The sequence below is a fragment of the Argentina silus genome, assembly GCF_951799395.1.
Source record: "Argentina silus genome assembly, chromosome: 8".
Lineage (NCBI taxonomy): Eukaryota > Metazoa > Chordata > Actinopteri > Argentiniformes > Argentinidae > Argentina > Argentina silus.
The window spans coordinates 9,442,022-9,513,591 of NC_139662.1; the positions used below are offsets into that span (position 1 = coordinate 9,442,022).

General features: G+C 42.3%; 5 protein-coding genes across 6 annotated transcripts in view; 1 reads left to right on the forward strand and 4 right to left on the reverse strand.

Moving 5' to 3' along the window:
- Positions 1–5,596: 5,596 nt before the first annotated feature.
- On the reverse strand, positions 5,597–18,574 carry mbd1a (methyl-CpG binding domain protein 1a; the record flags this gene model as incomplete). The annotated part of the gene is made up of 16 exons (XM_083676014.1): positions 5,597–8,492; positions 8,889–9,287; positions 9,521–9,652; positions 9,781–9,855; positions 10,158–10,466; positions 10,794–10,943; positions 11,075–11,134; positions 11,270–11,584; positions 11,740–11,787; positions 11,871–11,933; positions 16,204–16,241; positions 16,440–16,513; positions 16,827–17,182; positions 17,358–17,478; positions 17,779–17,928; positions 18,183–18,574. 16 exons carry the CDS (start codon positions 18,572–18,574, stop codon positions 7,971–7,973), a joined length of 3,204 nt encoding a protein of 1,067 aa, XP_083532140.1. The 3' UTR covers positions 5,597–7,970.
- A 6,476-nt stretch (positions 18,575–25,050) lies between these two features.
- Positions 25,051–32,764, reverse strand: cxxc1a (CXXC finger protein 1a). Its single transcript, XM_083675810.1, has 14 exons — positions 32,620–32,764; positions 32,043–32,158; positions 31,734–31,834; positions 31,384–31,517; positions 30,821–30,976; positions 30,258–30,404; positions 29,760–29,864; positions 29,339–29,535; positions 28,861–29,068; positions 28,430–28,540; positions 28,175–28,224; positions 27,956–28,052; positions 27,103–27,255; positions 25,051–25,726 (listed from the first exon to the last, which is right to left on the reverse strand). Exons 1-14 carry the CDS (start codon positions 32,620–32,622, stop codon positions 25,580–25,582), a joined length of 1,725 nt encoding a protein of 574 aa, XP_083531936.1. The 5' UTR covers positions 32,623–32,764; the 3' UTR covers positions 25,051–25,579.
- Positions 32,765–35,500: 2,736 nt separating this feature from the next.
- On the forward strand, positions 35,501–57,743 carry LOC310808313 (uncharacterized protein). Of its 2 annotated transcripts, XR_014554355.1 has the most exons (6): positions 35,501–35,635; positions 36,562–36,877; positions 37,094–37,237; positions 37,470–37,718; positions 38,317–39,466; positions 57,734–57,743. XR_014554355.1 is itself a non-coding variant. In XM_083675146.1 (5 exons), exons 2-5 carry the CDS (start codon positions 36,601–36,603, stop codon positions 38,571–38,573), a joined length of 927 nt encoding a protein of 308 aa, XP_083531272.1. In that variant the 5' UTR covers positions 35,501–35,635; positions 36,562–36,600; the 3' UTR covers positions 38,574–39,540. The 2 variants fall into 2 exon arrangements, 1 of the variants encoding a protein (XP_083531272.1); XM_083675146.1 differs by lacking the exon at positions 57,734–57,743 and having other exon boundaries at positions 38,317–39,540.
- Positions 44,067–59,294, reverse strand: tfe3a (transcription factor binding to IGHM enhancer 3a). Its single transcript, XM_083675147.1, has 10 exons — positions 58,911–59,294; positions 54,635–54,748; positions 52,775–53,006; positions 52,288–52,512; positions 50,696–50,794; positions 48,925–49,036; positions 48,284–48,340; positions 48,099–48,174; positions 47,583–47,730; positions 44,067–47,407 (listed from the first exon to the last, which is right to left on the reverse strand). Exons 1-10 carry the CDS (start codon positions 59,057–59,059, stop codon positions 46,967–46,969), a joined length of 1,653 nt encoding a protein of 550 aa, XP_083531273.1. The 5' UTR covers positions 59,060–59,294; the 3' UTR covers positions 44,067–46,966.
- A 4,915-nt stretch (positions 59,295–64,209) lies between these two features.
- The window catches only part of fgd1 (FYVE, RhoGEF and PH domain containing 1), a gene marked incomplete at its 5' end in the record, with an annotated part of 27,427 nt that continues 20,066 nt past the window's right edge, over positions 64,210–71,570 (reverse strand). The window contains 11 exons of the mRNA XM_083674425.1: positions 64,210–64,603; positions 65,109–65,255; positions 66,028–66,186; positions 66,461–66,589; positions 66,944–67,045; positions 67,221–67,251; positions 67,568–67,647; positions 67,874–67,966; positions 68,166–68,312; positions 68,849–68,907; positions 69,418–69,556. Of these exons, the coding sequence (XP_083530551.1) occupies positions 64,334–64,603; positions 65,109–65,255; positions 66,028–66,186; positions 66,461–66,589; positions 66,944–67,045; positions 67,221–67,251; positions 67,568–67,647; positions 67,874–67,966; positions 68,166–68,312; positions 68,849–68,907; positions 69,418–69,556 (1,356 nt within the window). The 3' untranslated portion in view covers positions 64,210–64,333. The remainder of the gene's footprint in view (positions 64,604–65,108; positions 65,256–66,027; positions 66,187–66,460; positions 66,590–66,943; positions 67,046–67,220; positions 67,252–67,567; positions 67,648–67,873; positions 67,967–68,165; positions 68,313–68,848; positions 68,908–69,417; positions 69,557–71,570) is intronic.

Here is a 71,570-nt window from a genome sequence, read left to right on the forward strand (position 1 = left end):
GGTACTATAACTTGTCGAGGCTTCAGGTGCATAGCTACAATGTCAGCTGCAGCTTTGGAAATGACAGCATATTCTATGGTTCTAACTAGACTGTGTAAAACTCTGTACCGAAGAAGGCTTGATGCTGGCTGTATTGCTGTATTATGTACTTATTACCAAAAAATAGGGGTGTGTGTGTGTGTGTGGGGGGGGGGGGGGGGTAAGACACACTGTATCTCCATAAATAGCTACATTACTGAAAAGGGCAGTTTTTTCCGATTCAAGCTATTGAGTTTTTAAATCTCATGTCAACTGGTCAGAATTGCTCTTTGTGCAAGTCACGACTTATAATCTCTCCTCTATTGCTAAGCCAACAAACGAAACAATACCTTTAAGTTTGCTCACCAAAGTTCATTGGTTCCTTTGATGCTCAATACACACACACACACACACACACACACACACACACACGCACACATGCGTACGCACACACACACACACACACGCGTACGCACACACACACACACACACACACACACACACACACACACACACACACACACACACACACACACACACACACACACACACACACACTCTCTCTCTTTCTCTCTCTATCAGCAAGCAAACAACAGCCGGCTGTGTATCCTCTATGATCTCACCTGTTATCTTCCCTCAGTAAAGATCCTGATGCCCAGCCTGTAGAATCCAGAGACAGAGGAGGGGTAGATGGAGATATGGCCTCACTGCTGCTCCTTCTCATAACACACACACACACAGCAGGCTGAGGGAAGAGACAAAGAGACACAGCTGATCCAAATATGCCATTATAATTACATTACTTTCAAACCAACATCTCAGAACGTTTTACAGATCCCTGAGTTCTTTTGTTCTCCTGACCCGTTCATGATCACAACTAAAAAGATGCATGATACACATCAGAGGGAACGAGAAAAAAGAGATGCGCAGACAGAGAAAGAAATTGAGAGCTGAGACATCGAGAGAGGGAGAGACAGACAGACAGACAGACAGACAGACAGACAGACAGACAGACAGACAGACAAGGAGAGACAGAGAGTAAAGTTAAGCAGTGGTACAGTATATGGTAGGAGGGGGGATAAAACAGACTTCGATTTTTTTATTTTAAATATTCACTTGGCCTCCAGTGGCAGAGAATGCTGTGTGGCGCTGCTCTGAATGTCTAATTAGAAACAAGAGGCAAAGGCTGCCCTCATTATCCATAGTACAGCAGAGCTATCTATCTATCTATCTATCCATCTATCTATCTATCTATCTATCTATCTATCTATCTGTCTAGTAACTACCAACCTACCGATCTACTCTCTCTTTATACCCCCCCACCTCTCTCTCTCTTTCTTCATCTCTATCCATCTACCCTCCTCACCCTTTTTTACTTTCCCTCTATTTCGGGCTCCTCACCTTTTCATCTCTGCCTCTGTCTAATATCCCGACGATGACACATTTGTCAGTTCACTAATGAGATCTCTCATCTTTCCATTAATAGTAACTGCTCATTAGCAGCTGAATGAATGCCTTTAATTTAATAAACAGGTTGGTCGCAACTGAAACCCTGAACCCAAAATAGACACGTGCTAACAGCTTCCTCCACATCCATCTCACCACTGCGCTCTGAAGTAAAGTAATATTTTACCATAGTAGTTACAGTGATAATCATACAGGACATCGACAGAAATATATGTGGGGAACTAAAAAGAGAAAAATCAAAGTGTTTGTCTGTGTTTTGGATCTGAATCATATTATCCCACGCCACGTGAACACACGAGGGCTTACTGCCATGTGTGTTTTCTGTCAGGAGCGGTGGAGCGAAGCGGGGAGTAACTGGGTGGGGTGGGTTAGCGGCGAGGCCTCATCTTCAATATAGGTTAAGAGAATTACTACCGCAAAAGCCTTTTTCACCTCGTAAAAAGATGACCCAGTTTGGTCATGAGTTGAAGGAGAAACTCTAATGCCCTCCGATTACACTGGTTTTTATAATCTTTAAAGAGGATAATGACTTCTCTAATGCCTAACTAACTGTGTTTGAGATAGTTCGATTCTTGATGGTCTTTAATGCCAAATAAACCCTTTAGAGCCCTTTGAGAACAGCCCTAAATAGTACAGTGTGTGTGTGTGTGTGTGTGTGTGTGTGTGTGAGAGAGAGAGAGGGGGTGGAGAACTAGCCTATTGTGTTATTGTGAATCTCTGCTGCTACTGCTGCTGCAGCAGCAAGACTCAACTATAATGAGCAGTGAGAGACAATCATATCGCAATAGAATATGTTGTTACTAACAACATGTTCATCAAACAAAACTTCAGAACAATACATTCAACACCAATAATAGCAAAAGAGCACAGGTAAAGGCCAAATGCAATTTAGTTTCCCCTCAAAAGTAAGAATTAGGCTACAAAAAAACACAACGAAAGACACTGAATACAGCATGTTTCATTACTGTACTGACAATTTTACGAAATGAGAAAGAATTTGCTCATTGGAAAAGTGACCAAGTAGTTACCAAACATAACTGTCAACTAACAAATTGATTATTATAGTATCAGAGTTTACGCTATGATGTGAACAATCGCAATTGAGGTCACAGTGTAGCAGCAACAAAACAACACGCGCGCAGTCTGTACCCCACTGCGCAATCTTCTGAAGGGCATCCTTTCTTAGATACAGCCCTGACCCGACCACACCCCCGCCGAGGCGCACACTGCACACATACACACATACACACACACACACACACACACACACACACACACACACACACACACACACACACACACACACACACACCTGTGTCTACAGACATTAGGTATCATCATAACAACAACAGCCACCCCATCAACAACAACAATGCTTACAGTCAATACAGTAACCAATGAAGGACACGTGGTGATAGGGTGTGGGCAGAGCATGAATAACATGAGACATAGCTACCTGTTTGAAGGTGATTAGAGCGCCTTGAATGAAAGATTCCCCAAAGGTGCCAACCTCCTTGAAGTCTCGTCAGGAGTCTTCATGCGAGGCTGAGTAACTGAGTAAAGATGTACAGGTTGGGAGATTTTTCAATATTTCTCCAATACTGCCTTCCTCTTCTCACCGGCTACCTGCCCATGTCCCCTGCAGCTACATGGCGAGGGTGTCATATCGCCCGCATACCTTGATCTTGATAAGCAAAAGTAGCAAGCGAGCAGCAATGAAAGATGTTTCCATTCATATCATATTCGGTTGAGTAAACAGCCACGACCATAACATCCCTAGCTATGGCAACGTGGATGTCCGCTTCTCACTGGCCAAGCGCACGGATTACGAACCATGCGACCACGCGTAGGGAAAAAAACACCTTTCCTATTCTGTCTGTATTGAGGTGTGGCGTCAATTTCGCATAGAAGTCAAATGTTTTCTTTTCATCTTCTCAAATGTGCTTCAGAGGATAGGGGATTTCCCTGGCGAATCCAGATGATGCGATGATGCGACCGTACACACTGACTCGCTCCGATATCAACATCCTTGTGCATGTAGCTCCAAAGTACGGAAGGAATATGAACATATAGCCTATGCTCGTTTCACCAAGGTTGTCAGGCGATTATATAATGTTATTTCCTTAATAGAGGCTACATAATAACATGGGATAAACGCACATGCTCTCAATCATCGTCCCCCTCCTCAGCACCTCTAGTATCCACGGACACGCGTCCTATAGGACCTATAGGACCATACGCAGAGTGTCTTTGCATAGCACCAATCCCATCCTTTCACCAGTCCCTTTAACTATTTCACCGCTGAAATGCATAGCATGCGCGTCCTTGGTTGCTGATCGACATTGCTTGCTATGCGTAAAAAATCTATTTCCCCAAAAAATCTGCAAAAATAATTAACATTGGCTATTTATTCCAATGTGGAAGGTAGACGTTATTGCAATATTGATGATAATAATAATAATAATAATAATAATAATAATAATAATGATGATGATAATAAAGCCTTGCAAAAGTAGGTGTGTACTAATGAGTTCCCTACTGTAATCGATTCTCCCTTGAGTTTTTCAGTTGTGACCTAGTATAGATGTTTCTTTTGCGCATCTTTCCAAAAGGTCCAAATCTGACAAATTATTTAGTAGCCAAGGAAAATGTACTCAATAGTAGACCACTGGAATTAATGTGCACAAGGAATACACATTGGGAGGGATATTGGCCTCTAACAGGATTTATTCTCCAGATATAGGCTAGTGGGCTACAGCCTTCTGACTGCTCCCGCAGGCATCATGTTGAATAGGCCAACACCGTTTCTGGAGCTGGCAGATAAAGAGTTAAAACATCGGGACTATAATCCGTCGAAGCCTTCGTAGAGATTATAAACCGGGGCGAGTAAATCACGAGGCGTTTGCCACATCAACACAGTTTAAGTTAAAGATAAGAGAAGAATAGATAGATTATGAAAACACACTGATAGAGGACATATTCTAAAAGACAAAAAATATAGGCTACACCCCGAGGGCTACAGCTGAAGTGAATTTATCCAGCACCACTGTCACTCCAGGCCTACTGCCACTTAGTGTGTAGTATCTCCCCATTCCAGTAAAGGACAAATACTGAAATCCAATGAATCTACAGGATTAAGTAATTTTGCAGAATAATCTGATTAACCAGTTTATAGTACAGCTGTCCTATATGTCATGCAGTGTGTGGAGTGAGACAATCACCCCTCTCTGCATTTTTCCTTAAATGAAGCAGTATCCTTGTTTTCTGTAACAGGATTAAAAAAAAATAGGGCTCCTTGCAAGATTCCTTTTCAAAGCAGTTCCTCTTCCTATCAGAGAAACAAAGCCTCTCTTTCAGGATCTCAGGCCACATTTGCTCACCCTTGCACGCCCACACACTCAATGACCTCTCTCTCTCGCAGTCACTCAGTAAGACAGGCCGGGGTGCTCTGCAGGTGTCTGTAACTGGGACCAAAGATGTCTAGACCTCCAATATGTAGCTTACATCATTAGCATTATAGGACAATTCATATTTGACATGAGTGGGGCTATTTTAGAAATTGTTATCCTTGTGGTAGAGAAGATCATCTGAGTGATGTACAGTCCTAATGATGCAGATTTAGTTGTTCTAGTGTCATTTCTGGCATAAACAACACAAATATCTGCACTATAAATCAGGTGATTGAGGACATGCAGTATGGCAAAGTATCATGACTTGTAGGCCTAATTCTACATATGTTGGTTCCGACCGTGAACAAAAGGCCTTTTATGGAGAAGAAGAGCGACCTCTGGTGGAAGAGATGACAACTACAAGGGATGAGCAATCTGAACTGATCTAATACTCCTTGTACAGTAGGAGTGTAAAGTTAAGTAGGAGTGTAACCCTTTTTGGTGCCATCACAGAATAAGGCATACAGGACCCTCTCTATTGAAAGATCAAATAACATGTACACAGTCTCAAAACACTCATGAACAGTGTGACTAGAAGGCCTCAGCTCACACCAAATAGACTGGTGAAGTCTACATGTAGTTGGTGTGAGCTGAGAGATCATGAGAGACAAATAAAACAGATTTACTTGTAATTAAGGCTTGTTTTAATACCATTACACAGATTCTCATACAAAATATCCACATACCATATTATTGTAAAAAACATACTTTGGCAGAGGACTGAGTGACAGCAGGATTCTGGAGGACTTCGAATTAAAATGCTAAACATTTCTAGCTGCAGTATTTTCACAAACAATTACAAATACACTGACATACATACAATACAATATTCGGTATGATACTTTGTACAGGGAACACAGTAATAAGAAGTAACCACACCCCCCCTGTGAAACGACATGGGGAAACAAATGTCAAGAGAATGAGAACAGTGCACTAAAAACAGTAACTCGGCCTAATTTACTCTTGTATTCAATTCGGTGTGGTCATCAAGTCCTCTCCCACTGACTTAATCCAGTGTGTCAACATAATCTCACAATTCTTACATACATACAGCTTCTTTCATATTTACAAGAACATATTTGTGGAGGGTATATACTTTTTTGACTAGTTTTGAGGCATTTGGGGAGATGAAAAGTACCATTCAAGTGGAAGGATCTGTTTGGAGTCTAATCTCAACAGGAGTACATAGCCTACACTATGGGCCAGTTTCCCGGACACAGATTAAGCCTAATCCTAGACTGAAATGCATCTTCAATGGAGATGTTCTATTGGACATGTTATTTAGTCCAGGACTAGGCTTAATCTGTGTCTAGGAAACCAGCCTTTTGTGTCTCCTTATATAACAGAATGTGATGTCAAAAACGCATCAGGCATTTAGATTGGCATAGAAGTACAGGACCGAATTTGTATTATTCCTAATTTCTGTTAAAAGGAGTGATTCTCCACAGGCGTAGAGAGTAATGTTTAGTCTCAAGTGCAGATGCTTATGCGTAAAGCAGCTATACTGAAAGTGTTATGATCGTACAATATTAAAATAGTTAAATCCCATAACCGTTCCGATTAACAATGAATGTAGACACGACTAACAATGAATGCAGACGTACATTCTAAAATGTGCAAAATAATACCTTAATTTAAAAGTCGACTCTGCGATATGATCACCATGGGAAGTAGGATGACTTACAGATGTTTCAGATTCACCCAAGCTAGAGGCTTCACTCGCTGATGATTCCGTTAGCAGACGAGCACGGCTGTGCAAAGTGATAAAGTAGCTGTGTGACAAAAAGGCTGCCAAGTGAATTGTTTTTACATTACTCTGTCGGTAATCTTCCCGTTATTTTGTGGCCATGTCATATCGCAGAGTCTACCTTTAACAACAGGGCTACAAGTGTTGTGAAGGATCATGGACTCATCTATCAACTCAACCACTTTCCCAATTACTTACATTACATCACACCCCCTTTACCTGCTCCAACTCCGCAATCAACCCACCTTTTCTTCCCTCACTATATTTTTAATGTAGTTTTCAGTGTGTGTTTGTATGTGCATGGGGTGTTCATCCAGTTAATTTTCCTGTGTGTTGTGCATGATGTCTCAATCCTTCTGTCCATGATCCTTCTATGAGGATTACAGTATAACTACTGCCATGGACCCACAACCAGACCAGCCTAATCCTGGCTCAACACCAAAGCGCTCTGACCGACAGCCTACCCAACTCAAAGACTTTGATGTCCAATATACTGGAGGTTCAGAATAGGCCTACCCTTCCCTGTGAAAAAAAAAAAAAAGGAAAATAATTGGATAATCGCCTCTGCCTGTGATTAATGCATTCTCGTCAATGCTCCATGGCGGCATAATTTCACCTTTGAACAACTAGCTAAAGTTCAATACAGTCCACCCTTCACTTAAACAAGGGCTAATGTCAGACTTATCTTAAAGCTGGTGGGAGGTTTACAATGGACAAGGTGATACAACACCTTCCATTGAAATGGACAACAGAGACTGCGCCGTTCTTTTAGACCCGGATATGGAGGCTAAACAGTCATTTATTACACAAGATACTGTACATAAGACACAAGGAGACGGAAAAAACACGATTTTTGAATTTTTTAAACTGAACTGTTCCAGAAACCAAATAGAGGTAGTCAAGTTGCTTTCCCCATTGCAAACATTAGATACCAACAGTAGCATAAATGGCTGAGAAAGACCTGTCTACTTTCTTCAGTGGGAGCAACTGATGTTGTGTTAGAAGCCATTGAGGTCCATAATATTGAACATAGACGGGAGGTTCCAGTATTGAAAAAAAGCACCATAAAAAAATGGTCACAGATTCTGAGATACAATAAAAAGGATTCTCTGTTTTGTCAGAGATGCTACAATCTTCAGTCAGTCAGTCGGTCAGTCCATGTTTTCTTAGGTCATTACGCAGTAAAAAAAAGAAAAACATCCTGGTTTCCCCTAACCACAAGACATTTTGGTCAGCGTTAGTAGCACCAGCCAGCCAAGTTACATCCCTCCGATCCACCCCTCCTTCCCTCAGTCCAACTCTTCTTCATCCTCTTCATCCTCTTCATCCTCCTCCTCCTCCTCCTCAGGTAAGGTGTCCTGGCACTGCTCACAACGCTCCTCTGTCTGAGGCACCAGCAGCTGGCAGGCAGCCGCCCTCACATACAGGACCGGCTCTCTGTCTCTCTGGGGAGCCCTGAGGGGGAACCCCTGACACACAGCCAGGGCCTCCATGTCCAGCAGCAGAGACACCACCTGGCTGACCTCAGCGAAGCAGGGAGGGTGGGCCTCGTACAGGGGGTGGGTGAGTAGCAGGGGCTGGCCCTGGACACTGATCTGGTAGAAGAATCCCGGCTCGATTTGGAGGACGGTGTCGGCCATGGTGGAGAGCTTGGAGCATTGCAGGAGCTGGAGGTGGGGGCCTTTGGCCATGACGCCCACCCAGTGCGCTGGTAAGACTGTCTTACGAAGGGCCTTGAGGAGACGGAGGAGTGCCATCTCTTTCTCGTCCTCCGTCTCGATGGTTTTGGCCAGGCTGAAGATCTGAGTTATCTAGAGAGAAAGACAGAGGAGAAGTGAGCAGAGAAGTGTGGGGACCCTATATCTGTGACTGCTGTTGGCACTTATTCTTATAGAAAGTCTTACTTGCGATGACTGTGATGTATAGTTGTTTCACTAACATATTGTAAGTCACTCCGGATAAGCATCTGCTTAATGATTAAAATGGAAAATGTATACCCCCCCCGTGAAAAATAGTCCTAACAAGAGTGTTGTGATTCAACAGAGATACACTGAAGATGGAGAGAGGCATGATGAGAGTCATGGACACAGCCACCCAGAGAGAAAGAGAAAGAGACAGACAGACAGACAGACAGACAGACACACACAGCGTGATTAAGGAGGAGGGGGTGAGGAGATATACAGGATATCGAGAGATTGGCGACTCACCACTGGAAAGTCATAGGGGGTGTCATCAGGCGTGACCTCACAAATGGCTTCAGGAGTGACATCCAAAATAACCTGCCGAGTGACCTCTCGAGACGTGACCTTACCAATGTCATGATAAATGACGTGCGGAGTGATGTGTCGAACAGGGGAGAGCTTAGGCATGGCCTTAGGTATAACTATGGGACTGTCAAATATTCTAGTCTTGACCGGTGACTCCTCCAACTCCACCTCCATCTCCACTATATCCATCTCCTCCACTCCTTCATCCTCGTACTCAGTGAAGTCCAGCGGTGCAAACTCCTCCGCAGGTTCAGGTTGGAGTGATGGAGGAGGAGGTGGTGGAACACTCAAGTAGCGTACTGTCGGCAGACCGAATGCTGGGTACAGGACTGGTGGGGCCTGGGAGAGAGGGGGGCAACCAAGAGAGAGCACTCAAAACAATAGTCAGTTACAGTCTCAGCTAGTTGATGGTTGATCATAAAATCAAATATGGTAGACACCATACCAACTGATCAAACTTTGTACCAACTGCTTTATGACAAGGGCACAGAGATGAAGTCATGAATATCATGACAATGTGGAAGTGTTAATCATAGCAATAGAATTAAGTTCTAAGGGGTAAGATTACTCACCAGGTGTTGAGGGGGGAGACGGTTGTTATTAACTACTAAGACTTGAGGGGTGGGGCCGAGGACACTGGGAGGAAACTGGTTGGTGTTCAGCTTTACCATCTGGATGTTGCCTCTGTTGCCCTGGTAACAGTTCTAAGGAGAGGGCAGGAGAGTTCAGGGGTCAAAGGGGAACAGGTCATTGGAATGTAAACAATGGAGATATCACAGACATAATATGTTGTTATTATTGTGTGGACAAGATCAGAGATGTTGGTCCTTACCTGGATATAGGTGTTGTTCGAGAAGAGCGGTTGTTGATAATCAAGCTCTTGGTTGACAAACAGATAGGGAGTCACCTGGAATATCAAATAGATGCTGGGGGTCAATTCAAATTTGTTTCCATCAACTCATAACATTCTGGATATCTAATTTTATTAAATTACAGATTATCTATTGTGCGTTATAGTATTTGACTTTCAAACATCAGTTACTGTATCGACTGAAACTTAATATACAACCCCACCTTCAAACCACACCGCTGTTTGAAAAGTGTTACTGCTTGTTCGAAATGTTCGAAAAGTGTTACTGCTTCATTGACATTCACATTTCACGTGTAAAGCAGTCTAGTCTAGATCATTCAATTACCTATTTGGCTTACCTGTTGCATTTGTTGCGTTAACACATCTTCATCACCAACATTATCCTCATCATAATCCCTCTCCTGTAATGGAGTCCAATCCGCGTGACCTGTCTCCGGGCTTTCAACCCCTGACCTGCGTTTAATTGGCGTGATTTCTTCATCTTCATCATCCTCATCATCCTCCGTGGTCTCGTCCGAGGACACGTGCCTCTTCCGTCGCCTGCGTTTGAAGTGGGTTTGTTTGGGCCGACCTGGCCCTCTATGGCCTCCTTCCATTGATGAAGGCGGAGACTTGGAAAAGCATTTCGGAATATTTTTTCTCCCTTGCTATGGATGTAAATAGACACGCAAATATGTGAAATCAATACATGACTATTCCATTTTGTTCATTGGTAACAATAACGCACTACTACTACATAAGTCTGAGGGAAATATGACACTAAACATGGAAGAGAGTTGTTTTTGGGGATGTGAACAAGAATCGTTGTGTTGCGCTTTCATTATCCCTATTACTTTTTTTTTGTCACTGACTATGCTGTAACATTTATTTGATTTTGAGATTTTCAAGCTTATAAAGTATCTATCTATCTATCTATCTTCTATCTAACCAACCACCCATCGATTCATGCTTAAACAGGCAGCGGAAGTACTTACTATGACTAGGCACGTGCGCAGAAGGCACTTCTGTTTCTTCGTATTATTTCCACCAAACTTGGGCTTGTCTTTGCAGTAGATACATTTACCACACTCCTTGTGCAGACAACCTTCACATTTCTTACAGCACAGGTTGCGCCTCTTTTTACACTGAAATCAAAAGCGGAGAAGGAATGAGGGTGGGTCAAACTAGGGAGAATTAGTTGTCGTAAGGGGCGGTTTCACAGAAGATCTCAATAAACCAAAGAATTAATAGATGGCCTCCGCTGCTTTTGACTCACCCTGTAGGCCTGTTTATCTTCAGTTTCTTCAGACTCACTGTCATCAGTCAGGTTAGATTGCTGTAAAATAACAACAATATGAAAAATATCATATACACGTGTAATTTCATTACCTTTCTAAGTAGTAGAATGAAAAATAAATCTTCAGTAACAATGAAAGTCAAAATCAATCAACACTTGGTAAGGTGGACTTACCTTCCCATGTGTTGTGACTGACTCTTCTTTTGACTCTTTCTTGGGTTTTTCCGGCTCTTTCTTGGGTTTTTCTGGCTCTTTCTTGGGTTTTTCCGGCTCTTTCTTGGGTTTTTCCGGCTCTTTCTTGGGTTTTTCTGGCTCTTTCTTGGGTTTTTCCGGCTCTTTCTTGGGTTTTTCCGGCTCTTTCTTGTTTTTTTCTGGCTTAGGCTCTTTCTTGAATACTTCCTTAGACACTTTCATAGGCATCTTCTTCAGCTCTTCCTTAGACTCTTCCTCAGACTCTTCCTTATCTTGCTGTGCCATCTTGGCTCTTCTCTGAGGGGCCAACAGAACAATACATATTTCATCTTAGAGCGCATTTACAGACCAGGATAAATCAGTGCTCCTGTTTCTGTATGAAAGTAACAAAATACAAATTTTCCATAGGGATTTGTGAATTTGATGGCCGGATATAGTAACTTCCCACTTACCGATATACTTTCTCTCAGTGGCAACACTTTTTTCTTCTTCCCCAGAATCTGAAAGACAGAACCAAGAGCATCAGTAAGAGCACCTTGTGATGAATATCTTCATGAGGTTGTTTGATAGAGGGGGTTGTTACCTGTTCAGTGCTTTCCTCTTGTTTAACCTTTGACCTCCCAACCACCCATTTGTCTTCACCCACCTTAAAGAAAATATACCACAAACAGTCAAACTGCAGCATGCTGTATACAATGTGTATCTATTACAATTAGCTTAACACAAATGATGCACTTAGGTCATGAAGTTAATAGTCAAGGTGCAAAAAGAAGAAGAAATAAGCATGCATCGGACATTTTAGTCTACTATGTGAAGATAATCTGTTGTTACACATCTATTAAAATAGAGAAAGTAAAGAAAGTAAAAACTGGTGAATAATGAGTAAAAATAAAGTAAACAACAGAAAGAAATCCTGTGCTGCACTTGTCTTGACACAATCAACACATCTAACATTTAAATAGTAACTGAAAATGGCTGTACTCATGAGATTAGATGAATTCTCAATTCCACTTTCCCCACAATCAGTCATGCATGGAATAATGGTCTTTCACACATATTCCCCTGGTTATCTTCCAGACCTAAATACATCTGTGAAATACTTGAAAGTGTTTGTGTGTGCTTAAATTAGCTTGATATTTGCGCTTTTGAGACTTATCCCATTGGTTCCATTGTACCAGGCAAACTAAATCAAGCGCAAGTATTTGACAGTATAGTGCCCTCCATACATATTGTAAAGAGGAGGCTTGTCTTCTTTTAGCTCTATACTCCAACAGTTTGGATTTGAAATCAAGCAACTACAAAAACACAGTAAAAAAAAAACACATTAAAAAGAATAAGCAGTTAAAGGCTAGTCTATAAAAAATAGTTTTAAGAAGAGATTTAAAAGAAAATACAGATTTTGCTAGACTAATATCTTCAGGCAGGTCGTTCCAGAGTCTAGGGGCCCTAAAGGCACAGTCACCCTTTGTCTTCAGTCTAGACTCTGGAACGACCAGAAGGGCCCTGTCTGAGTATCTTACAGTAGGCTGCGCTGAGGCTCGCAGGGGATTAAAAAGGTCAGAAATATAGTCTGGTGCCAGACACAGCCGAAATTTAAAAGTTATCAGTAAAATCTTAAAATCAATTCTAAAACAGGTAACCAGTGTAGGGAGGCTAAAATTGGGGTGATGTGGTCTCTTTTCCTAGCTTTGGTTAAAAGCCTAGCTTCTGCATTTTGGACAAACTGTAACCATGAGAGGGACATTTTACTGAGGGAAGAATAGAGGGCGTTGCAATAATCTAAACGAGATGAGATGAATGCATGAATGGATGACTTTTTCTAGATCGGCAAATGACAAGAAAGGCTGTATTTTGGAAATGTTTCTCAACTGATAAAAACATGACTGTACAACTGTTTTGATTTGTTTCTCAAAATTGAGGTCAGCATCAAAAATCACCCCTAGGTTTCAAGCTGAAGATTTCACGTTGTCAGACAGACAGCCAAGACTATCCTGTATTGCTACCGTGGAGCGAGGAGAGCAAAATATCACTTCAATATATATCAGCCTCCAATTGGTAGGTAACAGTCAGGGTAGGGATGATCTGGTCTCTGATATTTACAATTTTCTTAATAAAGAATTGCAAGAAGTTTTCACATTCTTCAGGAGTTGTTGGTAACCTTGTTTGATGGGGGCATTTACAATTCTGTTGATAGTACTAAACAGTATTCTTGGATTAAGTGAGTTCTCAGATCAGATTACAGAAATACTTTTCTCTCACTTTCTTTACAGAAGCATTCAATTCGTTCATCAGATCCTTCAAATGAATGTGGAAAACAGAGTCTTGCATTTTCTTTTGGCCTTTCTACACTCTCTTTTTAAGGCACGGGTGCTTTCATTTAGCCAGGGATTGCCTCTGTCCAACCCTTTGGACATAGATGCCACAGGCCTCTGAAAACGTACTGGCTGTAGCAGAGTTAAGGAAGCGAGAGCGAACAGGAATATCCTGGATAGTGGGCGTCATGGGCAAAACTACATTAAACAGAAAAGCTTTATGGTCAGACACATGAATATCTTTTGTCTCTACATCATTAATAGTAAGATGAGAGGATGTCACTAGGTCAAGGGAGTGACCTTTCAGATGTGTGGGACTTACAGACTGAACAAGATCAAATGATTCAATGAGGTTAGTGAAATCTGAGGCCAGTGCATTTGAGGGCATGGACATTAAAATCCCCTAATATATAAACTCTGTCATACTTGGGCATGATGAGGGACAAACTACGGAGGTTAAAGTTGAGATTGTCAGCTTTAATTCAATGTTTTATCTTGATTTCACCATTTAGAAATTACAACCCTTTTTATACATATTCCCCCCATTTCAGGGCATCAAAAGTATTGGAAAATTGGCTTGACAGGTGTTTTTGGTTAGTCAGGTGTGTTCCATCACATAATTTGTGCAGACATAAGAGAGCCGTCAATGTCTAGTATTGATTCTAGGCTTTGCATTTACCTTTGGAGTCTGCTATTGGTATCTGTCAAGATAAGGACCAAAGAGAGATCGATGAAAGTCAAGGAAGCCATTATGAGGCTAAAATATCAGAAACATAGCCAAAACCTTAGACTTACCAAAAGAAACAGTTCGTAACATCATTAAAAAAGAAAGAAAGCATTGGTGAGCTCAGCCATCGCAAACGGGCTGGTAGGCCAAGGAAGACTTCTGCAATGGATGACCGAAGAATGCTTACCATAATTAAGAAAAAAACCCAAACAACTGTCCCACAGATCAGGAACACTCTCCACGAGGTAGGCGTGAATGTGTCAGAGACTACCATCCGCAGAATGTGTCACCAGCCAAACTACAGATGCTTCACTGCAGGTGCAAACCACTAGTTTTTTTTTTTTTTTTTTACAGCATACCATTTGGTGATGTTATTGCTGACAGCACCAGCAGAATGTATTCTAAAGTGTACAAAAACATCTTGTCTGCTTTTGTATAAGCAAATACCTCAGAATTCATTGGATGGCTCTTCATCATACAGTAGGACAATGTCCCCAAACATGTTGCCATAGAAACTAGGGAGTATTTTCAGGGCCAAGCATGAAGTTCATGACTGGCCAAGTCGATCTTCAGATTTAAATCCAATTGAACATGCATACACAGACTTCAGGCAGTTATTGCATGCAAAGGATTGTCTAAAAAATAATTACTTCTAAATGGTGAACCCAATCTAAAAAAACAACATTTGAATTAAATCTGAAAATCTCTACTTTGACCCCATAGTAATTTGAACTGTTGGGAATATAGATCTAAAAGAAGAAAGACAAAATGCTTCCTCTTTCCAATACTTGTGGAAGGCACTGTATATGACCCAGGTCTTTTGTCCTCCCAGGTCTGCTGTCTACCTTATAGATGGGGTGGAGGCACGTTCTCTTCAGGCATCGGAAGTCTTTCTTAGGGACCTTTTGCCTGTGGCAGCAGCTAGCACACACACCACAATCCTTCACCTGTCTGCAGTCCCTACAGCGACCGCACGGCAACCACTGGGAGAGGTGGGTGGGGATAATGCTTTACTCTATGGTCCACAAGTGGTGTAAACACTTAGTTACAAATTATACTAACACTATACAACATCATGCACCACACCAACACACACATCCACCATAACCTTCCACAACCCACACGGCCTACAACAACAACAACACACACATCCACCATGGCCTACCACAACAGCAACAACAACAACAACACGCACACATTCACCTTGGCCTACCACAACAACAACAACAACAACAACAACACACACATACATACATACATACATACACCATGGCCTACTATGGGGCTGAGCAAAGTATTGAAATAAACGAATGTTTCTTTCATTGATTCTACTGTACCTCTCGGTCTTTCAATGGGATAACTCTCTCTTTATATCCAGAGGGTGCAAGGCAAGTGTAAATTGTAGTAGGCTGTTCTGGGTGCTTGATTGATGCTGCCCAACCCTGCTGCAACTTAAAGAAATGGGCATAACAACTAAATGTACGAAGAATTACGAAAAAATAAAACCCAGCAAAGTTAACTCAGAATTTACACTGTGCCGACTTTAACTCTGTTCATCATGCTACATCAATGGGAGGTTAGGGAACAAGATCACAACGAGGACAGCTTGACAAGGAACACATCCTAACACGAATAGAGGGCTAGCATAAGAAGTGGTCTGTAGAACACAGAGTTCACCACTATCTCGAAGCACTATGTCTCAAAGCAGGGGCAGCGCAGGTGTTTCTCACAGAAAACAAGACATGACACACCAACATGCACACATCTATCAAGTAAAAGATCTATTCCCTCTAAAGTTATAGGGACGTACAGTTCATGCAAAAGGTGACAGAGACAGGGAAAAAGTGGGCTTGATAATAATACTTAGTCAGCCTTACCTTCCTGAACACAATACTAGGAGGCTGCTTTTTCTCAGCTGAGGAAGACAAAAATCAAACGTCATTTCACTTATCCAAATGGGAGAGAACGCCAGTTGTATTATAGAAACGTAAGCTCTTGTAATACTGATATCCGTACAATGTCACTCTCCCTTTTCCAACCATGATAAGCAATAACACATCATGACAATTTGTCAATATCCTCATCTCCAAGGCAACACATTGGGTTGACGTACGTCTGCATGTGGGACACAAAGCCTCAGTTCCAGCCTCCATGCCTGGGAATGAACATCCACAGTCGGCACACCCACTGGAAGAAACAACAACACCAACTAAATAACACCCTGACATACAATGTCTGTTTGATTAAAGAGTACTTAGGGTGAGGCCATGGACATCCCATTTTCAGATACTTTCTTTCTACCTTCCTTTCTCTAATTATTTACTCATCGAATATGACTGGATTTGAACATGACTGGATTGATCAAGGTAAGTGCTCTACGGCATTGCTTTTACCAATCAAGTCATGTCAGATCAGTGATTTGTTCAAGAAAGGGAGGAAAGAAGGAAGGAAGAATGGATCTTAAGTGAGTCTTGGAACAAGACCCATGTCCCTCACTCACTTGTGTGATTTGGCCTCCTGTGAATGGCTGTGTCCGTTGAGCGCCTTGCTGGAGGACTTGAGGATGCCTACATCTTGACGTAGTGCAACAATAATATCATTCTGTTTCTCTGGGCTTCTGGTGGGGCTCAGTGGCAGAAGGAGGGGGATAACTGGGTCTCTGGTTGGGGAGGCAACAGTACTGTGTCTCTGTGGAGAAAACGTCCCCGGCAGGAGGGAGGGGGAGCGGGGGGGATTACTGCGGGGGGTCCCAGGCAGGCCGTTGGGGGTGTGGGTGCTGTCTGGGTCAGCGATCTCGGTTGTCTCAGAGTTGAAACTCTGCTCTGAGTGGACGCCATCCTCCAAGTGGGGCAAATCCTAAATTGACACAGGTGGGAAAATACAGTCAGGAAAACATATAATAGGGTAACAACATACTGTTCAGTTTTTCATCAAATAAATTCAAATATCCAGATATACAAATATTCAAATTCAAATATACTTATAACAAACTAGGGAAAGAAGATGACACACAAAGTCATTAGCTTTTTACCTTTAGCTTGTTCCTGTGGATCTCATCTAAGAAGACTCCTGATTTGTAGTTAAAATTAGTGAGGTCGACAGTCAGATGTTTTGCTAGCTCAACCTTACTTCTCATTTTCTCCCCTTCCGGACTGCAGTGGGACACACAGAGTTTGGGGAGTGTGAATACATCTTCAGGTTTCATATCGTATACATGGCCTTTTGACCAGTGCACACACAACTACATTAACATACATATGTGCCATTGTAAAGCACATTGAAAAAGCTGACCATTCTCATAATTACCTGAATCTTGTGACGGCTACCTTCACAATTACATTTTAAAAATCTTCATTGGTTCAGTCAGCAGAACTATCTAAATGGTTATAGTAGTAGGTATCTGACTTTAATATAATATCTTATATAGTCGGCATCTGACTTTAATAAAATACCTGATATAGTAGGTATCTGACTTTCTCTTAGTTTGTAGAACCCCAGAGCGTCGTTCGACTTCTCTGCGTTTCCAGCCTGGTCCGAGTGGCATGCAGTCAACCCAGCCTTCACCCAACTCCAACTGTCGCTTTCTTTTCTTCAGAGGGAATCTGGCAACATATATCAATCATACATTTGTATCCATGTGTTGAGTTGTCAAATAGTGTACAGGCCTATAAAACAAGCCATTTACGACGAAATGTGTGATTTGTTTACTGCTATCAAGAACACGTGAGAGTGAAAATACTCAGATAACAGCTCAACTTGACAACACATACAGCAAAGACAGTCACTGATAAATCCTTCTTGATAGAAATATTATGGACGCAAAGTCAGTAAACCAGTCAATTAGACCAATTCATACCTCTTCTCGCCATCACTCTCCATTTCACTGTCTGTGTCACCATTGTCCCCATCCCCAAGGGGCGCCAGCCAGTCTGCAAGAGGTCTAGCCAATGGCACCACAGGGTCCTCCTTCTGGTCAGCTGACCCCTGCGTCTCTTTCTGGTCGTCACTGCCAACCGTGTCCGCCTGGATCTCAGCCCCCAGAGGGAGCATCTCACTCTCCAGCTGGATCATTGGTTCCTGAATACTACCCACCCTCTCAGTCTTTGCTTGGTCCCCTTTGACTTGCAGAGCCTGATTGGTTGATTCAATCTTAGAAGGCGTTTCCGTTGGACTGTTTCCTCCAATCAATTCACCCTCTCCAAGTCCCATCATCTTTGGAGTGGGTTGGTCTGAACGTTTTGTCTCCATCTTTAATAGCATACCTGTAAGTCCTCCCAGGCTAGGCTACCACAGGGCTTCTCTTCTCTACTGAGCCCTATGATGTACCACTGTCTAGCAACAATGTCTCTTCTTCCATATTGTCTTTTTGTCACTTATGGATTATGACCTACTTTAGCTCCAAATGAGGAAATTCTTTCATATCATAAACTGACTGGACCTCCATAATTTTCTTAGTCTTAAACCTGGAGAGAGAAATGTACATGTAAGGCTTTGTTGACAAAGGTCAAGAGAATAATATTATATGACTTCTGTGTTACGTGTGTGTGTGTGTGTGTACTGATGTATTGTTATGCATGTAAATTGACAACAGTGAACATTTAAACATACTCACCCTCAAGAGAGGGCCCTCTCCCAGTGTGGTGGGATACGCTGATGTTAGGCACATTCTAGAAATGATGGAATAAAAAAACTGCTGTTATCATTAACTGCCTCTACAATATAGAAACATTAGGATGCTATATAGGCAACATCTGAGTTTATTCATGTTACACATCTAAGATGTTTACATTTATTTTCTATTCTGCCTCAAACCAAAGACCTTAAATAATGTGCAACCTGTAAGCGCGTCCAAACACATAAATGAAACTGAGACAATATCTAATCAAAACTAGCTCCAGATAACAGTTCTAAAAATTTAATTCCGCAAAATATGCTGCACACATAAAAAATTTTTTTAACCATTGATAACATGAGCATTATAGGTCAACTCAACATGAGAAGGAAAATGTAACATGCAAAAACCCTAGCCTAGATTGGCCACAAATCATCAATCTGGGCCTTAGCATTCGTTCACCCATGTGAATTCAAGGCTACACGCTGGCGTGACGACGATTGAATATATTTTTAGCCAGGAGGGAAAAAAAGAGTGGTTGCCATGGTGATTGTAGCGAGAGAGGCACGGAGAGCTGAGGCACGGCAGGCCGAAGGGGGAAAAAAATGCAGTCTGCAATGCAGCGGCATAATTACGCAAGCAAAGGCTATGCTGCCGCCATTTTTCAAGATACCACAAACAAAGGTGGGAAATAAATAAGGGATTACCGGTATTACCAACAATTTAAGCCTAAAGGATGATTGGAGCTGATTGGACCTTCATTGTTAAGCCTATTACTAGTTCATTAACAGCTAGCCTAATATTTGGGCTTGCTCTTACAGTGACAGAACCAACCCATGTACAGGCCTAGAGATTCTCTCCAACCAATCACCTGATGCCTAAAAGGTCTGTTAACTGACTGGGCCAGAGTGGTATATAGCAGGGGTTCCAAAACCTTTTTTGTCTTGCGACTCTGAATTGACATCAATAATTTCCTGTGACCCTGAACAACTTGATTGCGGGCTACGCTAACACATAACAATCACGTCCAAATGTATGCTAATCGCCCACAGATGCTCTAATTGGTTAGGATATGAACCTGAAAACACAGCAATATAGGCTACAGGTGCAAAATAAAAATGTGTGCATTTTTCTTTTATCAAATCAGGTTTGTTTGATTTTCTCAGGGGACCCAAATTTGAAATCAGGAGACCCCACATGGGGTCCAGACCCCAAGTTTCGGAAATGCTGGTATATAGAACACTCTGGACTGGACTAATTAAACAAACAAAAATGTTATTGCTGTTAGAATAATACTATAGATTTATTCATCCACAAATATACCCAAACACTACCAAAAAGGAGCATTGTTTGAGCATAGTTCTTCAACATTGTTTCGGGGGCTCATTGTCTCCCTCCCCTCAGCACCACCAACGACTCTCCACTCAATCCTCCTCCAGCCCTGCTCATCTACCGGACCTCATCTACCGCTCCTCCGGCCCCTCCATTTCCTGACTTCACAACTCTTCAGCGCCCCCAATCATTCTGCCCCTCGACATTACTGCCACAGCCAACGACCCCCCCACCACCCCCGGCTCCAGTGTCTTCATCAGTACGGCTCAAGTGAAGAGAGAGCTGGGGAAACTCAGCACCAGGAAGGCTGCGGGCCCTGATGGTGTGAGCCCGAGGGTGCTCAAAGTCTGCGCAGACCAGCTGTGTGGAGTACTCCGGTACCTCTTTAACCTGAGCCTCTGTCTGGAAAAGGTCCCATCAATGTGGAAAACATCTTGCCTGGTACCGGTACCAAAGAAAAGGAACCCCATGTGCTGAATGACTATAGACCGGTAGCCTTGACATCCCACATCATGAAGACCATGGAAAGACTGGTGCTAGGACACATGAGGCCCCTGGTGAAGACATCCTTGGACCCCCTGCAAGTGTGCCTACTAGGCAGACATTGGTGTGGATGATGCCATCATCTACCTGCTACACAGAGCTCACTCCCATTTAGATAAGGCTGGCAGCACTGTGAGGGTCATGTTCTTTGACTTCTCCAGTGCATTTAACACCATACAGCCCTTACTACTTGTGGATAAGCTGCTGAGGATGCAGGTGGACTCCCCGATTGTTTCCTGGATTATGAACTACCTGACCAACAACAGGCCAGTTTGTACGGCTGCAGGGATGTGTGTCGGACTGGGTGGTGAGCAGGAGACAGTTCTGGCTCCCTTCCTCTTCACCCTCTATACCTCGGACTTCAGGCACAACACAGATACTTGCCATCTGCAGAAGTTCTCGGACGATTCTGCTATTGTGGGATGTGTCAGTGGAGGCCAGGAGACCGAGTACAGAGGACTGGTGGACAGTTTTGTTGAGTGGTGTGAGCAGAACCACCTGCTACTCAACATCAGCAAGACAAAGGTGGTGATGGTGGTGGACTTTAGGAGGACTAGGGTCCCACTGTCTCCTGTTTCCATCCAGGGAGAGGACGTGGAGGTGGTCCAGAGCTACACATACCTGGGGGTGCACCTGGACAATAAACTGGACTGGACTGGTAACACAGATGTCCTGTACAAGAGGGGCTTCATCTCCTGAGGAGGCTCAGGTCCTTTGGCGTGTGCAGGACTCTGCTGAACATACAGTGGGACCAGTCAGCGGTGGCCAGCGCAGTGCTGTACGCAGTGGTATGCTGGGGGGGCAGCATCAAGGAAGGTGACACCAAGAGGCTGAACAAGCTTATTAGGAATGCTGGTTCTGTCCTCGGTGTCACCCTGGACACTGTGGTGGAGGTGGCCAATAGGAGGATGAGGACCAAACTCCTGGCATCATGGACAATCCCTTCCATCCCCTACATGACACTGTGGCAGAGCAGAAAAGCTCCTTTAGCAACAGATTATTACAACCATGTTGCACTAAGGAGCGCTATAGGAGATCTTTTCTGCCTGCTGCAATAAGACTGTACAACTCCTCCTCCGGCTGGCTCGATCGGGGTGATCAGGCTGGAAGATGTTAAATCATACTGGACTGCTTTTACTGTATATAATGTTTCAGATTTTATTCTATTGTCACTTTATTTTGTTGTTGTTTGTGATGTGAGCTGCTGTAACGCCTTAATTTCCCCTCTGGGATCAATAAAGTACCTATCTATCTATCTATCCTACCCTACATTAAATGCTTCAATAAACAACACACACAGCACTACTTCAAAGAAATCAGCGAAAACTTAACATAACATAAATAAGCCTAGGCCTAGCCCAAGTTATTCTAATAATGATCATTGATCATTCGTTGATGATCAATTAGGCCCTATATAGGCAAGCATTTGTTTACTCATTAAATTGGTAACTTTAACTTAGCAAATTCAAAGATATGTACCAAGCAACACACTGTGAGATATGGAATAAAAGATCAGGCCATCAATACAAATGTGGTCTAAACAATTGGAGCAACAGGGTTTGACAGGTTGAGGGCTTAGGGGGCTCAAATCAAGGACACCCATAAGGTATGAAAAATCAATAGGGGCATGCCTCCCTAAAAAGTCATAATGATCTACGTTGGGCACCCCCAAGAGCATGTAATTCAATTCAAATGTGTAATTCAAACCCTGGGTAGCAAATGCATAGTAAGGACATTTTAAGGATAAAATAGTACTATGGTGCTCTAGGAATTCCATGAGAGCAGCATTATTTTTCAAAAGATGACTTGAAGCTATCCATAATTAATTCACAAAGTCTCCACATGGATTTATAAGCATACTGTATGATTGGTGTAAGCAAGTGTTCTCAAACCAATCCGTTCCCTTTAAACTCCATGTGGGTGAGTGCACAAGTGCATATACTGTACTTCAGGAAAAGGGAAGAACCTATCCACTGCAAGATGGGGCTCACCAGATTATTTTGCAGATACTTCTATCTCTGTGACTTACTCTGACGTCCAGGTAGACTGAATCAACTTGCATGCATTGCCAGCAGCAAAAAAAGTCTCAAATTAAATCGTAAATTAAATGTAGTTTAACTTACATCATACACATTATTGTAAACACTGATCTGATATTGGAGGTGGCGTGTCCTAAATCCTGATCATCATTCCTACTCTCTTGGCACTATGATGTTGCTACTTTGAGAAAAGTGTAAGTACATCCTTCAGATCACTCAACGTGACCAGTTTGTGACAGTGGCACGATTAGCAAACTGGAACAGCAAACTGGTCAAGATTAATCAACAACAACGCTCACAACGCTCACAGCGCAATGAGTAGTGATCAAGCAGACACTTTTGGTAGATGACTTGGAAGAAACGTGATTGACTTTTGTTTTGATGGACAGTGTGTGTGTGTGTGTGTGTGTGTGTGTGTGTGTGTGTGTGTGTGTGTGTGTGTGTGTGTGTGTGTGTGTGTGTGTGAAAGAAAGTTGGCTAGTCAGTCGGCTAGCTGGCATATCAATACACATTCTCGTTTACACATTTTGCCCTCTTTACAGCCACCAAATCAAAACAAGCAGACAACTAGCGTTGTCATAACTGCTGGCAAATGTATTCTACATCTATATAAATTCATTTCTTCAACGTGGATATGCATGCCATGGACTGTAGCTAAACATTTCCATCCGCCATTCAGGAGAGCCGACATAGACGGGTCAGTCCACAGCAGCCCGTTCTAAGACCCTCCCCCCCCAAAAAACCTCACTCCGTCCACGGCACGCTGGCTCGCTGTTTTCATCCGCGCTACTGGGAAATGCATTGGAGTGCTCGTTGCCAGAGACTCGTCCTTCGCTACTCTTTTTTTTCTTGTGTTGCAGCTCAGTTTTGGACACGCCATTCGTGTTATCATGTCAGGGGTGTAGGAACAATATTCGCCACTAATTTGCAATGTTGGAACTCTCGTGTTGGAACTGCTAAATTGAAACAAATTAGTTTCATACTCACACAACACGTCTTCTTCCATCGTTGCCGAATCGCGATCGTCTTCGTTCCTTAGCTGTTTGCCTGTACGTAATGGACTGCGCATGTGCAAAGCGGGAGTCGCTCGTGAATGGTGTGAAAAATCGGCGTTATCGCCAATTGCCACGGTCGAAGTGGCATGGATCTCTCGTGTGCAAATCGTCAACTCTTCAATACCTGGCCAAAATAACCATTTGAAGCTGTATTTGACAACTCACATATTTCACATTATCCCACTTTGAATGGCCAAGGCATTGTAATTCGTATAAGTTTCGCACATTGCAAAAAGAAATAGCACACATATGCTAGCAAAGAATAAGGAAATTATGGCCTCTTCACTCAAACTGACATAATTCATAATTTTCCCACAATATTATTTTTCATGCCCCTTCTAGGATGCATAATGTTTCTTGAAGTAGACTGGACATGGTGTCTATGATGGGCGAATAAACTGTACACCAGTGTAATCATTTATAGGCCCATAAATGTATTCAGGTTACCGTCCTTTTTCATCAGAGGGAATGGCTATCCAAATGACTATTTATGACTATTTATGTCATAAAAATTAGAGTCTTGTTTCAGGGCTAGACTGAATATTTGGCCATAATGGCGTGCTAAGATGTTCTGACTTGTCGGCCAACTTGTTATGCCTGTGGCATAAAACAAACGTATTCTAGCTGGATATAGGCCTGCATGGTGCTAATGTTAATTGTTTAGTTTTCTTTGCTTTTAAAAGATTGAAATTAGATTAAGAAAATCCGATTCAAATAGTGTTTGCCTCTGAAGTATAGGTCACTTGCATAATAAGTGTTCATATCGATTGCGTGCAAAATGTAAACAAACACGTAAAAAGATCTGCCCAAATTATATTCAGGTTATATTGCACCAGCATGCACCTTTTTTGAACAAACCAAAGAGACACGCTGTTCAACAAGGTCCTTGGCTAAACTACAGTGGGACGTATTCCCTCTGCCCGCCCCTAGAAACACCGTGTAAAATGGAGTAGGCTGCAGCGGCTCAGTGAAGATAGATGGGGGGAGGGGTTGCATAACTGCCCTCGTGATTTTCAGATTCTGAAGCTTTCAGTTCGGTTTACACTCTATCGTTCGTACATTCTTCATAAAAAATAATCATCCAAACGACGAGACATGACTTGCATAAAATCAATGGGAAAATCCATTCAAATCTTCTCAGGTAAAAATGTTGAAACGTTTAATGCTGTCACAGAGGTCGAAAACACATTATAATAACAAGAAAACATGCCATGATGTAGACAATAAAATACTGGTAAATACAGTAACACTGTCAGTAACATTTCAAAACACATATGGATTCTGCTCTCCCAACAGTTTAGAGAAAAATACACTGTCCTCATGATCGCTGCTCCCATTCATCTCTGAGCATCGCAAGAATATACATTAGGCCTACAGCAACAATCTACAGTAAAAAAATAACAACAAAAAAACAGAAAAAACATCACATAAACAAGGTTAAGTGTTTGACATGATCAGGTTAGTGTTAATTTCGGAACTCAATGAGACTAGGACAGTGTTTAAAATCCAATACAGACCAGGCCAGGCGGTAGGTTTCAAACATCTTTCTTTGGCTATTCAGTCATTTCAGATCAGTGAACATCTTCTTAAATGGGCTTTTAAAAATACAACAACCGTTCTTCATCAGACAAAACTGAGCCCAATAATACCAAATAGGTGTAAACCTGAGAGTCTATCTCTCCTTGCCAGCGCGCAGATCAGTGGTGACTGGGTCATGTTGGATGGTCTGGTGCAGCATAAGAGCCAGGAGTCCTGCTCGGTTGGTCATTGCTGTTCTCATGTTCCGCTCCTGTTCAAATAGCTCATCCAGCTTGTACCACTATCAGTTACATCCACAAACAAAAAGAGAGAATAGAATAGAACATATTAGTTATTCAAGATTACTGTTGGAACAGACATGAACAGGCATTCATCAAAAAAAAAATAAAAAAAGGGGTTGGAATAGAATGGGGCCCACTCCACAACCAAGAATAATAGCTTAAAGAGATGCTAAAGGATTTTTGTTGCTAATTCTTTACATCAAGTGTTGACTGCATGGTTGATGGTATAATGTCAACTGATTTCAATGTAGCATCTCTTTAATAAGTTAGGTCACGTTTCCATTTGTTTATAACTTGAAATATATGGAGCAAAATAGGTCATAATTTGTGAAATTTATTTGCCCTCCCATTGATTTCTATGGGACTGCTACTTATGTTACAAAACCATGAAAACTCAATATACATCGTTAGGTACTGTTGTTTGAAGTCACTTGAAGAATAATTTATATGCACTGTTAAGTTTGCACAGCTGTGGGTAAAGCACCTGTTTCATTTCATGTGAAATGTGAGTTGCTCTGCTGGCTGGCTCACTGATGATATGCTAGCTTTCATGTACGTTTCCAAACTAAATAATGGCTGCACTTTCAACCACCCAAGTCCTTTGCTAGTTTCAAGGTCATGTAACGAAGAAATTCGCTGGAGAAAAACATGAATATAATTGACAGATTTATTATTTCAGTTACGAGTAGTCTCAACATTGTAACCAAGGCAATGATATGACAGAACATTTTAGCTAGACTACTTTTGATCTATCCCATGCCTTTGAAAGTAAATAAAGGCGTAGAATATAGATGCGGGGTCTTAGTGATTCTGACATTGGCGTATTTTAATATTATTTTCTCTTTGACATATTTTGCTTGCAACAATGTAGTGATCTTTTGGTGACAGAACACAGTCTCTTTGTCTGTTAGTGTGAAGTCATATGCAGGTGTCTAGCATTAATTAGAGAAGTAGAGAAGTTTTAGTCCTTTAATGTTATCTCGTGGGACCCGGAGTGTTTGTGGACCGTAGAGGAAGATAAGACATGGAGAAGAAGGAGCTCATTATTTTGTCAAGGTCTCACATCTGCACGTGACTTCATATCTTGCAAGAATTGTATGTAACAAGTCACTGTTGACTTGAAACCCAAAACATAATGTGATAGGCTGATTTTGATTCCTCCCATAAGAAAAGACCAATCAGTGCAATGCTAAACCTGGAACTTTCTCCCAGGTGCCTGTTGTCTGCTGCATTTGCACCGGTTTTGTCTATGCCCGTCTTATACTCTGAAGATCCCCCCTCTGATCCATGAGTATTGATCACTTCGAGTCCTTCAATATGTTCAATTAGAGAATGGCCACTCAACACCATATAACAATTGTGATGCTCTACTAACCACTCTGACCCGCTCCAGGTCCACCTCAGCTCGCCTGAGCTTCTCCCAACAGTAGTGTTTGTTGCATTTACGCTTTGAGACCCTGCAGTACTCTCCTGTGGGCTCAAACACGTCTCGTACAAGAGGACATCCACAGACCTCGTCCACAGTCACCTGCGGAGTGAGAGAGATGATGTAGATAGGTGAGAGGAGCCACAGGGCAAAGGGAGGACATGATTTGAGTCTAATGGCATATTGGGTCTTATACACTCACCGAACACTTTATTAGGAACACCTGTACACCTTCTCATGGTGGGGAATGTTTTCTTGGGCCACTTTGGCCCCGTTAATACCAATCAATCATCACTTGAATGCCACAGCCTATGAGAGTATTGTATCTTCGAATGGCTACTTCCAGCATGATAACGCACCATGTCACAAAGCAAAAGTCGTCTCAAACTGGCTTCATGAACATGACAATGAGTTCAGTGTTCTTCAGTGGCCTTCCCAGTCACCGGATCTGAATCCAATAGAACACCTTTGGAATGTGGTAGAACAGGAGATTCACAGCTTGAAAGTGCACCTGAAAAATCTGCAGGAATTGCGTGATGCAATCATGTTATCATGGACCAGAATCTCAAAGGAATGTTTCCAACATCTGGTGGAATCAATGCCACGAAGAATTGAGGCTGTTTTGAGAGCAAAGGGAGGCCCTACCCAGTATTAGTATAGTGTTCCTAATAAAGTCCTCAGTGAGTGTATATTGTGTGTCTAATGCCATATACTTTGTTGTGAAGCATTAATAGAGTATATTATGATGTTATGGATGTTAAGTGTATGTAGAGAGACATAGGGTAGGATCATAGAAACATACCTTTGGGTCTCTGGAGTGCTCTGGACATAAAACCTGCAGTCTCTTGCAGTACGTTTTGCTCTGAGGGTTGTACACATCACAAAAGAGTCTTGTTGCACTGTAGAAGCAGATAAAAAAGAAATTAATTACATTTAAATGTACACCAAGGTCAGACCCAACTAAATAAACAAACAATGAAATGCAGAAAATGCTATAACTGTTGTATTTTAATTTCCTTACCCTTCGATGCGTGTGGGATACATGGACCCAAAGGATGTCTGGCTCTCATACTGTTCAAGGAAACAAGGGACAAACCATGAAAACACTTATGAGACCATGATGTATTGCATGAAATAGGTCACTTCAAACACACTACTGAAGCATGTGTTAAATTCATATGACTTTGCCCATAAACAAAGACCAATGTGTAAAGGCCATTATCACTTCTAAGCATTAGTTTCTCAGAGAGCAATTTGGGCAGCACTATTTACTAACCTTAGCATAGCATCTCTCCATATGTCGTAGCGCCACCTTGGGGTTGATGGGGTGACTGCAGGACACACAGAAGATCTGTAGGTCCGTGTCATCACCATCTCCCTCATTCACCTACAAAAACCATCCGAGAGAGCAAGTTAACCACTATGCCAAGTCAACTGAGTCATAAAAATAGCCTGTGTGTTTCAAAACATTCTATAATATTTTTGTTGGGACTCAGTCCATATCAATCAACTGAAGTAGGTAGTGACAATGATAAATTAATAAATAGATATATTCATGAATTCATTATACATTTAGCTAGCAACAATTCTAAATGCATTGGATTAAGGATTGATTGAGTAAATGAATGACAAATTATGAATGTACGATAAAAACATAAATCCATCGAAGTAGCTAATCCATCGAAGTAGGTTTACGTGAACCCTGACCTCCTCATCCTGTTGGACCAGCTGTTGCTTGGCCTTGGCGATGATGCCCTCCAGCTCGTGGAAGCGCTTCTCCATGTCTGTGAGACGCATGCGGGCCGACTGCTGGTCCCGTCTGATCCGTTCCAGCAGCTTCTTACCCTGCTCCTCAGCGATGCACGGGCTCTGCTGCCACTGCTGGATACGCTGGGGCAGGATCTCCAGGATCCGGCTGGACGGATGGACACACAGAAACATAAATGAAGGCCCACTCAACAAGCAGTCAGCAATTATTTACTTTTCATTTCCTCCGAAAAACAGGCTTGTCTGATGAATGCTTATACTTCAAACAGCTTCTTTTTTTTTTCTTCCTTTGAAAAAATATAACCAGTTAGGCAATACCTCAAAACTAAGGGTAGCTTCTTAATTGATTCTAATTTTAGATCTGGAGTTCTTTTTGATTTATCATCATCCCCTGCGTCATTCTTAGGATTCCTCTTACTTGGCAGCCAGTTTCATGCCACAGTCCTCTGAGCAGTATTTGGAGTTCAGACGGGCAGCCTCCACACAGCCTGGTCCCAGGCACTGTCTCATCCCCCCTGCGACATCCTTCTCCTTCGGCTCTGCCTTCTCACTGTGCTTCACACGCTCACGGTGCTTCTGTTTCTGCTTGTGCCGACGGACCTTACTCTCGTCTTTCTGGGGGACGGAAAGAGGCATGGGCAACATTAGACTTTCAGTAAATCCTGATTCACACTATAGCCTCATAAATTGCAATATAATGAGGTGAGTTTCATCCCATACATTGTAAAGGAGTTTGAGCATCTGGAAAAGTGCTATATAAATCCAACCTCTTGTCATCATCTCAATAAACAATCAGTGTGTGTTTATTGTGGTAGAAGGAGGTCCCATAGATGCTTTACCTTCTTCTCAGACCTCTTCTCTCTCCTCTTCACATGTTTGACCTTGACAGCCCTCTTCCTCAACGCAGAGTCAAATGGACCATCCTCATCCTCACTGTTCCATGCCTGGAGATACAGTACATAGGAAGACATTCATATTACAAACTAAACTCAGATCATAACTGTCCTTTTACTACACACTAAAAAAGTATTTTCCTGGCAGTGAAAACACACACACAATGTTTTTGCGTAATTTCACATGAAATTGAAAAGTATTAAATAATCCAGTAAACTGGAATGAATACATACATTTGGCCGTTGAGTGTATTTTGTGTATGTTTTTTTTGTTTATTTTTTTTACTTCTGGTTTTCACAACAAGGGTATGAAAAACAAAAGATAGGACTATGTAGGTTCCTGAACTTTATGTATTGTTTGCTTGGCAATAACGTTTTCTGATTCGAACTCATGATTCGAAATCATGAAATGAAAAACATGCGAAAACCTTCTGTGAGACACACCATATCGTCAGCTGCAGCTGCCTTGTACTGCTGGTAGAGCTCCAACTCGTTGTCACTGTAGTCATCATCAGACAGCTGCTCTCCTCTCCGAAGCCTCCCTCGTCCCCTTGCACTGGCGTTCTCCTCGTCCTTCACACGCAGCATTTTCTACAGAATATAGAAGACATATGAGGACACACGGCCATCTTGTATCTATTATTCTCACCTTTATTTCACCAGTTAAGGTGATTGAGAACAAAGAGCCCATTTAAAGCAGGGGATGAATTGGTGCCTGTGATAGTATGAAGGACGGATTGGAAATGTATAAATGTCAATATGTCTAATGCTTTGTTAGACATTAGTGGCGTCACTACACAAAATAGGCATCAGGGTGTGTGTGTGTGTGGGGGGGGGGGGGGGGAATGGGGGGAATTTGTCTGTGCATTAATTACTATCAAATCAATACATTTTGGGTCAAATGGACGAACCACATCAACCAAGGCGAGCGCATGACAACAGTGTTGTTACAGAGCTGAGTCACAACAGTTTCTTTCAAGGTTACTTCCTTGATTCGTGGAACTCACCCGAGCACGGACGTCACACTGCCTGAAGCGGCACTTTTGTCTGATCTTATTGGGGCCCCCGAACTTCTTCATGTCTTTGCAGAAGTCACACTGAGCGCAGTCCTCCGTCCGTCGACAAGGCTCACACTCTCCACACATGCGGGCGGAGCGCTTCACCTGGTCAGTTGATCAAGACATAAGGATCAGGATCCACCGACATCACACGACTGAGGATTACATTACACAACCATTCTCATTACAAACACGTTGTCTTTCCTCTTCTCTGTTATCTGTGTTTTCTGTCTTCTTCGATACTGTGTATTGTCTGTGGACAGTAGTGTTGTAGCGTGGTGTATTTTAGTGTATTGTATTGTACTGCATTGCATTGCAGTGCAGTGTATTGTAGTGTAGTACCTCATTCAATCCCAGTCGGTTCAGGATATATTAAAAATGTCAAGTTCAAGTGAAAACAATGTAAACAGAACTGACGTACACTCCAACCACATCTAGATTAAAAAAAAAGAAAGAAGATAGATAAAAAAAGATAAAAAGATAGATAAAAAAAGATGGAACGAACATGTTACCCGAGATCCACGGCGTCGTTCTATCTTCAAATCTGGAGTGCCACTGCCACTGCCCCGCTGCTTCTCCATCTTCTCCTGATCAGTCTCCTTTGTTTTCTTGGGACGAAACTTTACCTCCAGGGACCCATCTTTGCCTAATGAACAGACGTGTCGAGACAGCAGGTTGTCTAAACGGCTGTGTTGCTGTCTGATGTCATCACACAGCCTACAGATACGACTCACGTGTTGTTGTGTTGATGTGCTGAATATTCATGTGATTGTCATTGCCTGTACTGAAAACGCTCTCCTAATTGTCTTTCTGGGATTAATGAAGTTATTGAATGTGAGAATATATCAACTACTGTAATTACCACGACACTTCTCACAGTACCACACCCGGATCGCTTTGGCTGCCTTCTCTGATATACCAATGCAGTTACCATGGAACCACTCGTTACAACTGTCACAACCACTGACAGACAGACAGACAGACAGACAGACAGACAGACAGACAGACAGACAGACAGACAGACAGAGAGAGAGAGAGAGAGAGGAAAAGTTAGGAAAGGTAATATCATCAGTAAGACTGAAAATAGTAGGAGACTGTAAGGACTATTGTCACTGTATGTGCATACATGTACGTGTATCAATCTGAACTGGGACAATAGCACATCACCTACATCATAAAGCAGTTGATGTCAGGTTTGCGGCAGACACAGTACACTGGTGCGTTCTCTCCTTCCACCCTCTTTGGACCAGGGGGGGGACCGTCCAAGTCCGACACCTCTTCACTGTCCTGAAGAGGAGAAGCTGGTTTACCATTAGCCCAATTCTGATTATGTCAACAAATCAAATGGCTGAGGCAATCTGATACGAATGACCGAAGTAACACTTTGACCGAGAAAACAAATAACTAGTTAATGTGAGTGTAATGATGAGAATAAAATCTGCGCATATAATTGAGTCATCACGATCATGAATGTACATTTTACATTCCAGGCAAAACATTCCAGGTACATTTTACATTCCAGTGATAATCAGTCAATGAAATTACTACAAGCGTGAGATTGCCAAATAAACCAAACAATGCAAATTAATCACACATGCAGAACGAAAAGCATATCATTCATACATTACACATTACTACTAGAGCAGGACTGTATGCATGGCTTTTTCGTGCAGATGGACAACAATGCCGGGCCCATTGATGCTGCGCTACCCGTCTTGAAGATGCTGAAATGAAATACGTGCACTTACCATACTGAGGATCACGACGGGCAACGCTCATAAGACGACAGGTTGCGGTAGCAACATGAAGACAACAAGCTGTATGAGAAAATAACACATTCTACATTACATCTTCAAGATGTTTTGATTTCATCCGATGCGGTTCAAACATCTGTAAAAATAGTTCATTTCCGCTTCCCCACTTCTTCTGTGATTCCAACCGCAAATAGCCGAGAGCATACTGCCACCTGGCGGATGTGTGAAGTACACCAGATTCTGACTGATAGAATGCAGTGTCACACAAACATAAATATACTCAGATTTGAGAAATTCGTAGGCCTACATCTAAGATGACAATAGATTCTACTTATAGTTGTGCAGAAAAATAAGTTTAACATATATCTTTTTTTCAAAATCATTCAAAATCATTCAAAACAAAAGACAAGTAGCCTACACACCAACACCTGGGTCTTGCCAGTTTACCGGTGGTATGGCTTAGACCAATGCCAGTGCGTAATCCATTTAAATCTCACAGGCATTTCACTCATTTCTATTCAGAGTAACACAGAGTAGATCCTTTCCCAAGGTAGGTTCACTAAACCCTAGAGAGAAGCATGCTGTGACTCTAAATATACACCCTCCTCTATTCTCGACATCATCATGACACATTCACTGTGGAATTTCAAAGATATTGTTCCGGAGACCAGAGGGCTAGTATGATTCAATTTCCATGCTTTCATCTTCATAATTACCAGTTCTATATGAGTTGACCTACTTCTACAGGAAATTATGGCATATTCCCTCCTCAAACCCTAAACCCTTAACCCTGAAGGTGTTTTTCAAGAACATTTCCAAATTAACATTTCCAAATCTTTTTTGACAGTGCCAATGTTCAACATATAACCACTAGTTGGCAGGATTGCATAAAATACCTCCCCACACCTGGAGAGTGCAATCTGCAGTGCATTAGAACAAATGCAAAGGAATGATGATAATCAAATGTAGGCCTAAGGGAGAATTCTCATCTCTTGAATGATATATTGCAGCACAAAGTGTTATAAATATAAATTAAATAAATATAAATTATGGCTATGTTCCTAGGTTATGTTCCCGAGATGTAACTGGGGTATTCCTCATCAAAATGTCCATTGGGTGCATGCCATAGGTCAAAGATAGAGACCACTAATTGGAGCTTTTATCATCAAGAGGGGGTTTATTGACTAGTAGATATTTGCTTCTCATGAGTTGATAAGAGTAGTTTCAATAATCAACGTGATACTGTTACATGATTGTTGCTCAAGAAAGCAAATTACACATAACCAGGGTTGTATAGGTATCGGAATATATGATTTGAAGTATTCAGTATTCTGGTACACTACATTTTAAAAATATGTATTGAGAATAGGGTTCGGGTTAGGATAAGGGTTAGGGTTAGGGTTAGGGTTAGTGTTTAAGGTAGGATGCCACCCAGGTAGGATACCCCTTTTTACCCTTTCAATTTGTGGTGCCACTATTTTGAAGTGAAAGAAGATCTGGGCAAAACTCTCGCAAAACTTCTCACACCTGCCGTATCGTGCAATGAGCTCTGTCGAGAGAGAGTAGGCACAACTATGTCGCATGTTAAAGGGAGACTCTGTGATGACGTCACGCCTGTGAAAACAGAGAAACTTTCATCAAAGATATTGTAGTGAACAAGAGCGAGTGAACAAGTGTCCACTCGTTTCACTGCCCTCCGACAAAAGATCATCAACTCTACAGTGTTGTCCTTTCTGAAATGTATTTGGTTTGGATTTGGATGTTTAACTTTTTGATTCCCGCTCATTTTTCTACGACGTCATAGGCTATCCCAGAGTCTACCTTTAACTTTATATACTAAACACCACTAAAAAAAGAAAAGAAGACTCTACAGTCAGGCATTCACTCCAGTCCTGTCCTATTTGAACTACAGCCATGAAATCAGTTAATTTGTTATGCTAAATACAGTACCAGTCAAAAGTTTGGACACACCTTCTCATTCAATGGTTTTTATTTATTTTTTTATTTATTATTTTCTACATTGTAGATTAATATTGAAGACATCAAAACTATGAAGGAACACATATGGAATTATGTAGTAAACAAAAAAGTGTTAAACAAACCAGAATATGTTTTATATTTTAGATTCTTCAAAGTAGCCACCTTTGCTTTGATGACAGCTTTGCACACTCTTGGCAAGGTGTGTCCAAACTTTTGACTGGTACTGTATAACATTCTGCACAAGTTCACCTCTGTTCACCAGCGATATGATTTGCAGGATCCTAAAGATTTGTGCTGAGAAATATTGTATTTCTTCAGTGTGTCTTTTGTCTGTGCAAACAATGCTTCTTTTGTCTGTGCAAACAATTATTGTCTGTGTTTTCTTGAATGTTCCTGTGTACAAATGAACAAGTATTCTAAAAAGTATTCTGAATATGGAATACATTTTGAGCCATGTATTCAGTATTCAGTATCCAAATATTTCTTTCAAATTCTATACAACCCAACACATAACTATCTATCGAAAACTCACGTTTTATTATTTGTTTTAGTCATTTGTGAAAGCAGAATTAGTGATGTGTGCACTTGCTGATTTGTGTAATCATGTCACAAATGTATTCAAAGCTATTTTAATCAACCTAAAATAAAAATGTACTTTATGAAACCTACCCTAGCTGCAATATTAAGTGCCAAGTGGGTCAGTTACAGTTACAGTAGGTACACATGTGTCAGTTACCTCTAATGGTTTTAGCACATGGAGTTGTATTTGTAATGGCTTCAGAACTGGGGTTCTTAAGCCTGATTCTCTCTGTATGGGAGAGGAAGCGGAGGTGGTCGGTGATGACGCTCAACCACTCCAGATATTGCTTCCCTCCGCAGTCTCAGCCCAGCTGCAACTGGCTGTGCAACACATGGACGCATATCCGACAGAATGTCGTACAGTGTCAAGTTTATCCGGTAGGCTAGTTTTGGAAACATTTCTCTGTTTTGAAGGCTTCCGTGGTCTAAGACTGGCACAAATTAGGTTAAGGTAGGCTAAGCACATATCATTAATTAATTCAACCTTTCTGAGTTTTGTTGTTTGTTTGCTTGCGGTGAGAAATTAGTACAAGAAGTATTTAAGATGTACTTGAAACTTCTATTTTGAAAATCATGGGGGGTAAAAACACTAGATATGAAATGTACAATTATGACGGATATGAAGACATGGTGAATGCTATTGTAAATTAGAGGAAATGTTTAGTTATATTTTCATTTTGTAAACGTTATCTGTCATTTCGATTCTGTATCATGATCGATTATCTTTTTCCAATTATACAGAAACAAGAGTACAAGAGAGAGCATAATGTGTTCATGAGTTTATTTGAAAACAAAGGGGGGAAATTAAACAGGGCTTAGTACCCAACCTTCTGTTCAAAATAAAGTCAGTCATTATAATATATTAAGGACAAGGGTTTGCGTTCAGAATTAGAAACCGACAAGTCTCTCCTGTAAAATGTATTTAAAACATTTACTGTCTTTGAAAAAAAAATGTGTCTATGCAATACTCTATTATTGTCTTATTTTCAGTGTGCCCACTTCTCTGGTTACTTCCTAGTGAGTAGTCTGTGTACAGTACTCAGTTAATCATCCGAACAATGTTTGGTTATGGACTTGGCCTAGCTGCTGTGTATTCAAGTGAGGTCTTGAATTGATTGATTGATTGATTTTATTTGACAATCAAAAACACATATCCTATAAAGCTGCTCCAGATATAGACAGAAAGTACTTTTATTTTTTACATACATATTTAAAATCATTGCAAATAAAACACAATAAAGCCAGAAGGCTTGTTTCCATTCTGGTCTTCTGTTTCCGTTGCAGTCCATTGAAATGTTTCTGCTCTATTGTTTCTCAGTGTTTAGTAGTATGTCACTTAATCTGACCATCTATTGTATTATATTGTTATTGTCACAGGGTTGGTAAGAGGGGTCTCAAGAGGAGACTGGAAGAAGTATGGATGTGCAACTGCCACTGCAGGGAGTGGAGGCTGTGATCGCACAGCAGAATGGAGCCAATAAGGGCCTGGACCACCCTGTCTGCCACGCTACCCAGCCTGCACTGTGCCACACTACCCAGCCTGCACTGTGCCACACTACCCAGCCTGCACTGTGTCACACTACCCAGCCTGCACTGTGCCACACTACCCAGCCTGCACTGTGCCACACTACCCAGCCTGCACTGTGCCACACTACCCAGCCACTGCCCAATGGGACCATCAGGGAGCATATAGGTAAGGCTATACATTACAACAAGAACATCACTTGTCTTTCTCCAGAGAGTTTAGTTGAGAAATAGCTTGTGTTTGCTCCACTGTTTCATGTTGTATGTTTGTGACTATTTGTATTGTTTGAGCCAAAAAGAAGGACAACAAACACATTGCCAAACATCTCAGATAGATGTTATGATGGTTCATCAATTTGATCTTCCACTTGGTTTGTTGTGACAGAGCCTCCCTCAGAAGAGGTCCCTAGCTCTGTCAGAACTGAGGACGTGGACAGTGACGACTCTTTGACAGATAGCGTCTCAACCAATGACGTCTGTCGCCTCCTTCCAAACCACACATCGACAAACCCACACAAAATGCAGAAAGGTAATGCTACTAATTGATAACTGAATGTTCTATAATGCATGAAAACCATTATTCACAATAGGCTTCTCCTTCTCCTTGATGGTTTATGTGTTGTACCGTAGACCCTGAATATTGGAAGAATAAGATCAAACAATTATGTATCTTTTTTTACTGAGGCTAAAAAGAGATGAATAGTTCTGGTAGAAATGTTCCTCATATAGAATGCCATGTTCTCCTCTCTTCTCTCACACAGAGGAACCTGCCATTGAGGACCCTTCATATAGTCCAAAGACCTCTTCCCCCAAGACCTTGGCCAACAGAGCCTCCTCCCATATCTGCACCCCTCCCTCTGCCTCTACAGGCCCGAAAGGATGGAACACGCCACAGTCTCCAAAATGTAATGGACACGTACATCCAAATAAAAAGCGCCTGCCTTCCACCACCAAGAGCCAGCAGTCGTTCAAAGCCGATGCAGCTCAAATACAGGAAGTTGCTGGAGATGGTGAGGGAAAAACTCTTGGTGTTTCACAACCCAGTCAAGCATGAATAAAAGGCAGTGATATCAGGGTCAAATATCACTTATACCGACATCTCTATTCCCTACCATATACTTATACAGCACTTACTTGTGGAAAAGAGAAATTATTGTTTTATTCCAGTAATTAAAGTTCAGTAGTTTACTGGTGTAAACATCTCGTGTAAGCCTCTACAGAACAACCTTTTAGCTCTTGAGCAGCCGTTTAAACATATGAGCACTGCTCTTATCTTAAAGCCACCTTGAGACATTCCCTTTATCACAGGGGCCAGATTCTCCTCGCCTCTCGTCTCCAGTGGATGATAAACAATTGTTGGTCTGTTTTCTTGAAACCAATTGGCTCTTTCAGCATGTCTACTGTATACTGTATATGCCTTATACATATTATTGTTGCTTGTTTTGTCTTTTATCTATTGTATTTGGTCAACATTATTTTTGTCTATAACTGCTTTCTTTTTAAAACTGTACAGCGTATTCAGGTGCTGTAAAATGCACTTTAGATAAAGCCTGACTTGACTTGACTAATATATCATATACTGTATCCTCCTCTCTCTCTCCTCCCCAGATTGCTGTGTGCACTGTGTCCTGGCCTGCCTGTTCTGTGAGGTTCTGTCTGTGTGCTCTGTGATGGCCCAGTGCCTGGCCTGTGGACAGGGCTGTGAGGCACTGTGCTGCTGCGGGGAAGGGGCGTCCGAGGGCCTGGCCTGTGGAGAGGACACCTGCTCAACACTGTTGGACTGTGGGATAATGGAGGACTGCTGCGATTCCTCGGACTGTTTAGAGATCTGTTTGGAGTGCTGCTCGATCTGTTTCCCTGCCTAGCCAACGTTGTGCAATAACGACCAACAATAACGACCAACAACCGACTGCATGGGACTTTTGAAGATAAGCTTTTATTGCGGTCTGGATCCAGATCTTAGGCAAGTGTTTATTTTGCGAGACATTAAGACAGTACAAAGCCTCATAGCCCTAAGTTAATCTTTTGTCCACTGCCTGAATGGACTTCAGAATGGTTTTGGTAATCCCACCCTAGGTTGAGAATGCTGCACTGATCATGAATTTAATTAATTCTCAAAAATGTAAGGCTTTAGCTAGATGACAAACTATATATAATATAAGCTCTGAATGATATTTGTATAAGCTGAATAAAGAATCTGACACTGCACAGTCAAGGAAATAATGGGATTCCTGTGTAGAACGCAATGTCTACAATAATACTATAGATAATTGAGAGTAATAGTTGATACAAAATGAGATATAGTAGTGGTCTGTAAGGTATCAACAAACCTATTTATTAATAGCCAAACCTATGATACCCATGCTCAAAAAGACTGAAATGAATGGACTCTAAGATGGCATGTGCTGAAATAGACCACGCACTGAGTTGCATGGCTATGGAGTGGAACCAGTCTGGTTCCTTTGGGACACTATGGAGTGGAACCAGTCTTTAAGAAACACCCTGGTTCCGTTGGGAGACTATGGACTGGAACCAGTCTGTCAGAAACACCCTGGTTCTTTTGAGAGACTATGGACTGGAACCAGTCTGTAAGAAACACCCTGGTTCCTTTGGGACACTATGGAGTGGAACCAGTCTGTCAGAAACACCCTGGTTCCTTTAAGAAGGAGCAGGAGGATGAGTATGGGCACTACATCATAGAGTTTTGTACTTTTTTTCCTAACAACTCAACAGTTACAACATTTTCTGTTACATCATTGTCCACCATTGTCAGGCTTCAGAAGAGTAGCCTATTGTTTTATATTTATAAATTATCACTGTGAAATAAACCACTGCTACATTTCATTTGATGGTGATTTGATTGGTCACAGAGGAATATTTAATTGTTTTCTTCTTCTATATGATGAATAATGTAAAAACAAGATGAAAAGATGAAAAGTCAGTGTTTAGAAGGTACAGGTTAATTTTCACCTCTACAGAACTGCTTTCCCATGCAAACTTTCCTCTTTTCTTTCCAGAAATATTCAATACCTCTACTGTTGTCCAGTCTCTTTAACATCACAGTAACGGGCAGGAAGTCTGCTTCTACTTTTGGATGTTAAGAATACAGTATCTGGCCTGGATTATGCATAGGGGCAGCCGGTGAATATTCTTCTGTGCCTGTTGAATTTGACAGCCTGTCTCTAGATGGCGTTGCCAAAACTAGCTCCAAGCTTTGTCTCTGTCAGCATGGCTCTCCAAACAGTATTGCCCTGCAAGCTCTCATTCTGTTGTATCTGGCATACTGACATTTTAGACTGGTTAGTTAGTTAATAATCTCAGATCAACTTCTATATTCAGATTAACCAGAAATAACCTGCTCCACATCTGTTGAGCAGCACAATGTCAAGACGGGTTGCTAATCTGACAGTGAAAAAGGTTGGCTAAAGCAGAAACAAATTGACCACTGGCCGTAACTGAATAGGCTTATCTTGAAAAACTTGAAAAAATAACTGCAGATGGAAAAACAAAACGTTATTTAAGTGAACAGGCAGGATGTGGGACATGCACGCACACACACGCACACACACACACACACACACACACACACACACACACACACACACACACACACACACACTGACCATTGACCACGGACCATTGACCACCTTGACCAACTACCACCTGTTTTCAAACACCCACCAGCAACCCGCTTCTTTTAATAACCTTTGGTAGAGTTGGCACTCCTATTACAGAGGAAAAAGAGATTCTGCTCAAAGCTTACCAAAATACACTCCAACAACACAATGGGGACATGATAGTTAAAACCCGAAAATCAATGATAATGAAAACCAGGGCTGGCCTGTTACTTTAGTATTCAGCAGGGGGCCGTAAGAGGCCTGGAGGAAGACTGTGCCTGGTGAGTGGGCACGGCACGGCAGGAAACAGAGCTCTATCCCTCCCACTGCACAGATCCACATCACAGCACATTGAACTGCTGGGAACTGGGAAAGGCTCCGCAGAAGAGCTGAGGAGACTAATAAGTTGGCAGGCGAACGTAGAGGTAATACAGTATCCATGGATGGATGATCTTCTGAAATGTTACAGCAGATGTTAACGGATATTGGGACTAGTTAAGGTGGCTGGGAAGAGGGGAGATGATATGTTCATGTAACAAACGTTGTATTGTATTGAATATCCATGTAAGGATCCAGCCAGAACCGATGCCAAAAATACACGACGGCGTATTGATTCCAATGAGCCTGTCAATCATGACCAGCCCCCTGTAGCTCTTCCCTCTGTCTACCAGGGGAGGCTGGTGGAGGTAGAAATCGGAGGACGGGCTCATTGTCTGACAAAACAAACAACATACTGTAGGTTACCTAAAATGTCAGTTTATACAAAATAGCTCTCTGTCAAATCACTGATAAATATTGTGTTCCTTTAAATCGTTCTCTACACCATATAGAGTAGCCTACAGCAGTGTCATGTCTGATCCAGCCAATGGGAGGATATGTCTGTTTGACTGGTCCTGGCCTGGTCAGAGTGGGAAAGGGACAGGAAGAGCTTGTTTATTGTAGCGATGTGCCAAGAGACCGACAACAGGAAGTGGAGGAAGTGACTGAAATGACAGTGCTGGCGGACACAACCTTCCCCTGGGAGCTTGGAGGGGCGCGGAGCCCAACCCTGCTCTGTTGCTCTGGTGACCCCAGGGCCAAGCCCCAGCGAGCATCAAAGAGGTGGCCGTCCACGCAGCCAGGAAACAGATTTCCCAGCGCCAACCCTCTCGGAGGCTCTGCCAGCCAGCTCTGGCCTGGCCCGGCCCGGCCCAGCCGCACCACGGGACAGCAGCTCATCATCGGCTTACTTTACAGCGGAGTGACCCATGCCACTCACTGATGGCCCGGAAGGAACCACAGCACAGTCCAAACCAACACAATCCTCATTAACACCTCAGTTTAAGGGACAGTATGTTCAGTCCTCTATATACAATATCAAATATGTATTTACAGTATATCCGTTGAACTGTATCCGTTGCACTCACAAGCCTTTGTTCAGATTAACATGAGATGTCATTTTGTTTGAGGGTGTTGATGCCATGTAAAAGTGACCGTATCATTCTCTTCAGTCTGTCAGAAGAAATGCTTATGTGAGTGCAATAAGGGCCTTATGAAGACACCGTCATGTTAGAGGAAATCAAGAACGCTTGATGTTACACTTATTGAAGGACAACAGCCTTTCTTTTGTTCTTCAACAAAACTGGAGAACAGAGTACTACTGACGTTGCACAAAACCTCATCCTTGAAAACACAACGGTTCTGCACATTCCTGCTGCACCAGAGGGAGAGAGACCACTAGACCAGAGGCAGCAGGGGCGGTCTGTGTTGAGGAACCAGTGGTGAAACAAGAACTAGAATTCTCCTGAGACAGGTTTTATTTGACATGTGACCATCACATGTAGGTCAAATGTCTCTGTCCACAAGCACACAACTTGACCTGACCTGACAAATCTGAGATCCTCTTGTCCACATATTCTGCTATCATCATGATAATCATGTGTACAGTGCGATGTTTTTTTGTCATTCTTATGATACCAAAGGCAAATTTCTGTCCATGGATGGACAATGGAGTTCTATGCTATTCTATCACACCTCCTCTAAACCAAATGTGATTTCCGAGATTTTCACAGCACCTGTGAAAATAGTTGCCTTTAGAGAAATAGAATAATGAACACCAATACCCTAATCTTAGCAGGAATACTAATTATCTCTCTTCTACAAACAGTTAAAGGGCATAATGCAGGGCCAAAACCAACACCCCATCACAGAGTCCCCTCTAAACAATTTAGGGGGACCACGCCTGGATCAACGAATATAAGGGCTCCCCGGGTTGGCCGCCCCGCCTGAGCTACACTCCAGGGAACACCCTCCAGCTCCAAAACATATCAGGTGTTATTAAAACACGCCATCTCGAAAATCAACCCAGCAGGGCAGTTCATGTAACACCCTCTGTCCAGCTCTCTGGCTCACAAAGCCCTGAGTTAAACTAACACAACTCTGCAAAGAGAGCATGAACCTCATCCAAAACTAATAGGCAGTTATGAAAAGGAAATAGGTTTATGAAGAAATTACTTCTAATTTTACAACAGGGAGAGTTAGGGAGGGAACAAAAGAATGTTACATGTGGGGCTGTAACATGAAGGCTTGGTTGTGTGCTGATGGATGCAGTGGATTTACAGTAGACATAAGAAATAAGTTCAAGTTCAAGGTTATTTGTCATTACATCATATACAAGCATACAGGGCAACAAAATGCTTAAGGCAGAGCAGCTCTACAACATCAACCAACAACAACAACAATACAGTGTAAGAAGTACATATTTAAACATAATCATCAACATAAAAGTAAACATAAATATAAGCACTAAAAGTAGTAACAGTAAATAAGAAAAGTAAAGTGTAGTAAGTGTAAAGTGCAAGAGTGTCAGTGGAGTGCAATGTCTGAGCAGAAGGGGTTGTAGGTATAGTCCATGGGGTGGGGGGTGGGGGGGGGGGAGAAGGAGCCTGAGGGCGGTCCATTCGGTACCGTCTGCCCGATGGAAGCAGGGAGAACAGGGTGTGACTGGGATGGCTGTTGTCCTTGATGATCTTCCCGGCCTTCCTAAGTAAGTCACTCCAGGCACTGTTTTGAGTTAGTGTAAAAATAATTCAGTACATTCCAGAAAGTCTTATAGTGAATGGACAAAATAAGCTTTGAAGCAACATTTCTGAAGAATCTTTTCTTTTCTTTTAATGACAAAACCATCACACCAAATGGAGGCAATGGTCATTACAAAACAAAGGTTATTCATTTACAACTATTCCTCATTATCTAACCTTAGTAGGCCTGTCACTGAGTTTTTAGCAATTCCTCTGCTGATATCTTTGATTGGCTTTTTGATTGAGGATGGTAAAATGGAAGAAACAAGGCTGCCCTCTGGTGTCGATCATGAGTATCACATTCTAGAAAAACCCAGAGCATGGTAGTATGCACTTAGCTACATTAAACCTTGCCATGAAATGCACTCTTTCTAGAATATTAACAGTAGCTGTATGTGGGCCGTTTATGGTTTACAGTTGAAGTTTAAATGAGGAACTTGTGTGAATTAAGACATTGTCTTACTTCTTTAAGACCAAGAAGGTGGAACAGAAGGTGTACTTTCAGGAGGTGTAGGTGACGTATCCCCTGTCCCTAGTGGAAATTATGCCCATGATTTTATGTTTATCAGAATTAGAGAATGTGTCACAATAATCACCTGAATTAAATACCACCCGTTTAATCTGTCATTAAGATTAGGTAACTGAGAGAAACCAAGAGAAGAAAAACACTCAAACCACGTGGCTCTGTTTTTATACAACTTTTAATCTTTCTTTAACATAAAGACTATTAAAAAAGGAAACAATGAGCAGTCAGGAAATATATTGCATAATGTTTCAAAGGTGGTGTGAAAGTAAGCAAGTATCAGACTACATGCAATATGACAATGTGTTAACTAGGAAAAAAAACAAGCAAACAATTGAGATACAAAAATCCCTTTCATGAAATCTCATTTGATCCTCATTAAATCAATACTTCCTTTCAAATGCAAAAGATTGAACGTAAACACTACCCACTGTATTTCATTCAATAGCATTGTTTGTCATGATCCCATTTCTACAGACAGTGAATTGTATATTCGGATAACCATCATCATCAGTTGGAGAGGGTTGGGTTGAGGGTCTATGGTTTTTGGATACACATCAAGACAACTAGATAAAGAAAAACGGTACGCTTCAGAAAGGAGAGCATCACATGAATACACATTGGAAAACAATTGTCAATAGTCAGTGAATTTCAATTCACCTGCAACCCTGCTGATGGCTACTGCATTGCTCTACCAACCGGATATAAATCTATGTATTAGAATCCCTCTTACAGGCTGGAGGTTTGGTTGAAATGACCAGCATTTACACACAGTACTCCCAAAGTACTCTTTTCCCTAAAACCATCAGATGTCTCCCATAAACCATAATACACAATCATACCATTAGAGCCAATAACATTGTAAATAATAGACATTTATATTTCATTAAAAAATTAATTAAGGCCAAATATATGCAATGCTACTGTATAACATAATATGGGAATATGTGTATATTATACACTATTTGTTAATAACTGTGTTGTTCCAGAACATGATGCTATAGTGAGTTATTTACAATATATATTTACACACAGACTAAAAAAAACAAAAAAACAAACATAGATTTGCATATTTGCAGAAGTTATAAAACTTATTTACGATGATTCCCTACTACTTTATCAGATATATACTGATGTATAGTATACTTTATACTGATGATAGTCACATGCTGCAAGTGTCAATTCTCAATTCTCATCCTCAGTTGTTAATGCTTTTCTATGAAAATACAAAAGAAAACACAATAAAGTTGGAAAAAAAGAACCATACTCAAAGCAATACCAATAAAACACATGTATCAGAATGTATGACAGTTAACATTTGGCTGTGGTTGGTTGTTAGGTCTGGTTTTCAGTGCAAGGACAGAAAATCAGTAAAAAAAAAAAAAAAGAAAAGAAGAGAGAAAAAGTCCAAATGAGACTGAAAAAGAAGCAATAAACAGATGGTGAATGTTCGCATGAGACAGCGTCTTACACTGTACATCTTCTGCCCTGCAGTCTTTCCTCACAACTTTGCATTGTGTGCAAGGTTAAAATGCATGACAGGCAATTAGAGTGTTATCACATCCCAGATGGAATGGATCAATTCAGACATGACAGCACAGCCAGATGACAAAGTGATCATGCATGAAACTAAAAAAAAACGACTTTTCATTTACAGAACAAAAACTAAATGAATCATGAAACTGTATGTCAAACTCATCAGATCAGCCATCACACAAGTGGCTATATTTCACTGTACATTAACCATAAATCATCGGTCGGAGAGACTGCAAGTTGTGGCAGTTAAAATGAGCCCTTATGGTCTTGTTGTAAGCATGACACTTCTAGCAGCTAAATGATGATCATCTTTTTCATCCCTGCAAACATTACACACGGAACTGGCTCTTACAAGTCCTTCTCACCACATCTCATGTTATTAAGTGAATTGGGTGAGTTTCCTAGAAGTATCATGCCCCCCCCCCCCTATTATCTGTCGTCCACTGCCCTACAGTGGACTTCTGATGACGCAAGAGGTACGAAGGCTTCCAAGAAACTGACCCTTAAAACTCCAGGTCAAAACTCCCAAGTGCTTAAAAGGAAACTACTGCCAGCCTTCACTGGGTCACAGAGAAGGCCTATGTTTAAAACCAGTTCTGAAGACACAGTGAGCCTTTTAGATGAAGCTGAGGGTTGAGACTAACACTGAGCTATCTTGGCTTTGAGGACAAAATGGTGCGTCTACAGATGCAGTGTTGGTAGAAACTAAAGAACTGTTTAGTCTCTGTGTCATCTACATCCCGTTTGGTTTTTCCTGAGGACATTTTGAGATACTTCGATTAGAAAAAAGCACAACCAACACAGGCTCATCAAGAATAATGTTAACCAATGAAAAGTGCTGAGCTATGATGTCTATTCCTGCTTATTAAAAAAAACACAGAACTATCCCTTTTTTTTTTAGAGGCTACAAGCCTTTAAATATGCTGAGGTCTCGTGCGTACATAAAAAAAAAATAAAAAAAATGGTATTGAATTCTAAATGCCGTATGTCTGGCTTTTTGAACACAGCATTCGTCAAAGTTCATCCTTGTTTCATTGAAACAATATGCCCCCTATCCTCTTTTTGCATATATACTGTAAACCTTTCAGAGTGCTCTTTGCTCTTCAAATAACTAGTAAAAAAAAAAATAGATGCATATCCCTAAATCTGATCCTGTATCGGCTACAATTAATTTTTGTTCCTTCAAATGCTATAAAAAGGTTTCTTCAAAGGTTTCTTTTCATCTCTATCTTCCATTTCGGTGTCTTTTCTTTTAAAACAAGCGTTCAGATAAAAAGCATGGAGTGCTGTTGCATTATCACCGAAAGGGGGTCAAGACATTTACGTGACCTCTGTGGCCTTAACTAAGAGTAATGTCAGCTATATGCAGTTGGATAACAAACAGCCTTTGCAGTTCACTGGAAACTTCCATGACTCCTCTCTGTGATAAATGCACAGTGTTGGCGGGGGGTGGGTGGGGTGAGGGGTCCTATTGAGGGTCTTTCTAAGAGTCTTTCTGCTTATCTCACTACAGCCTATCTCAGTCACAAGTCCTCCTCCATACTGAAGCTGCTCCTCCGGCTGCTGGTCTTGGAGGCTCCAGGGGAGACGGAGGAGAGGAGGGGGTCCGCACCCCCCACGGGGGACAGGACCCCCCCATCGTCCATCAGGATGTCCCCCATGTCCCCCAAGCCCATGTCAGCCATGAGGGCGGCGTTGAAGGCCGAGGCCGAGGGGTCGTCCAGCTCGGCGAAGCTCAGAGAATCCAGGTCCAGGGTGCTGTGCATGGGCAAGGTCATGCCCACGGGGGAGGCAGAGGCTGGCGGGGAGAGGAAGGACGAGGAGGAGGCGGACCGGGCCAGGCCTGGTCCGCCCAGGGTCAGCTTGGGCTCCAGGGACGGGGGTATGCTGAGGAGGGCATCGGAGCCTTGGGATGAGGAGGCAGGGGTGGACAGGCCGTTGATACGAGCCTGCATCTCCAGCTCCTGTACGGCAGGACAACAACACCAGTCAACTCTCACACACAGAGGCACGAATGGGGTCTTTATGTCAAATCATGAGTCAGGGGCTGCCAGGATGTTTAACTGACCACATGACCTTACCAGGAACAACTCTGACCCCCCCCCCCCCCCCCCCCAGCCCTGGTTGCGGCAGGCTGACCTGTATGCGGAGCAGCAGGCTGCGGTTGGAGTGCTCCAGCTTCCTCTGTCGCATTTCCACCTCCTTGGCACGCTGCTGCTCCTTCTGCAGCTTGCGGATGTAGTCGACCGAGGCTTTCAGGATGGTGCCCTTGTTCCAACGCATCTCCCTGTCTCCGTAGCAAGGGGGTCAGTGAGGAGAAAGGCACAGGGGGTATGATTAAACAGTCACCCCACACACGCATGCACACACACACACACACACTCATTGTCTTACACTGAGTTTTTCCGAAAGCTTCGTAGCACTGAGATCAGCACAAGTCAATTGAATGACGCGTAAGATATATGTCAATGTGCGCAAGATGATATTCGTGCTACGAAGCTTTCAGGGAACTCAGCCCACATGTTTTGATGCTGATGTGTACCCATCGTTTTGACTGAACTAAAGTACTTCAGAATTCCAGTATTGCCATTGTTTGGGAAGAGACATGTCAAAGTCATGCCTGGAGACGTTTCGTTTCTATCCATAGGTACTCACGGGTCGCTAGACTTTGGAATGAGAGCTCCCAGCTCTTTGATGCGGTCATTGATGTTAAACCTCCTCCGCCTCTCAACTGTAAAGCAGAGTGACATGGTCCATTATAACCGGATGAACAATGAAACAATAAAAAGGTCATAAACGTATGATGTTTAACAGTCACCCATAAACAAATCCGGACTCACTGAGGTTGTGGTTGTCCTTCTTCTGCCGCTCCTTCATCATAGCTTTAACCTCTACGTCTGCAAGACCAAACGAATGGGCATCAACATTCAGGATTGTGTCACGTCTGCGTCAACAGTGTTGATGTCTCACACACACTGGTGTCACACTCATTAAGGACAAGAAGCCTACATCAATATCAGCCAATTATGGTTCCGCCAATGATGGTTCAGGATGGAGTGTGGTAGACATTTCCATACTACAAATACAAAACAGGCTAAAAAAAAAGGTGGAAGTCTATGTTTCGAGGATGTTACATTTAGCTCACTGAGCAAATCTGAGAAAAATGGGAAGTGGGAACGAGTGTGTGGAAATGTGACAGGTTTATGGCTAAGGGAGGGGAATGCTGACTAATTCAAAAAGAAGAAGAGAGCAGGAACTACAGAGCAGCAAAATAGAGAGAGAGGAGGGAGGGGGGGTGAGAGGGAGAAGAGAGAAAGACAGGAGGGTAGATAGACAGAGAGAGACAGAGAGAGAGAGAGAGAGAGAAAGAAAGGGAGAGAGAAAGAGACAGAAAGAACTAAAGAGAGAAAGAGACAGAGAAACAGACACATTAACTGAGATAGTAAGAGATTGGACTGACTTAGTGATGAACAGTGTGTACCCGAGATCTCTCTCTTGACGTTGTGCAGATCAGCAGGACAGGAGTTGCTAACGGTGATAGTCGGCGTGGCCATCCCGGCACTGCTGTACACGTCAAGGAGGTTCCCTGGCAGCTGGAAATGGACCAATCACAATATTCAGACAGTATCCAGGCGGATAGACGACCAATAACAACATTCACATCATGTCCAGGACGATAGACACAATCAATAAGAACATTTAGACAGTGTCTAGGTAGATAACCAATATTCAGACATAGTATCAGACATAGTATCCAGGCAGATCGACAACCATTCAGAAAGACTTGTTCATTCCGAGTAGGATCCTCAAGCAGAACCCACCAGAGAAGGCATAATCTGCTGTGATACGAGTTCTAGATGACTCAGGCGAATCAGGACTCAGCTTCAATAATAACCTCCCTCGTACCAAAACGTGGAGAATCTGGATTCCAATGATATCAACATACTGTGACAGGCAAAGCATAACTCCCAGTCACTCTAATCTCCTCTGCCGCGTCGACAGTTTCACTTGAACAACATAGACTTCGTACATTGTCTCAAATCCAAAATAACATCATCAAAGTAGCAACACAGCAATCACTATGAAGAATTGGAAGAAACAATCGACACACAACTCTCCAAACCTGATGAACGCACACTGTCACTCACTATCAAGAACACTTTTCGAGACACAGCAGCTTTGCAGTACAGTCAAAACTCATTGTCACAGACAATAACAGCCAACATCAAACGGCTGAAAAATGCAAAGATGTTTCGATGCACTCAATGTGTCTTTTTCAGACATTCCTCTTTCCAACCATGCTGAAGCTTAACCATGAAGCTTAACCAGCTTCGTTTTCAAAGGGTTTGCCATGTGCAGTCATCTAATCTCAACCGTGGCTGTAGAGCCACAAACAAAATGAGGAAATGCAGCATTCAGTCATATGTACTGTAACTACTGTAGAACGTACAAATCCATTCAATGAAAAACCGAGAATATTCAGACAAACTCAAACACCTCTCACCAATGAATCAGAAAAACAAACTATTCTTACTCCCATCTCTGACAAAGTCCATACATCGACGGCATTTACCTCAATCTTATTTCTTTTCTTGTCATGCTCTTGCAGTAAAACTAAAATCCTCATCTTTCTCCTATGAACCGCACATTCAGCTTCCTCTTTCTCTTCGGTAAAAGACAGTTGAGAAATGGGGAAATGTCTTTAGGGGAAAAAAAAAAAAAGCCCTCCCCACGGCTATCTGCTTTTGACACGCAGCGTAGGGTCAGACCAACTACCGTCCTCCTCTCCTCTCCACTCCACCCCCCAACCCCCCTCCCCTCCTCCCCTTCTATCCTCTAGCACCATGAAGCCTGCTGACCCCACCCCACCCTACCCTACCCTACCCAGGCCTGGCCATTGTTAGCCATGTGTCAGAACTATATGTTTACTCCCACTGCCTTGTTGGGATTCCACTGGCTCTAGCACACATTCAACTGCCCAGGTCCAAAAAACCCAATATGCCACAACAAAACCAGCCCCAAACATACAGACAGCACAATGAATGTGTTGTGAGGATCCACTTTCAGGGAATAATCCCAATGCATTGGCTTGCAGTGATATCAATAATGATAAATGTACAGTAGCCTTTGTGTATTCGATTTGAGAAATTAGCCTAACAAATCATATAAGTAATTGTTTCGAGTTAAGACTTGTTACCGATGTTAATATATGGCTTATTTTGTTTCTTTGGTGGGACATTTTTGCTACCTACCGTGTTGGGCAGCTGCAGGCCCGAGTCAATCAACGTCAGGAAATCGTGATCGTTCAGACTGGACTCAAGACTGATGATGTCATCAATCACATCTTCCATCTACGAGATAAAAGACATAAAATCTGCGATCAGCAAAGGAGGGAAATGGACAACACTCCAACAAAAGTGAGCTGGCACTGACAAAAATCACATCAATATTTTCTGAAAAACTAGGCCTGACTGACTGACTCCTAATGCCCAATATGGATTTCATTATTTTTTAAGGTCAGAACATAAATACTGACTAATACACTGTATGTATCTAACATAGAGTGGGTGTTTGGCCAAGATTCCCTGTTAAAGCTTGGGTGAGACATAGAACCAGATTCAGCTCACTGCCATATGTTACTGAGTCACACGATGGAAACCTTACAGAAACACTCGACACAGCAGTTTATCAATGAGGCTCCAGACAATAAAGGGAGCACCGAGTTAGACCGGGTTTTTCTCCTCAATTTCTACAAAAAAAGACTGAGTAAGACATTCTTAACACGTTGACCGTAAATGATTAAGGTCTTCCTCTAAATCCTCTTTCCCCTCTTCCCTCTCTAGGCCTCTCAGCCTACGAAAACCTAAATGTCTATTTAATGTGTTTGACCCTCAGCTAATGAAGGGCAAATACACACACTGACACAGAAACAGTTGCAGAGAGACAACTGCTTCACCAAATGTTTTAATTGGCAACCCGCCACAGTGCGCTAAGCGTGCAGAGGTCATTAAGCAGCTTGTGTGGTATTTGACAGCACAATGTGTTACCGTGCGCATACATAGAAGGTGCAAGGTGCAGTAGAGGCATGCTATTGTTAATGAAAGGGGAAACTGATTTGTACATTAAAGGAACTGAAAAGGCTTGTGGTTTCTCGTCATGGGAGAAACGGCCATAGACATTTGATCGGTAACAATGTGAACGGCTGATAACTTTATCATTTCTGAATGTAGCGCAGAAAGACGCACATGTATAGTCTCATCCCATTCCATATGGTTGGATTCTTGAGGTCTTGACTCTGTTATTCCCCTCACCTCATGGTACTCTCTCATAAGGGTATTGGCAAAGGGGGAATTCACACAGATTTTCATCCCCCAGATCTGGAGACTATTGGATAGGTTTAAGCTATATAGTGAACATTCCACCTCCTTGCCTATACATACAGTCAGTACAGCATCACTCCAAAGAGGCCAGGGCCCTGTGGGAACAACTGTACACATCTCTCATTTGGGGCCATGAAAACAGCCTATTTAAACTATCTTTAAATTAAGCCAATTTTAAGAGCTAAAAACCCTGACTTGTCCCCATTTTTTTCAATCCAGTTTGAGTCGCTAGTTTAGACAACATGTCCCGTGATTATTTCCAGACGTTGGGCCCGGTGGAATGTGCCAGATATATAGAAAAGTTTAACAAGTTTAAAGTTAGGCTTGAAACATGTCCCTCCGCTTGCCATATTAACATTGCTAGTGCTAGACAAACAAGGAGGTGACATAACTGGCTTTTACAGTTTTACCACTGGGATTTCAACTGTGGTATGAGTAGATATGTTATGCAGTCCAGGACCTACCTCCTCTTTGTTGGAGCTGAGGCTCAGCACAGCCAGAGGGCTGCTGGGAGTACTGCTGGCTGCTGGCGCCAGCTCAGGGGCTGAGCCAGATCGGGGCGAGGGAGACACCCCCAACGTCTGATTGGTCACTTTGGTTCCAAGGGTTGTGGAGAGGTACTGCTTGACCTGCTGACGTTGGGCCTGCTGGATGTGGTACTTGGTGGGGTTCTCCAGGTGGGTCTGGACCTAGAGAGAGAGAGAGACAGGAGAGAGAGAGAGAGAGAGAGAGAGAGAGAGAGAGAGAGAGAGAGAGAGAAAAAGAAAGAGAAAGAGAAAGAGAAAGAGATTCGTCCATGAGAGTTGGGAAAGAGTTTTCAAATTCCATTCAAGTACTAAGTGAGAATAACCTCTAGACACGGCACACTACAGGAAGTACACAGGAAATTGGTTACAAGATTACAAGTAAAAAATACAGTCATTACAAAGATCCAGATGGGTTGTGACCTACCTTGAGCACCTCCACCGGCACCTGTGCAGGGGGCGGGCGGGCGGAGCCGAGGGACATGGAGATGGCAGGGGAGGAGTCTGTGCTGCGGATCTGAGCACTGGTCGCCTGCTGCTGGGCCTCGCGTCGCTCCTGGTCCCTCGCCTGCTGCCGCATCAGCTCCTGGCGCATCAACACCCGCGACGTCATGACTGAGCCGGCCGAGGGGGAGGAGGCAGCCTGGGTCAACGAGGGGCTGCCGGGGGTCGGAGGAGATAAACAGGTGGAAGTCAGTCAGTTGGGACTAAAGACATTTGTTTGGTTTGTTGTTTAAGGAGGGTGTATAGAGGTGCAGATAAATCAACAATGAGGCAACATGTTTCTTTCCTTTGTGTACTGCAGTACAATAGGCATGTGCATCAAACAGACCTGGGGGCAAATACTGTACATGTCTATAAATACTGCACATATTTAGATTGGCAGTTGCACTTTTAGGTTCCATTAGTTCCATTGTAGCGTCAACTGTATAAAGCGCAGCTCAAGTGTATGAAAGAACTTGATGCGTTGGACCCTGGTCTACAGGCAACGACTAAACAAACCCAAAGTGATAGTATGAGAAAATTCCAGCCTGTTGCAAGGTCAGTTACATTCGGCAGAAGAGGAGGTCAGTTTAAAAGAGGACATGTGAAAGTACTGTGTGTAAAGTACCGAATTGCATTTCACAAGACTGACTCCAGGTCACAATGGTGATATTTCCTTTCAGAGAAATAAACACCAATTCCTGCTTACTCAATCTCTGGGAAGTCCCTGGATGGAAAAGACGGTATCAGACCTAAAACCCAACACGGTCTCACAGGGGGAAGTCTCTCTGAAGCAGAGGTTCTCACCTCAAAGAGACATTCAGTCTGCACTCTAGGATACTTTCTAGTACTTACTTTAAAGAATTCAACACGCTTAGTAATCATCTGGTATCAAATGGTGCCTAGTGGTGTTTATTAGGAAGACTCTCAAAGAAACAAACTGGTAATCCATAGGTTAGTATTATTTTGTTGTTACATTTCATCATATTTAATTTTGAAACTTAGAACTATAGTATTGAGACGTCACCTTCATAATACCTAACACTACAACAGAAATAAAAAAATTAAAAAAACGTCCACGCAAATGTCAAATACACCTAAACAACTTCCTACAAAGGCCTATTTACATGACACTGTCATCACAAAATAAACCAGTCTGGTTCATCCCAACACGTTCCTATGTTAGAAACACTATAAACAGAAAAACCCTCCTCCTAGGAACCTTTCAAAAATGTCATGCCCTCAGGAACCGTTGTAAACATCATCCTTCTATAACAGCCATTCTGAATTCATGCTGAGTCACTGGGAAGTCCCTGGGCAGACGGAGCTAGGATCAAAACAGTAACCTGATCCTCTGGTTCACTGGAACCATATTCGACTGTCATCTCCCCCAGAGAAACATGCTCAGACAGGCCAGGCCCATTACACAGCAAACAGTAATGCCAGGGGACAGAGAAGGAGAGGAGGAATAATAGGATAAAGAACAGAAAACATGTTTTGGTGAAGTTTTAGAGATATGAATCTTGTGTCTGGTCTGGCCTAGATAGGAACAAATAGTGTGTGTGTGTGTGTGTGTGGGTATGTGTGGTAATGGGAGGGGGAGTCAATGTTCTCACGCTAATTTGTACAAACACTTGTTTTTCACATTGCATTACTTTGTGGGTGGAAGTTCATTTAGAGCTAGGAACACAACAACAATTCCACAGAGGGCTTTACTATACTCTGGAAAGTGTGTGTGTGTGTGTGTGTGTGTGTGTGTGTGTGTGTGTGTGTGTATCCTTTCTGTAGAGTGACCAGTGCTTACCTCAGAGTGATGGGTTGGCTCTTCAGCTGATAGAAAGTGTCTGATTCCGAGGGGAGGATGCTCTCAACCTCAATGTCAGCAACTATTCCTGACTCTGGCAGCAGAGGCTCCACACTGGGAACAAAGATAAATGAATTAGATACAAATACTGCATAGAAAGGTGATTTGAAAGATCCCCATGAGCAAAGAACAGATAATACTTTACACTGAATCCAATCTGTATCCTACCCATGACAACAACAACATCCAAACACAACATATCCTCTTTGACTGTGATAGCGGGTAAGTCAGTGTCTTGCAAGGTTAGTTCACATCGCATTATTTCAGGATGTTCCCATCACTTGACAAGGCCCAGGCTGAAACTTGTTCTACACTACATTAGTGGATGGGTGCGGACAGGTGTGCTCTGTGGTGTCACAGACGTGCAAAAATAGACATGAAGGTCTAATAACTAAGCACAATAAGCACTGTATGAGAATGTCACAGAGCATTTGCCGCCTGACTAAATCCTGGTCGTTTCAGCACGTCGACTATATGTTCCTACATGAACATATAATTGTACAACAGTAGAGTTGAAAGTACACAGTATAGATTGCTACATCAATAGGCCGAAATTCCTTTCATTTGATGTCAACCCCAAGTTCAACAATCAAACTGCCTAACAATGGGCCTAAATGGGGACTATTCAACTCCATTCCAGTACAACCACAGTCCTGCTGGTTTTCCAGCTTGCTTTAAAACCACTAATGCAGTCCATAGTAAAGAGTCTAATGCATTGTCCGAGGTCAACCCTTACCGTACCTCTCAGCTTACCGATGCCCTGTCATGGGCCGATAGATCTGAGAGAACTGGAAAGGTGTACACATTCAGATCTACAAGGAGTGTGTCTAGATACTATTTGTCTGGGTATAAGATAGGATATACTGTAGATTGATTTCCGAATATATCGTACCGTATAATGGTATTGGTAATATCTGTTCAAATATAAAAGGTCATAGGTGATTCAGATATTGACCTATTCAATAATATCGTGGACAGTATCCTGTCTATGACTGCAGAATACAGTTTTTTCCCCAAACACATGAGATAAAATGCAGCTGCCTGAACACGTACTGTAAACCAACTATCCAGTCAAACTATATTTAGACAAAATGAGCGTTACAAAACGTTTAACAAGATAATCCAATATTCCAAATGAACAATATTATCTCTAGCATGGTGAAATTTGTACGTTTACTCGGCAAATAGGCCTAAATCATGCAGGTGCAGTTAGTAGCCTAGCCTTGGTAAGAGGGGGGGAGATACACCCCGGATCATCCCCAGAATGTAAACAATGAGTCCCCCGCCAAGATGCCAAATTCTAGAATTACACAAGAGGAATGCCATGCGTTGACAAAACGAAATTCCAGCTCCTATGAGTTCAGTGTTGATCTTAAATGCGGCATCAAAAACGTTCTTCGATTCCTATAGGCTACTCACCAATAAATAGCTTTAATAGGAGAAAGAATAACTGATACGATGACAGCACATAAACTCAGCCAGATGGACCCGAGCGATCGACTTCCATAATCGGTCCTCGTATGGGATGATTTCACTGAATTGTATTCAGTGTTTTCGTTTAGGCAGAGGTGAATATGGTCAATAGAACAACGACAATAATACTGTATCAAAACAATAATTTCCCTGTTTTTTTACAATGTTAGACTCGGAGGCCATGTTCGTTTGCCATCGATCTCAAAGAGGACGCACTGCTTGGCTAACCTGCTTGGCTAACCAGACCGAAATGGATAAAACGACACTATCAACATTCAGCTGTCCATTTCCCATCAAAAAATCCGTTACGCCTCAGTGACCAAGCGACGTTAAGAAACATAAAGAATGGTCGTCGTGTCCTGTGAAAATCAGCTTGCTAAATGGTTTAAGTTGCGTAGCCGACAGCCCGAGAGGCATCGGTAGAGTTTCTAAAAATAGGAAGCCAGTGAGTGAAGTCAACCTTCACTACGGCCGCCAGAGGGAGTAGTTTCGCATCCCTTCTCTGTCAGACGCCTCTTGACAATCTGAGACAGTTGGAACATTGTAAATACCTATTGCAACACTGTAACTAATCGGACCGCAGCACTGGAAACATGTTATCAATCATAATCACACATTCCATCAGCAGTTGATACAGTGTAACAGCCACGACCCTTTATCTCTCCGATCTGACAGAATGTGAACAACAATGCACACATGCTGACAGCAGAGGCCCAGAAATACATAATACAATAAACACAATCAGTTTATCAGGATTGCAGAACCATCTGATATCAGTAAGAGGTAGAGATAGTTTGAGCTATTACTTATCAGATGATGCCTTAGATCGACTGTATTACTGGGACAAAGGGAAAAGATAGAGCAGTTGGAAAGAAACAGCTAGACAATTATTATTCAGTGCCTCAGGTAATGTTTTTCATCAAATGCTTCTCAAAGGCTTGTGTCATTTTATGATTGCCATTACCGTTACCTGACTGAATTTATACTATTGACCATCTACAAGCATTTTATTCAAAAATGACACCTTCTAAACCTATAGCGGCAGTTATAAGCCTTTAATAATAAAAAAAGAAGAAGTATGGAACAAAGGAAAAGAGAAATAATAGCTTCAAACAACAACCACAACACCGTCTGGGACTAATCTGGGGATCTGGTGCTATGAGTCTACGGTGTTTTCAGTCAGGGAAAAGGCCGTACTTTAGCTCAGCTTCAGCGTCATAGTCGGTCAGTGCTGGCAAACAAAACCCCCTTTAGCAGCCTCAGCACCCTACATTCATAACAGGCCTAAGATCCAACTAGAGGAAGCAGAGAAAAGCCATAAAAAGGAGCTGAGGAGGAGGATTTGCTGAGTCATATCCTTAGATACAAGGTCCACAGGAACAAGGGTATAGTAGGGAGGTGCCGCTGTTTTATAAGGGGGGTATATACAGCACATTCCACTCATAAAGGGTCATTTGGTGTATATCCAAGAAATCTGAGAAGTTAACTAGTGTCATTACGTTCATTTAGCCTACAAGAAGTGTTCAAATGTCACAATGTTGTCACAATGTTACAATCAGTTTGTAGATCATTGTCCTTAAAATACTCACAGTTTTGCAATGTGTCTTTTATACAACATGTGGACATTGGAAGTCTATGGGCGGCTATGTTTAGTCCAAAGCTTGCTATACTCTAGGTCTGTTTAAACTATAACATGAAAGCAAAGTCTTCCTCTGTGTTGACACAAATGCACTTTGATTTCTGAGTTCAGGTCAAGGTAGCAGGTATGCAGACACACATCCCTCCTCCCTCCAATTTGTGTCTTTCTCGTGGAAATAACCAATGTGTTTGCATGCAATAGCATGCCCGTGGTTGTTTTGCACACCAGATGAGATGAGCTCAACAAATATACCGGTAGTACAAGTCCTGACACAACCTTTGACAGAGTTCTGGTTTGGTTTCATCAATATCGGCCAAAGGCATGCCATCTACTGAAATAGCCAAGGCACGAGACACAGGATACATGATAGGAACAGGCATAATAGGAGGGTATACATGAGAGAAACAAACTCACGACTGGCATTGTGTGTAACCCACATGACATTTAATATCTGATCATACAAATCTGTTGTGTATGGTTGAATTTATCGTCTACATTTGGGGATGTTCTCTTCCTGGGGGCTATAGAGCTGATGGCAGAATGATTCAGAGTTGACTTTGTCTAAATTCATGTTTATGTTCCTTTAATGTATGTATTATGTCCTGTCTTTCCTTTGACCTATTTGTGAGAGATCCCATCCAGATACAGTACATGATGGCTGGGTGAGAGTGAGAGAGGGATTTGCATCCCTTCCAGTAAAGGAGATAATCCCAGTGCAGGATGAGTCACCATGCAGTTTACAGGACAAATTAGTGACTCTGTTTAGACAGAGTTAAATAGCTGTGTAATTACAGTAGATAATCTAATGAGTTGACCTGAGATATTATGATGTAATAACAGTGACATGAATGCAAAAGGGAAAGAAAAAATGCCAACCACATCAATCAGACACCTGGAAAGTATGAAATATGACGGGGGGGGCATACTTATATCAATGGGGAAAAACAGCCATTCAATTTAAGATGCTGCAATACTGCATACTACTGTATGCTAGATAAGAGCAAGGATGTTCAATCAAACAGGTTGTTGTGGTTGCTGGTTTGCTGAGTAGGCAACTACATTTGACTTTATCAGATTACAGTGCGATGTTATTATCTGACTGACCTGAACAAATTGACAGCTTCAGACGAATCAAGAATCACGAAGACAGTCTGCGGCTGCTCGTGAGGCGCTCGCTGTATCTGGAGGATTTTTTGATGGAGCTCAATTTTTCCTGTTTCTTCGCCCCACTGCTCTGGATTTAGGGCAGACATTTCTCTACCAAAAAAAAAAGACCACGTCCTCAATAGACTGCAAACTCTACTTTACGCAATGTGAAACTAGCCCCCCGATCTATATGAATTTAGCTCACTTTGCTTCGCAATAGAAAACTGTCTTGCTGATATCAGGACTTTTTCGGCAGTCCGAGTGCCTACAAAGGCAACAAACCCGAATCGATGGAGAAGGAATGTCAGAGACCAGTGTCACGACGCAGCGCGATGTAGGACCCAAAAGCGTTCCGGGCTGGATGATCAAATCACTCCTCCTCGAAGCATTCTATTACGGGAAATGGAAATGAAAGTAGGGGAAATCCGAGCTGACGTCACCCACGGACCAAGGATCAGCCGAGAAAAGATGGACAAGGCAGCGGTCCAATGATCAGGCGTAGTGGAGAGGGACGTACCTTCTTAATCCAATGGGATTGAGTAAACAAGCCTGAATTTACATATGATAGAATAAATTGTTTTTTTTATTCGATGTTTCATCAGCCTCAGCCTTGGGGGGTCTCAAATCTGTTTTCTGCTAAATAGACCCTACTCCCTATAGTAGGATGATTGTCATATTATCCCGCAATTGACACAAAGGAAGGATAAAAAGCATACTGTAAAACACCCATTCTGAAAAAATACATGTAGGGATCATAAAACACATTGGCCTACTTTTTCAAATATATTGCTGCATGTCTCAAAAAATACAGTAAGCCAATTTCATAAATGCCCAGAGGTTTCACCCACCGTAAAGTTGTCATATTGATCTAGATTAAAGAAGGGAACATCACTAAGAGTCCTGTCATGGTTACAGCACCAAGCAACCACAAACACACCCTCATGTAGTCATCCTTTTATTTATTTTTAAATTCATAAACATTTTCATTATCTTGCACAGATTTCATTGGGATATCGACATACAAGGGTACCCAGTGGCCTGCCACTAATATTATTAATAGTAATAACAATAATCATGGTAACAATTATAATAACAGTAATACTCATTCATGTTTACAATTATAACCTATACAGTTTTTGTATTCACGGAAAAGAAATAATTGTGCCACATATGACGTTTGGCTTAGCAAGACTATAACATATTTCAAAGCTTTGTTTGCATTTTTTTTTTTTGCAAGTCTGATTGTACCCAGGCCATTCTGTTCTGTTTCACTTGGTCTCAGTAAGTATTGTTCATATCTGTCCTCATACTGACAGATGAAATGGTACTGTATTTTCATAATATGGATCTAAATGTGTTGATGGGAAACAAGAAAATCGATGTCAGACTAGACTGGTCCTGGTACTGATTCACTGACTGTAAGTTCCAATATCCATTCCACACACAACGCATACCATCAAGAATACATGGCCAATACTGTACATGGCTTCTTTATAAGTGGTATGTTAGTGTGGATATTGGAACATAATCTGCACTGTAAACTCCTGTCCATCTCACCAGTGTCCTCGTAACACTCATGTAACATTTGTATATATTTCAGGGTTATTCACAGAATGTAGCATCAAGTTCCTGCACGCTTCAGGGGAGTCTCCTTTAGCAATGTTAGTGTATTGTGGTAAATATTCCTCAATGTTGCAGATTATTGTTTTCCACAGAGAGACACTGCAGAGCTATGTGTCCTTGGATGATGAAAAGGCTGTTATGCTTTGACATGAATCACACAACAAAACCAGATTCAACTTTGACAACACAGTTCATCAATTGCTTGGTTTTGGGAAAATCATGTCCATAAATAAACAAGAAGATTGAAAAAAAAAAAAGAAAAGAAAAAAAAAGGTAGATTTTATAATTTGATGGTAGTACAAATTAAAACCATTCTGTAAAAGCTGCAAAAATAGCAAAACAATGTAAACAACGGACCATAGATAGTTTTGGTAGACAATACAATTTAAACTTAAAATTCATGCATCAAGGGAAAAATACAGGATTTGTAGAACTACTGAATACATTTTAGGAGTATGTACAGTACAAGCCATTCTTCTGGCAATGTTTACATTTCAACATAAGATGATTAACTCACACACTGGATCGAATTAACAGGGTCTGTGTCACAGTATCACTGTGCAGCAAGTTAAAACAACAATTTGGAGTCAACAAAATGGTAATAAATACAAACCACAGATACAAAAACACAAGGATACACACAAATAAAGACTTAAATAATGATTGAGAACCTCAATCATATTGTAGTGTCCCCAAGTACACTTTGGCAAAAGCAGAGGTAACGTAAACTTGTAATTACTGACTATGTCTAAGTTTAAGGGTGTACTGTAAGGCATGTTGTATACCATAGTAAACGTGATGAAAAAAAGCTTTACAGGAGGAAACTTCAACCAAATGTCGCAGCATCATTGTTTGTATAATCTTTTTTCAGCGTAAAATCAAGTCTCATTATGTTATGTATGGAGTCAAGGTCGTGTCGTCTGTATATACAGAGAGGGTGTATGTAGTAGGACAACCACTCATATGCACTCAATAGTGCAGATAGAAATAGTAAGGACCCACAAACACTAGCATTGTGCTGTCATTGACCAGAAACTGTTGAACTGTTTTTCAGACAAGAGTGGGTTGAAGATCACTGTTACCATTGGCTTATGTATTGGTATTCAGATCACTGTATAATGAACACTGTGATTTAGTGTTGTTGGCACAGGAAGTGTGGAGATGGCAGGTGAAGTGCACACTGGCTGCACTGTTACTGTTACTGTACAAACGTCACTGTTATAACGTGTCTGGCATCACTATAGTCAAGCTACTGAATGTTTCTGACAACAAATAGCGAGAGCAAAACAATATCCAACACAATTATTCAATAGTCTGTTTTTCAAAATAAACTTTGAATTCATTTCCCACCATTTTGGTACACAGTTTAGGAGTGAGAGATAAAACAAGAGAATACGTCCAATTCCCTTCCGTACAAAACATCATCTTCTTCAGACTTTGTAACAAGCAAGTGGTCATGGAGGAAGCTGAAGGTCATTTCCAAAGGAGACCAAAAACAATTATTTGAAGTCCAATCTAAACTGCACGACAGAAATACCACAGAGCCTTTAGACCTCACCCACAAAACTGGGCTTTGAGGAGAATAAATTATATTTACAAAAAGCGGTTTTTTTTTTCTTGACCCGCTTGCATTGCCATGTACACAAACACAACCCCCGGTTCAAAACATCTAATATTCAACTTTTTTGCTGTGTTTCATATATATATTTTCTCTGTATAACTATCAAAACACTCTCGAAAAGGCATAGATACCACTGATGTTGAAATGATAAAAACAGAACCCACATCTAAAATCTCTTCATTATCTCGCTACCCAATTCTGTCAAATCCGCAGACTGCAGAGCACTCAATTGTGTCTCCATGGCCTTCTCTCACAGACTCTCACACAGTCTCACACTATAACATACTCATCTGCTGTACACACACACCAGCAGAGACGGAAAAGAGGCAGGTCTGAAGAGCTCCTGCTAAGTTAATGTGTTCAGATGAGCAACATCTCTTTAGGTAAGTCCTCTCCCCTCTCTATTCCAGCAGTCCATACTCCTCACCCTTTTAGGGTGAGGTTGCCCCTAGACCAGGGGAGACTGGTGGAGATAGAAATCAGAAGACAGCCGATTTCTGTCTCCACCAGCCTCCCCTGCCCTAGACACCGATCTAGGGTTAGTTTTACAGATTCTCCTCACTAGGAAGGTTAAGCTAATCCTATACCAGTGCCTAGGGTTTAACTTTAGCCTAGTGACCATTTTACTTAGCAAACCAAGCACCATCTCTTCTCTCTGCCGAGGATTAGAGTGTAATACCTTATTGTTCCACTAGGTGTCAGAGGGGCTGTAGGAAAGTGCTGTCTGACTCCATGGGACTGATGGAGTTTTTTTTTTTTTTAAAGGTTGAGCTTAGGGAAGTCAAGTAGACCTTGACAGGCACTAAATATTTGCTTGGAATTAAAAAATGCTTAGAGTTAAGAGTGGTTAAATCCCTCTGTTCAAGACAGGGCTCTGGTTTTAGGGATAAAATGGGCTTGGGGAGGAGGGGGGCGGGGATTCTGACAAATATTATAATCTATGTGCACATACAGAGGACGGACAAGAAATTTGTCTTTTCAGCTGGTGTCAAACCTTTCCAAAACTCTCATTACATTTTCTCAACAGTCTGAAAAATACATATGATAGCAATACCCTGCAAACATACATACGCTTTTACGATCTACAAAACACATTAGCCAGGTAAGAAAAAGCAAACAGTTTTCCATAAAATGCTCCAATTCTAGAATTTTTAAAAGTTCAAAATTCTATACAGCCAACCTAGGAACGCTCTCAATTTTGAGACTGTAACACATGTGAACCTCGATCTCCAGGCTTCCTTTCATTAGGCTACAGTCTGGCATCACGGGACTAATACACATCCTGGCGTGGGTGGAAGGAGGGAAGGAAAGAGGGAGCAGCTGCAACCATCTTGTCTTGTCTTCAGCCCCTGGGCCTGAGACCATTCAGAAGAACTCCCAGCCAGAATAGCTCTGGCTACAGTCCAGGGCCAGAAATCAGGAAGCCCTCAGTCCATCACAGTTCAAAACAACGTCCAATCCATCCATCCCTTCAGATAACATCTCATCAGACTGGGAGGAGGAACACGTATGGGACCAAAATGACCATTTCATAACAAGAAATAGCACTAGGCCTTGCCATGTGTAATGTTACAAACACTCAAAACCTAGACAGCAACCACTCATTTATAAACATCACATTGATATTTTGGCAGAGACGGAAATAGTACCGAGGAGTGTGTTTGTGTTCTTAAAATGACTTTTACAATGTCTGGTTTGGAGTGAGCTGATGCTATTCAATATGACGCATATCTTCATTACACTGTATCTCTTCTTCTGTTACATCTTCTTTAGGGAGAGAGAGCACACTTTTGGCAGGTTTTTGCAAAAACACTGGTCACTCACAAGATGAGTAATTACACCGAGAAACGTACCTGTAGATATTTCATGCAACTGACCACTGACATTTAAATACAGAGAAGTGAGTGTGTGTGTGTGTGTGTGTGTCTGTGTGTGTGTGTGTGTGTGTGTGTGTCTGTGTGTGTGTGTGTGTGTGTGTGTGTGTGTGTGTGTGTGTGTGTGTGTGTGTGTAAATCTGTGTGTGTTTGTACTGTACTGTATGTTTTAAACTGTGAATGTGCTATGTGCTGCTCATGTTTTTTTTTTATAGTTTGTATGTGTATCATATCACAGTTGACACTCCTGCTCCTACAACCGATCACGTATTCTCTCCTAAAGTCGCGAGCTCCTCCCCTTCCTCCTCGAGAGCCTCTGTGATTGAACCGTGAGCCTGGATCTCCTCGCCTCTCCCGGCGCGTGATAGGACCTCTATCCAGCGGCGCTGGAGCTCCTCCCCGTCGGCACTGAAGTAAAGCGTAAGGTGGCTCTGGCTGATTTTGAAGGCATGGCGGCGTTCCAGGCGGTCACAAGACTCGGGAAGGGACACCTCGAATCCGATCAGGGGAACACTGCGCTGGGCTTTCACATCCTGGCCATGCAGAGAGAGAGAGAGAGAGAGAGAGAGAGAGGGGGGGGGGGGGGGGGGGGGAATAAAAACAGGAGGATGTTCAGAGGTGGATAATGAATGAGTGTGTTCTGTCTTTTCTTTCTCGGGGTTGTAATAAAATGTGTCTATAGTGTAATAACATATAGGATTGTAATAACATGTACAGTATACACATAGCAGTGCAATAGCATGTAGAATAGTATAATCATTATGTAATAGAATGTATGAGTAAAGGAGTGTAATAACAAGTGCATAAGAGTGTAATAACAAGAGTGTAATAGTGTAATAAGAGTGGCCCTCTGTGGCTCAGTTGGTAGAGCACGGTGCTAACAACGCTTGATTCCTGCTGGGACCATATATACTGAAATGTATGCACTCACTGCAATGTAAGTCGCTTTGGATAAAAGAGTCAGCTAAATGGCATATATTATTAATAACAAGTGTATAAGACTGTAATAAAAGGGGCAGAATGTTCTAGAAACCTCACCTGAGGGGCTCCATAGATGTAGAGCACCAGAGGCTCGTTCTCTGGGATGACGAACCAGGCCTTCTGCCATCCGCGTCCCCCACCCTTATCCATGTGGTGCAGGAAACTACACATCACACTGTTCTCTGCAGCCACCGAGGCCTGTTTCTGGAGGGGACATGGACGCAAACACACAATGCATTAGTTACAGACCCACTCCAGCGGACGGTCTTGTTTCTGTGCAGGACACGCACATACTGTAAACATGTACCACGTTAAACACCAAGGGGGGGGGGATTTCATCATGCGTGTTGTTTTTCCTTTGTGTCTTTGTGTAATGTTCTCCATTGCTATTCTTGTGAAACATGAAAAAGAAAAAAGAAACGATATATATAACAAAAAAACAATGCATTAAAGACACACACATGTTATGAGTTACTGCTTTACCATGTACAGCACAACCATCTTAGATATTTACAAATCACCGACAGCAAGGCAGAAACACCAGTATTCTGCTTGTAGCTAATCTGTTCTATCTGTACCCAAATCCAAATGTCTTTCCTTTGACTATTGTGTACCGGTCCAAATCCCACTCTCCTGTTGTGTTTGTATTAATTATTCATGAAGAGAGATATGAAATGTGAGGCAGACGAGAAGGTGATGCAGAAGGAATGAAGCCGTCTTAGGATTTGAACCCCTGTCTGTAAGGGCAATGTGTGTATTACGGGGCGAGATTCAAACCCGGGTCTCCCACAAGACTCAACATTACATGAGGCCAAGAGGACATCCTCAAGGTCCGTTGGCGATACTTGATTTGACATGTCTCAGGCAAGGCTCCCTCATAACAACAAGTGTGATTCCAAACCACCTCCGCTACATGTGGTGCTAACCACTAGACAACGGTGAGGCATGCCATCAGGACACAGGTTGTATGACCTACCTCTAGGATGGAGCGTCGTCTGTGTGTGCTGCTGGAGAGGCTGGCGGGGGAGGGGGGGACCCCCACCAGGGTGGTGTAACAATCGATACACACACGGTTGGCCCTGTTGTTGTCGTACAACAGACGGGCGCGGAACTCTGAGCACTTCCCACAAACCACCTGGAGAGTCAGAACAGAGACATATCCTGTTAACTCAGCAACCGCAAAAAGAAAGCCGCTTTGATCGGCTGACATTTTTCTTTCTTTCATGACGAAAGTATTTTTTCTTCCAAAAGGGAAACAATGCTTGACGCAACACTGAAGAAAAAAGAAGAAGAAAAAACACCCAAGCACAGAAGGATTTACAGAACCACAACAACTCAATCACGCCTGATTGGTTCAAGTGAAAATAATGGCAAATTGATTGGCTGGCATAGATCCCGAGCAAACGTACGTGTCCGCAGGCTTTGCAGTGGTGGCGTCTCTTAGTGATGGAGTTGAATGGCTCCTGGCACTTCATACACAGGGTCACCTCCTTCTCTCGGATCGGAGTCGGAGCGCGCTTCCCAAGCTCTGTGCAATTCTGAGAAAAAAAACATACGAGACATAAAGGAAGAGAAGGAATGAGCGGAGGAGACCAAACATGAAACACAATATATTTGAGGGAAATAATATTGGCCACAGAGGCAGGATTTGAGGCAGAGGCCACAGAGGCAGGATTTGAGGCAGAGGCCACAGAGGCAGGATTTGATTGAGACACAGGTTGTTGTGTTCCATCACTAATAGAACACAGTAAAGGGGGTGGAATCGGAAAACAATCACTCTGGGAAATCATTGATCTTTTCTGTTTTGAAAATACTCGTCCAAATGTCCGAATGATTTCAACTTCGATAACTCCTGTGTAATTCCATCTCTGATGGGGATATGTGTATCTTACTGGTGAGTTGGGAGGGGTGCAGTCCTCGTCCCGGAGTGAGCAGTTGAGAAAACGAAACGTCTCCAACGTCTGTTCATGCCTCTGAATTGTTGTCTGGATAGCCTGAGTGCAGAGGAAATGAGAAACAGTTAAATAGGACACTAAACGAGTCCTAGTTTAGATGGGGAAGAGAAATGCCCATAAATGGGTTTGAATAAAGAAGGGGATATTGTTATAAAGGTGGGTAGTGAAATCTGAAAGACATTTCCTTTTCCGCTGCAAAGTCTTGATGACTCACCTGAATCCAGTCTTTCTTCTCTTCTTCCGTCCTACGACATAGGGAAACATAGATTAGGCATTAGGTATACGAAGCTTCAATGTACCCAAGGATAACCTATATTAGATTTCTTAAACAGAGGGATAAGTCTCTCCTGAAATCAACACGTAGGAAGAGTACAGTGTCTGGCTTCTACAGTCAATGTCAGTCAATTCAAACATGGTAGAAATAAGAAACAAATTACACAGTGATTATGTTTTACATACTGTGGTACTGTAATATTTCAAATCTTGTGGGGGAATGTACAGTGTACATAACCCCGCCCCCCCCCGTGATATACAGTACAGTACAGAATCCACTCCACTCACCTGGCCTGCAGCTCCAGCGAGCGCTGTTTGCCTGACACCAGGAATGTCCGCGCTACGTTGATACTGCTGGTCTCCTTCAGCTGAAACAGAAACCACAACAGGAAATCACTCCATTGACCACAGCTCACAGCTCCATGTAAGGCAGTCATTGCCAGGAAAGTGAACGATCAAATATGGTGTTGTTGTTGCACTCTTCTGTACTAGTAAAATCCTGGATGATAAAATGTTGGCTGAAATATTTGTTTATGTGATTTTATGGAGCACTACAAGTGTCAACATTGAGACCCAACAAGGTCAGAAACAAACCTCCATTCCATCCACGTCGATCCTGGCTCTGACTCCAAACTTCTGTCCGATCAGCCTCAATTTCGGGACGCAATACAGTAATCTGTCATTGAACTGCAGAGAGGGGGAGAAAGTGGGAGAGTGGGGGGGAGAGAGAGAGAGAGAGAGAGAGAGAGTGTTTGGCTTTATAATTCGTCAGTGACAAAGTTTTGAAAATATACTTTTTTTTCTATATATACACATATAGGTCAATAATAATTTCTCTAAATGCCATGTTCAAACCCCCACTGCTGGGCTGGCTGAGTACACTCACCAGTATGAGGTATCTATCCTGTGAAGTTCCGTTTTTGGCCGACAGTTTGAGGATGTGTCCTTCCTTTATGAGCTCGTTAGTGGGATTAACTATGTCCTCCTCACCCCCCAGCAACTCATACACCTTCAACAGCTTTCTCATACGTTCCTAGGATACACAAACAAACAAACGCGGGTATACACACACACACACACACACACACACACACACACACACACACACACACACAAACACACACACAGACAAAGACACACATACACGCACACGCACACGCACAGCCACAGGCACACACACACACATTAGACAATGGATTAGAGAACAACGGATCGGAAAAGTAGCCTAATCCGATTATCAGATTATTACATTTCTCTATTTGGACTGGAATTGTTTTTGCTCAATTGAAAATTCTATATTGATGAACATGATTGCTTCCTTCAGAACATGCCATACGATGAGAAACCCAGGAGATCCATCCATAAACAGTTCTAAATTAGAGGCCCTTGACGACAGTTCTGCATTAACGAGCGGCCATCTTTAATTACAAACTCATGCTAAATGACAGCGTCGCTCCTTCTGGTAGCGTTTTATCTGGTGTGAGATGCAGGGTTGGGGCCGTGGTCGTGATAGGGATGAGTGTTGATGTGGTTTGGCCCATGGCTGTGTGTGAAACTACAGACACTCACCATCTTCCTGATGGCTGCGTTGGAGTGCTCTGCAGCTGTGGCGATCAACTCCAACGAGTCTGAAAGACAGAGACCGACATTATTGCTACACAACGTTCGTGAGAGCTGGTTTCCAAGACCTACATTAAAAAGGCATCGTGAATGGAGATGATCATTTGAAAAGTGGGATTTAGTCCAGAACTGAATCTGTGTTCAGAGAACTGTCAGTATGATGCAGCTTCTGTAGAAGAAACAACGTTCCTTTGATCCAGTTTTCTGAAAGTGTGAGAGTGAATGTGAGGGAGCTGACACTGCAGAGCTGAGATCACTGCAGTAGTGTAGTGGAATAGTGACTCTGCAGCATACACCCGGAACAAACTGCCTTGTTCAGACGGTCCCAGACCACTGAGCTGAAACATGATGTGTGTGTGTGTTTGTGTGTGTGTGTGTGAGAGAGAGAGAGAGGGAGAGAGAGGGAGAGAGAGAGAGAGAGAGAGAGAGAGAGAGAGAAAGAGAGAATGTGTTTATGTGTGTGTGTCTGTGTCTGTGTCCACTCATGCATGAGGAAGGGTTAAGGCTGGGCTCCTCACTCTGGGCATCTTTGAAGTCGTCGGCGTCCTCGGGGAGTCTGTGCAGGTAGTCTTTGAGCAGAAGCTCATAGCGTGGAATCCTCTGAACCGGCTCCAGCATGTGGTGCTGCAGGGTCAGGTTACCGCACCTCTCCTCTCTCTGCAGAACATACATACACACACACACACACACACACACACACACACACACACACACACACACACACACACACACACACACACACACAAACAAACATACAACACACACACACACCCACACACACAGAAGGAGAGAGAACAAGACAGAATGAGAGATGAGAACACACACCCACACAAAACAAAAATAAACACACTGCAGACTAGCAGTGCAGCCTTATGCTCCACAGGGAGCAAAAAGGATAAGTAATTACATTACTGTATAGGCTTATACTAGTGTATACAAATCCAAAAAGCCAGCTAGACAGCACACACACAAATATACACAGCTAACACACATTACATTATTATGCGTATTCATACATTTAAACATATGGATTCAAGACAACAATCAACATTTCAGGACACACACATAAGCATCCAGAAGCTAACATATACTAGGGTTGCACCCCCCAAACTTGGTCACATCAGATCTGTTTGTGCTATGTAACATATTTGACCTGAAAATGTAATAGGAGTTTGCTACATACACACACAGAGTTATATATATAAAATCCTACGAAGTATTATATATCTATGGCCACATAGCACAAACAAATCTGGGGCGGCCATGCTACATTTGGGGGGGGGGCTCACCTAATGTATGTTAGCTTCTGGATGTTTATATGTGTTTCCATAAACGTTGATCGTTATCTTGAATCCGTGTGTTTGAATGTGTGCGTATAGATTGTACATGTGTGTTGGCTGTGTTCCTGTGTGGTGTGGTGTGTGTGTGTGTGTGTGTGTGTGTGTGTGTGTGTGTGTGTGTGTGTGTGTGCTGTATAGCTGTCTCTCACTGCGTTTTAGAATGTGTCAATCAGCCCCATCTAACCAAGCTCATTGAACTGGGCACCTACAGAGCAGAGCAGGAGCATCGGCCTCCACAACTGCTGTCACAGCCGTGAGGTATCTGATTGATCTCTCCCCAGGATGTGTTAGTATTCCACAGCAGAGGTACTAGGAGTGTTTGAAGTGGGAGAGGAGCCATGTCTGAACCTCCATTGGTATTCACCAAGACTCCTCCAACAAAATCCTCCCCCCCTCCTTCCCTCCTCCTCCTCCTCCTTCTTCTTTTTCTTCATCACTCCCAATTCTATTCATCGGACCATCAAATGAGGGATATCACAGGTTCACAAACAACCTCTCTCTTTCCATTTTTAACCTACAAATTAGGGTTGTTTCATTTCACTTGTATTCTAACTCTTTCTTAATTCAGAGAGTCTGATATTGATATTAAAGAAATTGATATTCATTGCGGTATGATAGCAAGGCTCCCACTAATATAATATACGGACAGATTGTTCACACATCTCTCTTGGACGTCAATGCGTGATTTATTATGCCAAAAATCTGAGCTGCACAGCTGGAGGTTTTTACGTATTCTGGCCAATCACAAACGCGTTGGGTGAGAATACTAATATCTTTATCCTGACTGGCCAGAGAGTGGCGGTTCTGTCTGCAGTGGTGTTTCAGTATCCGACCAAAAGATTGACCCAGTGACATGACATGTTCTGTTTTTCTGTTTCTGCCAATCACATTAAGCCTGGTCCGAGACTAAATCACACTTTTAATAGAAAATCTCCATTGGAGACTAGGATTTGCCTGTAACACGTACAGTACTGGATGAAAAATATATAATATATGCCATTTAGCTGACGCTTTTATCCAAAGCGACTTACATTGCAGTGAGTGCATACACTTCAGTATATATGGTCCCAGCGGGAATCAAACCCTCCACCTTAGCGTTGTTAGCGCCATGCTCCACCAACTGAGCCACAGAGGACCACATTATTAAAATGGTGTCTCACACCGTGACATACAGGCTGTGGATCTGTTTCCTTCTGTATGAAGATGGTATACATGAAGAGGGGTTATGACACCTCATTAGCACCGGCACCTGGCTCTGCTGCGCTACCCTGATTAGTGTTACTGGCTATGACACATCGCTCTCACACCTCTGTGGATGATATTTAATGGCT

What these genes read in the sequence shown, in the direction of transcription:
- cxxc1a (XM_083675810.1), bottom strand. An exon ending in AACGACGCCGTGGATCTCGG is followed by an intron (nt 30,977 to 31,383) that starts GTAACATGTTCG and finishes TCAACTGACCAG; the next exon opens with GTGAAGCGCTCCGCCCGCAT. An exon ending in ACCTGGAGCGGGTCAGAGTG is followed by an intron (nt 25,727 to 27,102) that starts GTTAGTAGAGCA and finishes TGTAACTGATAG; the next exon opens with TGGTACAAGCTGGATGAGCT.
- LOC310808313 (XM_083675146.1), top strand. Translation starts at nt 36,601, where the DNA reads ATGGATGTGCAACTGCCACTGCAGGGAGTGGAGGCTGTGATCGCACAG. An exon ending in CCCACACAAAATGCAGAAAG is followed by an intron (nt 37,238 to 37,469) that starts GTAATGCTACTA and finishes TCTCTCACACAG; the next exon opens with AGGAACCTGCCATTGAGGAC. An exon ending in ACAGGAAGTTGCTGGAGATG is followed by an intron (nt 37,719 to 38,316) that starts GTGAGGGAAAAA and finishes TCTCCTCCCCAG; the next exon opens with ATTGCTGTGTGCACTGTGTC.
- tfe3a (XM_083675147.1), bottom strand. Translation starts at nt 59,059, where the DNA reads ATGTCTGCCCTAAATCCAGAGCAGTGGGGCGAAGAAACAGGAAAAATT. An exon ending in CGTCAAGAGAGAGATCTCGG is followed by an intron (nt 48,341 to 48,924) that starts GTACACACTGTT and finishes TTGGTCTTGCAG; the next exon opens with ACGTAGAGGTTAAAGCTATG. An exon ending in GCCTGCTGCTCCGCATACAG is followed by an intron (nt 47,408 to 47,582) that starts GTCAGCCTGCCG and finishes CCTGCCGTACAG; the next exon opens with GAGCTGGAGATGCAGGCTCG.